This window comes from Ptychodera flava, chromosome 3 (assembly GCF_041260155.1).
Source record: "Ptychodera flava strain L36383 chromosome 3, AS_Pfla_20210202, whole genome shotgun sequence".
Classification (NCBI taxonomy): Eukaryota; Metazoa; Hemichordata; class Enteropneusta; family Ptychoderidae; genus Ptychodera; species Ptychodera flava.
In genome coordinates this window covers 14637689-14709777 of record NC_091930.1, presented here as the reverse complement: position 1 = coordinate 14709777, position 72089 = coordinate 14637689, and the positions used below count along the sequence as shown (strand labels likewise).

Below are 72089 nucleotides of genomic sequence, written 5' to 3'. Positions count from 1 at the left end.
CATTTGACAAGTGCCCAATTGGCACTCTGACAGAGCAACAAATAACAGTCCCTTGCAATAGTAAGAAATACATAGTGCTAACAAATTAACACTTTCAAAGTTATGCTCGTTCAAAATGTTGATACAAAGATGTCTACTCAAAGGTCAGGTGTAAAAATCAGCAGTAACTATACAGGTCTTCACAAATTTCTTTTTTCATGTGCCCCTATAATGTTGGCACTCTAACACAAAGTGAATAAAAATACAACACCACAACATTTGTTGTTGGGCACACAACGGTATCCTCCAAGTACATATTAATAGGCGGGACATCTAGCCTCCATACTCCTGACTCCTGCAGCTTGGAAATCTACTTACCATCTGCCTCTGAGTGCATATCTCATTCTCATGAATATTCATTATATGGCGTTATAATATCACTGCGGGCTAAGGCTTTAAATAAACGTTAACTCAAACTCTATTATTTTAGTTTTTTTAATGTTTTCTCATAAATTTATTGCCAAAATATCATAGTGGAAAGAGGAAACATATAAGGAAATGGAATCTGCAACTCTTTCATGAATATGCAGCCAGCAAATTCGGCACAATTTTCAACATTGCGCGGAAGACGCGGATTTGGCTCTCTGTACACTAACTCAATGTAAGTGTGGCGAAAAGTGGGCACGCTGTGATTGAACAAATGGGCCTTTTGCCCATAGTGATGATAGCAGTTTTTTTCTAATACAATCTTGTTTCAAGTGAAATATTACATTTTAGAAATAGTTCCAAGTATTTGACTTAAATTTATGTTTATCATTAACATCACAATTGATGTTTTTTATCCCACATACACTTCATTAATCTTTCGAGTAAACCATTGCTACCATACTACACTTTTCCAAGTGAAATTTTATATTTAAGAAAATATTATCAAGTTGTTACTAAAACACATTAATACCATTATTCTCAAAATTGAGTTTTTCTACTCTAAATATATGTAACCCCTTATTCTTTGAGTAAATTATTGCTACCACACTAAACTTTAGATTCTCCGCATTTTCAAAATACAGTTTGAGGGTGTTTTCTTTTCATCTTTGTTGAGAAATATTGCTTTGAAAAATTTGGTTTGGTTACTTGCAAGTCGCATCTCAACATCGAAGGAAAAAATTGCAAACTGTCTGTATGGACATTCTATACATTCGTTGCATAACTTAAAATAATTAAATCGCAGTTTTGAAATTGTACCTTGGTTCCATGTCAAACGTTCACTGTTTAGTCCTGTGTGATAGGATATGGCGGAAATTACAGGTTTGCTAGAAAGATTAGAAAGTGTACTTGATATTTTTCAGATGAGAACAAAGCTGCCGCCCTTACCTGCCTTTGATTAAATAACCACCAAAATACGATAATAAGCTCGAAGGATTACGTATCATAATAAATGATTTCCCAAAATGAAACAACATACATTAACTAGTACTTTTACAAGCCACTGCCCTCTTCAACCTTCCTCTGACATTATAGTCATTTATATGATTGAAAATCTACTGTGATTAAAAGTCTCCATACGATTTCTGTTTTACTAGGGCTGCATTTAGTAACAGCAGCCGAGGCTTGGCTGGCAAATATTCTTCCCCTTCGTAAAAATAAAAAACGGGGTTGATAAAAATGATGACCCGCTCCCGATGCACACCATTACTGGAGAAAAGTTTGATATTTGATATTTCAATATGTTTTTTCTTTGTATAAGAGTGATTCTAAACAATAACTGTAACATTGATGGTATGTTGGTGTGTTGTTCCATGCATCAACTACATGTTCTACTTCCTAAAGCATTTTGAAAAACCCGGTATCGTCAATGCAACTTGTCAGTTTGTAATGTGCAGTGTGTTGTCTAATACTAAACTTGAAGTCTAACCTGAGATTTGATCATCAACACTAACAGCATAGGACAGAGATATGCAGTCAGCATATTTATTTAACATTGTTGATTCACAAACTCAAAATAATATAATTTTTGTAACTGTATCTGGAATGGATCATACTGTAAGATAAATTCACAGTTGATTAAAAATAAATTGAGTTACAGGGTTGGCGCAATATTTGCTCATGTAGAAGTGTAAGGTAAGTCATGCCCGTAAGTGTACTCTTCCTAAATATATATCAGAAAGCTGGTGATATTGAAACGTCAAATGAGTGTAGTCTACTAAATGTAGTATATGCCATATCTCTATACTTTGTTTAAGATCCATCGTGGAGTAAAAATAATTTGTTCCAGGTATCGTATGTTATTATTATGACTTTAGACAATGAAAGCACATGGAAATCCATATTTTTTCCGGAATGATTTTATACTGGAGCAGGAATTTGATGGAGTCGAAGTATTCTTAGTTCAATGATGCCCGCTGTATCCTTTGAAAAAATGGCCCTAGCCTCCCTTGCAATTTCACAATTTAAGGTGACTCTGCTGGAATTTGATTATCTATAACAACTGAACATTCTCCGTATTTTCGATTCTAAATCAGGAATTTTTATGATCATTAAAAAACAAAACATTCAACCTATGAGGGCGCTTCGACCGTAACACATGTAAACGTCCTACCCTACAAGGTAAAATAAATGATAATCAGGGTGGCCAAACATTTGTGATTGCCGGTTGTGCTTGTCTGCGTGACTGCCCAAGACTGTGTGTGAGTGTGTATCTTAACACACATGTTCTGCTTTCTAAGTCCATACTTCGTTTAGCAAATTGCTGTCAGGCAATTGCAAGCATCTGGGTCCGATGTTGGTAATCACAAGATTAATAGCTGTCCCCTATTTTTTCAAAGTACTCCTTATCTTGGAAATTATAACCGAAAAAGCTCAATTATTTGAAAAAAAAAACATAGAAGGAAATAAGACCAACAAACCCACTTTCACATTCATTTACAAAATCAGGGACAGGGAATGATAATTTTTAATACACTTACACCTCTGTTGTATATAGCATTTTGCTTTATTTAACACTTCAATGAAGTACGCAATTATCTTGATATTTGTACAACGCACCTTCAACCACGGGAAGTAATCAATACAATCAGATGTATCAGATTTTTTTATAGTGGACTACCTAAGGGAAATAGCCATATCATAGTCATAGGATTCCATTTTTCTTTACAGGTGGAAACGTTCGATATCTACAAATATACTCTTCTTGTTCGATTGGGGAAAATTGTATAATAATTCAACCAATTGAGAAAATTTTAAAAAGCGCATTAATTTCGTTTATAGACAATGGAAATAGTTCATCCAGTTCTTATAGTTTCAACAATGTGTTATTTGCAGATTACCAAAAAAAATGAATTGATAGCATTTTGGACGCATAAAAATTTGCATTAGTCATTAAAGGTTCAATTACGGATTACCTATATTACGTTTTTAAAATTCTCTTGACCCTTGTGAAGATAATAATGACAGTTGCACCAAGGATGCGATATGGATCACAGCTTACACGAAGGCTACGTAATGCGAAAGCAATGCTTAGTGAGTGGACCTTACCATCTCAAAACTTGAAAAGGTTACAAAAAACATAAAATTTGGCCTCGGAAATGACGAGGGAAAAATATTACACAGCGCCATCAACATGTGTCTGCAAAGTGGTTTTGCACAATATACTGGCTAGAACTTGTTTGCTTTTCTCATTTGTTTATGGGGTTGGGGTCAAAATCACTGTCTATTTACAAACCGTTCCCCTGGCAGTTTAACCGAATTCGGCTTGTGGCTTCTATTGGATGTTTTAACTAATCCAGGGGTGATGTTTCCGTGTCAAACTCATCCCATTAACTAGACATGCATACTTTCCCATCTTTCTTTAGTGGGAATCATTGAGTTGCATTGCATGGTAAGCTTATTTGGCAGGGTGTGGCTCTATTTGCCGTCCTCTGTACCTGCTTCGTCATGATCAGCAGTTACGGATCGTCATGATCAGAGAAAGCATTAACTCCCCTTCATCGGTATGAATTTTCATCTTGCTTTGAGTTCATTGCAAGATCTGAAGATGAAGCTTAAGAAATTGAGTTCAAAAGGACTACAGCATTTGCGATACTTAGCTGAAACCTTCAATTTTGCAAATAACGTTGTTTACAGTAATACATTCCTGTTCTCCATTGTTTTAAAAGGTGTGACACTGAGGTATATCAAGGGTCAACAAACTTCGAGGAGCGCTAGAGTACCCTTAAGTTTATTCCCGCCCTCGTGTCAAACCTCATATAATTGGGAATCATCTCTTGTACAAAGTCACGACATTAATCGTACTTTACTCCGCGTACCATGTTCAGGGCATATAAGTTAGTGGCCGACACGATTGCCTGTCTGAGTCCGCTTATCTTCTGGCTATAGGTGAACGTACACAACATTACATGCGTCAAGAAATGATTATCATGTTACACTTGTAGACGAATCATGCATAACATATTTTCACGTTTCCTGTTTGCTGCTTATGACAATTGTTTTCGCATAATTAAATTTCGCCGCGAATTTGACCAAAATATTATCAATTATGAGTGTATGTTGTTCATATTTAAGAACGATCTCGCCTTGAAACCACTTTGCCTACACCACCATACCCAATGATTGATATCCTGCTTCTAGTTGAAAACTGAGTTACAAATCGTACGGCGGTTAAAAAGAAGAAAATGCTTCCTTTAGCTTGCTCTCAATATTGGTTAAAGAGCCTCCTGACATCAAGATGTACAGCTAAACATTCGGAATTTAACAAGTTTTGAACTGGCCTCGGCACATAACATGGCCTTTGATGTTATAATTGTTTCAAGTTTACAGAGAATATTTTTATTCACTAATGGGTAGCGATAAGCTGTTGCCGTAAAGAGGCGCGTGGTTTACGAAAATGGATGACAGGTAGATTAATTGACTCTGTATGCTCTGCTTTTTCTTATGTAAGTGATCCATATGTATATGAAAGCCAGAAGTAAGTTTCATAATTTTATGCCATACGTCCTATAAATAGCGATTTTGCTAACAGTTGACCTTGAGATTTTGTCTATCGTGTTCGACAGCATGTCATGCCTTAATTCGACTAATCACTGCGTTCAAGAGACCCGTGATTGTATATGGTACGCAATGGTACGTAGCCTGATACACTACTACAGGGAAATAATTTTAATTAAACTATTCGATGATATCATTAGGATAATATAGGTAAGCGGACGAGTAGGAGGCGGTTACGGAATTTAACGGTACAGTTTGCCAGTAAAACTCCGAGGCCCGCAGGGCCGAGGAGTTTTATGGCAAACTGTACCGTTAAATTCCGTAAACCGCCGACTACGAGTTCGCTTACCGTGTTATACCACGAATTTGCCGAGTTTTAAAGCCTTGTTTGCACCCCGAAAGTTTTTTTGTAATTTAGTGCAGTGCACGTTGAAACTTTGGCAGGAAAACATTGACGCGTTTTGACACCTTGTTGAATGAAACAACCCATGATTGGATAAAACAAAGTTGACATGTGTTGCTATTGTAGTGCGATGACGTGGTTTAGCACCTGGTTTTATTTGAATTGTATGGATTTGCTTGATTGGTTGGTTGGTTGAATGAAGTGAAAAGGTGTTTGCAGATCGACGTTAGAGTCACGCTTTGCTCATTTGGGTCGAAAACTTTGAGCAGCATACATGCAATTGCCGAGTCGCTCTACGTAGTTCGATATGGCGGATGAAGTACAAATGAAAGCTGTATCCGGTGCACTTCAACTACCAAAGTCAAAGATGGAAAAGACAAGTCCCCTGTCACGCCAGTGCTAACGGCCACAATCGGAAGACCAAGCTACACAGCCACGTCAGAGAAAGGCGCAACAGAAACTGCAAGTACAAACAAACAATATGTCTAGATCCACAATGACTGTGGTACTGCCCGTGTGTTTGCCTGTAGCTAGATTTAACTTTACCAAAGGCGACTGAAGTCTCCACATTCAGTGTTTGACAACTGACTTTGAAGTCTTAAATTTCAGCTTCGAATGATCGTGATAACAATAACCTTAACACAGAAGTGATATTTGCAATCAATGCCGATATTTCACGGTGACCTGTAATTGATTTTGAGATGTACAGTCGTGCAAAATTAATTCAGTCCGGTGATTCTTTTAAAGTGTCTTTACTCTGTACTTAATGGTGAAATAAATTTCTTCTGGTATAATGTCTCGCATTTGGGTTTTTTTACTCGTCGCCACGTGACTTTCTTTTGTTTAAAAAGTGTCCATTTTACAAGTTCTTTTGTTTAAAAGTGTCCGATTTACTATTAAATCGGACAGTTTTTAACAAAAGAACTGTCCGATTTACTAGTAAATCGGACACTTTTAAACAAAAGAACTTGTAAATCGGACACTTTTTAAACAAAAGGAAGCCAGGTGGTATATAATAAAATATTCGGTTATGGAAATTAGAGAGCATGGTTAGAACAATGGGCACTAGGCGGAGAGTGGTATAACTAATTTAAATAAAAAGGTTATCTTGATCGTGTTTTAGTGGACTCGTGCAGGGTCATTTGTGCAGACGCCTGCTTTTCAAGTATTTCGTACGGTGAGAATGTCGTATTTTATGTACCGCAACAACTTACCAATTTGCGTAGTCGGGCGTCTGTATATGACTTGTTTGGTTAAAAGGGACTCACTTATGCTGAAGAACAGGGTTTTATCACAAAGAGGATCCGTACCTGATGTTTCTCATTTACAAGCAAGTCTTTCATTACCATCAGAATAAGGAAGTATTTGGTAGTAACAATAGAGTGGGCAAGGGAAACCATTAAAAGGTCTGTTCAAAATCACGTGAATCTCCCCTTTGCGCCTATTTATTTCATGCTAATGTTTCGGTTATACACACCCAATTTCTGCTTTGCTCTTTGAACTGAAAAATGTTATGTGAATTGCTTTTACATTTTCCAGCACGTTATCAGCAATTGGCTGAAGTGTGCATTTGACTGAAATATAGAAGTGAAATCACAGCGCTCGACGCTTAAAGCAGAGCGGTATAGATAATGGCACAAATTACTTCAAGTACAAAGTAATTATATTTGTTACTTATAAGTTTCATGGATCTAGCAACATTATCATATATGTAGATTCACGTGCCTGTGTAACGCTATGGGAGAAAGCGCCGACACATCAGTGCATTTTTTACGTATCATGCCGCGGCCCGGTGCCCAAATACGGGCAATCGCGTGCATTACTGATCTACCTCGATTCTGGTTTCTATGCGCGTTACTATCCGAAAACGTTCCATTCGTATACAAAACCAGCGCGAGATTAGTGTAAACTTTTTTACATTTTGGTCATACAATGCTCTAATTCATTGTTTCATAACGGTTTACAGCATGAGGTCTGTCAAAGGTCAGCAAACTTTGAAGATGGATAATGCCCCCTAACACGCAAGCTAGCATTGTTGCAAACGTGCAGCTAATCACAAGTACCAACTAATCACATTATTCAATCTTGCCTCCGTATACCGTGCTAATGGCATGAATCATTGTTTTGTGAAACACTGGCGCCAGCTGCTGTTAGAAGTATAGTTTACAATTATGATATGAGGACTAATGGATGGGATGTTAGTGATATTGAAAGACTAAATGAACTTATGTGGAGGCATGCTGTCAAGTTTGAAGAGTACTATTGAGTAGATAATGCACAGAAAATTTTGACTTTGTTTTGTCACTGACCATCGTGTATAACTCTTCAGTACAAACAAATATGATAAACATTCTTGTCCTAAAGTGCTGTGAATTTCATAGTGCTTTTTAAAATTGAAAAACTTGATTTTGAGTAATGAATTATTACTTGCGTTAGATAATGACTTGCATGTGTATATGTCAATATCTGGTGTGAATCATTATCAAATCATTTACTTGTTGCCAGGCACTCGAGAATATTGATGGGTTATACTCTTCTAAATTAGACACACACTCAATCCATTCAGTTATTTGTATAAAATAGGATGGCCAGAGTAAAATCTTTGTTTTTGCATCATACTGTATGTACAACAAGAACCAGGAAGGATGGATAGTCACCTATACATTACGTTTACTTTTTTGTACATGGCACACAAGTTTTGTAGATAACATTGCAGATAAAAAGAAACAACTCATTTGAGTGTCTGGATAGAACACACAGGGGAAGTGCTAAATTACTTATGGAGTTGATCACAGAGACTGAAGTTATGAGAGTGTCCATCCTTCCTTGTTTTTGAATAGAACATTACTGCATAGCAGCTTTCCTGAACTCACGCCTTTTGCTATAAATTATAATGTACTATAAAACTTTTGTGATAAATTTACTGTTTGTTTTTTTCAACAACTTAGTGGCATAGTGGATGCAAAACACATAATTTACTTGCTTCGTACAAATTTTCCAGTAGTAGTACCATACTTAAATAAAGATTTGATCTTTTTATAAAACATAACAATCAGAGATAGAGATTAATAATTATCATATACCCATGCCCATATTGCTACATCCTAGTGACGTTCACCGTAAAATATCAGCCGTGATATTTCAAGGTAAACGTCGAGCTATGCACGATGAACGTCATCAGTTTTAGAGTTTTCCCGAACTACATTAGCAGTTTGTTGGTAAGCAACGTAAACAACAAAATGGCTGCCGCTCCCCGCCTGCGAAGCGATGTCGCCGACGTAAAAACTTGAAGGGCTTCGTGGAATACGGGTATTTCTGGTTGCAAAATACGGAAATATCACGTTGAGTCTTCAAATGTTTTCCCATGGTATTTTTTGGTCAACTTCTAGCAAACATTCTGCCATTCTCATGGCGCCGGCACTGTGCACGGTCTCCCCTGAACAGGTAATGAGCGCGTGGCGTTACAGCGATGTCGCGCGCGCGACGACTGTTGACATGGCAACTCTCAGGGTAAACTAACAAAATTGCGTCCCCTCTCGGCGCGAGCTCCGTGCCGTACGACGATCGAAATCAGGATAGATTTAAAGCTGAGCAGGGCTTTTGATCGGTTACAATTGCAACAGCATATTGCACCTTAAAAAGTTCCTTCTGTATGACGATTTTTGTATCCCGCTGTCTTTCTTCTTGGGTTTCATTGCGATATGGGCGACTTGCAGCGATGTCGCGCGTGATGTTGACAGCTTCGTCGTATAGTTTATGAATGAAGCCTGTTCACATAAACATTCTGATATTTATGCGCAAGGCGTAATAAAGTAAAGCCTCAAAATTTAAGGTTTTTTCGTTCTATGAGTAAAATTATGGGCATGGGTATATGATAAATCGGTTATTACCCAATATCGCCTGTTCCTTGTGTCGTATCAGCATTTGTGTCATTTGTGCTGCGTCAGACACTCGACTTCGTCTCGTGTCTGACGCAGCACAAATGACACTCATGCTGATACGACACAGGAACAGGCGATATCGGGTAATAACCTCCAACTGTACTTGCGGAGTTCCACAGGGATATATTCTAGGCCCTCTTCTCTTTTTAATATATATCAACGATATCAGCAAATTATCTGAAATATTTCAATTCAGGTTATTTGCTGATGACACCAATTTATTTTATTCATAAAACATACATAGAATTGATCTGGATATTTTAAATGCAGAGCTAACAAAAGTACATAGCTGGTACACGTCCAACAAGCTCACTGTTAATGTTGACAAAACAAACTACATTATCTTTAAAACTGCTCGTAGAAAGTTTAACCTTCAGGGTGCTTTATTTGTTTGTGATTTGGTTATTCAAAATGTTTTTTCTGCTATTTATCTTGGGGTTACTCTTGATTCTTCTTTAACATGGAAACAATTATCAAAAAGGTTAGTCAAAAAGTAGGTCTTATGTCACATATACGTCATTATCTTCCGAAATCAATTTTATTGTTATTATACAATTGTTTTATTCTCCCTCATATAATGTATTGCATTGAGATATGGGGAAATGCGTATAAACCCTATGTAGACAGTATATTTATATTACAAAAGAGAGTGGTCAGATTGATAACTTTTTCTAGTCACATTACACACAGCAACTTGGCATTCTCAATGTTTATAAACTATGTAACTTTCAGACCTGTGTATTTGCTTTCGACTTAAAAACTGGTCATTATGGGCATTCAGTGGATCGTTATGCTTCACCAATTTCACATACATATGAAACTCGCTTAGCTACTGGCGACAATTTTGTTATTCCAAAGGTAAATTTAATGTATATTATTCCATTGCTAAGCATTGGAACGAAATTCCAATGACGATAAAATCTGTACAATCAAGAAATGTATTTAAAACTTCACTTAAAATTTTCTTTTGAAGTCAGAACAGTGAATCTCTGTATTTTTTGGTTTTTTATGTGATGTCACCTCGCTGTTGAAATTTAAAATGTACTTCTTGAAAAAGATGGCAAACTATATTACTTTGATATCATAATTTGTATGAATTCAGGGCCAGGGACTTGATTAGTTCCGCTAGAACTACTTCTCTGGTCCCCACCAGTAATGTTGACACATTTTTTTCTGGTGAAATAAATCATTATCACTTAAAAAGCAATGTTTTAAGAATTGAAGATTTTATCATTGCCTAAGTCCATTTAAACTTTCACTGTAACTTTTAAATTAGTTTCAGTAATAAAGAAAGGCTAACTATAACATGGCTTATATGTATCATGTCATAGCCATCTTAAGTAGAATTATTGGAATGATGTGACATATCAGCAAATTACGAAACACTCTGTTGTTAGAAATTATTCGTTTGTATGAACACTTGATGAGTGAGCATTCTAGTCCTTGTACTAAATTTCTTGTTGTGTCTGAATAGTTTGTACAGAGAACAACATTACATTGTAAATTTGTTATGATATTCTACAGAAAATTTTCCAATTAGTTTAAAGAAGGCATTTTCCAACTCTATCAGATCAGCTGTAAATTTCGTCTATTCTTCCTTACCAGTACTTTTGTTCCCATCAGTAAGGCTAAAGTAATTAAATTCTTTGTTTTGCGTCCCACCCGCTTAGGGTTTTTAAGGTTTTCATGAAAAACACACAGTGTATTTGAATAGGAAATTTTAGGGCATGACCGCTTAGCTTTTCTGAACTAAAATTTTGTAACAATTTTTACTTGCTGCAATCAAATTACATTGTGTCAATTTTCTTGTGTGTGTTTTTCAGCCGCTTAGACCCGTACCTTTTCCATTTAGAGTGGACGCAAAACAAAGAATTTAATTACTTTGGCCTAATGAGTGTAATGAAATTTCTTGGCTTAACATAGTCTATCCACGTTGAGTCGGATATTTTCGTGTTTAAAATTGAATTCAATTTTAATTAACTTTTCACTGGCTCTTCATGTTTTTCTTCTTGAATGCTGATTAATGACCGGTTGTAACTGTTCAACTTGGAGACCTTTACTTGGCAAATCAACATGAATAATTTCACGATTTAAATTTGGTAGATACCAGAAATTCTTTATCTTCTCAGAGAATACAGAATACCCAGTTAGTATATGACACCTGGCAACAATATCATGAATCACGTGAAATTTGTGAAAATCATGTGTTACTTTACTTTTGTAACACCACACAACATTTACCCATTCATTGGGAAATAGACCCAATATATATGATGGGCAACATTGGGAAAACTAGTAACATACAACATTTCCCATGGTTTCCCAAGTTTCCAATTTGCTATTGGATGTACACATGATATCAACATCATGGGAAACAATGGGTATAAACAAGGTGTGACATGATTTCCCATGGTCTACCAAGATACCACATTGTTTGACAAACATTGTAACCTGCAATTTTTTTCCTGTGAATTGATAGGCTGTGTTGCCTGCAGCGTAGCCCGGCCGTACACTCAACTTCGTTTGAGTGGACGGAGCAGAATCAGTCCCGTCATTTATTTTCAACTAAATTTTCACTATACTCCATAATGGAAGAAACGACTAGTTCAATGATTACGATGGTGAATTCTTGAATTTTTATTTATATATGTTTTTCTCTCTTAATTCATTCACCAAACTTGATCTCTGCACCGTCGGTCACAACGTGCAATGCCTTGCATGAAGCTTACAATCGACTGCCTCCATCGTGAGTTTAGCTGTTCAAGACGTTTGTTTGCACGGCTCATTATAGTCGGAACAATCTGTAAACACTTACATATTTATATCTTTCCCGTATTTCGCCCAACATCTGTGCGTGTTTAGCTGAATCTCCAGTTTCGATTGACCAGACCTTTTCGAAGACCGTAGGTTTCTCTGGACGCCGCAGTAAAACTTGCGGAGATGTGGTTGAGCATGCGCAGTGGTTTCGTTTCGTGTATCAACACAGCCTGACTTCTGGTCCGGACAAGCAGTCATTTTTCACTCCTTTTACTGTTAATCGTACCCGTTTGTGAGGCGGGCTGGGCATGCGAACCATGCGATTCAGTATTAATTATGGTCTACTTTCACACACTGAGGATGTCATTTTAATAAAAAATATGAAAAAATTGTTAAAAGGTAGAAATAATGGGGCTTTAATAGGGAGCATGATTCATCTTGTAATGGTCGCTTCGCAACTACTCTAATATCAGAAGTCAGAGGGTGAAACGAATCTTGGAAGAATGGTTAAGATGATTTGTAACTAATTCGCACGGTTGTGTCGCATTATATTTTAACCGGCTGATTGACATAACTGACCGATTTCACTGAAAAAAGTCAATGGACTACAGGGCATTTCTTGTTTACATTGTCTTGGGTTCCGATATTTTATCCTACCCTTAATATTCACAGATGTATCACACCGTGACGGCATTATCAGATCTTATCAGATCTCTAGCCATCCATCACTCTTAACAAATAAGCTGCCACACTATCAAATGTTACATTTATAAAATCATTTTTTCAGGTCTATGGCATGATCAAATCGAGTTCTGCGTATTCCTCTGATAAGGAATTGCTGCAGGTGTACAAAAGTAGCATTTCCATAAATAAATGAATAAGTAGAACTTGTACACAATAGAAGAACCATATGCGTAAGCTTATATTTTTTTAACATTGATGGACCGAAGTCAGTGTACACTTTGTGGCCTAGTGTGGTTTAGCCAACCATAGGCCAGCGACCCTTATATTTTAACGACCTATGATTAGATTTGGTTCCGGGTAATGCGTAAACACTTGTGTTTACTCGTTTCGATCCGGGAAACACTAACCAGTAGATTGTTATCAAAGACAGCCAGCCAATGGGTACTACGTTACCTATTTGTTTACTTAATACTTTGAATTTTGGTTTCATATGTCGATATTACGACGCAATACGACTTTAATATCTAGACCGTCTTTTATATTTTGCTCTATATTAATCACTCAAAGACCTAATCATAGGTCTTTGGAGGCGGACGTATAAATATCAGGAGACTCATTTTACAGCAACTTCAATATCAGATGATATGTTTCATTGGAAGTCGTTGAACATAAGTCAATGGCTGATGGGTATCTTGTTATATTTTGAGCGAACGACGAGCTTACTTGTAGCTGATTCAGAGAGTACAGTATCAAGTTCAACTCATGTGGAAGCCTTGAGTTGCAGCTGAGTTATTAACCCTAACAGACCGATACCAGTATGTATTCGTCGATGGACAGCTACAAGCCTTCGGTGGAATGTCGCCATTGAATAGAAACTTTAAGCAAAAGCGACTCTGATAAGCAAGATGGTTTATAAGGCTATCTGAGTAGCACATAGTTCGTGGAATTTAGATCACATTGGTTTGCACGGTGCTGAGCCCCCCGAAGTTTAATTATCCTACCCTTAATATTCATTATAACACGCCACATGCTCATTCCGTGTCGCGATTCGCCGGTATTCGTCACGTGACGAGAAAAGAGATACATCTAGTCTCCACCAGATCGACAAAAGTGACGTCAGAGTGTATATGTTGAACAGCTATTTCCCTGGGGAAATAATTCTGACCAAATTAATTCATTCACCAAACTTGATCTCTGCACCGTCGGTTACAACGTGCAATGCCTTGCATGAAGCTTACAATCGACTGCCTCCATCGAGAGTTAGCTGTTCAAAACGTTTGTTTGCACGGCTCATTATTGTCGGAACAATCTGTAAACACTTACATATTTATATCTTTCCCGTATTTCGCCCAACGTTTGCGCGTTTTTAGCTGAGTCTCCAGTTTCGATTGACCAGACCTTTTCGAAGACCGTAGGTTTCTCTTGACGCCGCAGTAAAACTTGCGGAGATGTGGTTGAGCATTCGCAGTGGTGCGATTATGTTTCGTTTCGTGTGTCAGTCAATACAGCCTGACGTCTGGTCCGGCAAGCAGTCATTTTTCACTCCTTTTACTGTTAATCGTACCCGTTTGTGAGGCGGGCTGCGCATGCGAACCATGCGATTCAGTATTAATTGTGGTCTACTTTCACACACTGAGGATGTCATTTTAATCAAAAATATGAAAAAATTGTTAAAAGGTAAAAATAATGGGGCTTTAATAGGGAGCATGATTCATCTTGTAATGGTCGCTTCGCAACAGTTACTACTCTAATATCAGAAGTCAGAGGGTGAAACGAATCTTGGAAGAATTGTTAAGATGATTTGTAACTAATTTGCACGGTTGTGTCGCATTATATTTTAACCAGCTGATTGACATAACTGACCGATTTCACTGAAAAAAGTCAATGGACTACAGAGCATTTCTTGTTTACATTGTCTTGGCTTCCTATATTTTATCCTACCCTTAATATTCACAGTTGTATCACACCGTAACGGCAATATCAGATCTCATCACATCTCTAGCCATCCATCACTCTTAACAAATAAGCTGCCACACTATCAAATGTTACATTTATAAAATTATTTTTTCAGGTCTATGGCATGATCAAATCGAGTTCTGCGTATTCCTCTGATAAGGAATTGCTGCAGGTGTACAAAAGTAGCATTTCCATAAATAAACGAATACGTAGAACCATGTAGACAATAGAAGAACCATATTCGTAATGTTATGTTTTTTAACATTGATGGACCAAAGTCAGTGTACACTTTGTGGCCAAGTGTGATTTAGCCAACCATAGGCCAGCGACCCTTATATTTTAACGACCTATGATTAGATTTGGTTCCGGGTAATGCGTAAACACTTGTGTTTACTCGTTTAGATCCGGGAAACACTAACCACTAGATTGTTATCAAAGACAGCCAGCCAATGGGTACTACGTTACATATTTGTTTACTTAATGCTTTGAATTTTGGTTTCATATGTCGATATTACGACGCAATACGACTTAAATGTCTAGACCGTCTTTTATATTTTGCTCTATATTAATCACTCAAAGACCTAATCATAGGTCTTTGGAGGCGGACGTGTAAATATCAGGAGACTCATTTTACAGCAACTTCAATATCAGATGATATGTTTCATTGGAAGTCGTTGAACATAAGTCAATGGCTGATGAGTATCTTGTTATATTTTGGGCGAACGACTAGCTTACTTGTAGCCGATTCAGACAGTACAGTATCAAGTTCAACTCATGTGCAAGCCTTGAGTTGCAGCTGAGTGATTTACCCTAACAGACCGATACCAGTATGTATTCGTCGATGGACAGCTACAAGGCTTCGGTGGAATGTCGCCATTGAAGAGAAACTCTAAGCAAAAACCGACTCTGATAAACAAGGTGGTTTATAAGGCTATCTGAGTGGCACATAGTTCATGGAATTTAGATCACATTGTTTGCACGGTGTGGAGCCCCCCGAAGTTTAATTATCCTACCCTTAATATTGATTATAACACGTCACATGTTCATTCCGTGTCGCGATTCGCCAGTATACGTCACGTGACGAGAAAATAGATACATCTAGTCTCCAACAGATAGACAAAAGTGACGTCAGAGGGTATTCTTTTGAACAGCTATTTCGCTAGGGAAATAGTTCTGACCAAATTTGGAAAAGTGCCCGGTCACTTGACCGTATTGTCGTCTGCAGCTTTGCAACAATGGCGGATGACTAGAATGTGATGTGCGTCCGAAATAGGTGACGACACATTCTCTTAAACAGATTTTCCAACAGTTTCCAACATTCCAACAGCGTAGGAACTTGAACAGCTCATCGACGGAAAAGATTAAAGTGCAACTAAGGATGTCGCTAGGTATGCTTCGAATATTTTTTGAAAGAAAGTGATACCACGCACAACTCAGTGAAACCGCTGTCGAAACATCGCCCATTTACCAAGTAATCGAAATTTCAACACATTAACTAACACTTAAACACAATAAGTATGTTTTACGATGTCATTACGTGATATTATTCAAGGAAACAATAACTTTGACCAAGTCTTTTGGATGATAATTTTTTTATTTATGTCCTGTAAAACAAGTTCATTTTCTTCCTTAGTTTCCTCCCTCCTAAAATATGTTTCTAAATTTATTATTCTAGAAATATTTGCACTGTTTTATACAATGCCATTATTGACAAATAACTAGTATAACACACTTTAACAACTTCAACAATACACTGTACATTTCAATGTATACAAGCTGTGTGAACACATTGAACAAAACGGTGTCATGATTCGAGAAGAAAAAGAAATTGTGTTTTACAAGCAGTCCATGACAAATGTATCAAAAGCTAAAGCGCGTGAAGCTATTAATAATCAATCTCAATTTCGCTAGAACAATATAGCGTTTGTTCGAACAAAAAAACAGAAACAAAACAAACACACAAATATGAAAGGGTCATTTTATATGATCTCCATCTCGATAGGCTTCCATTCGAGGCTCATGTTACGGAATTGTTCACTTGCCTTGTTGGCGTCCTGAATCAGGGCCTGTATTCTGGACACACACAATTAACTCCTCGGTGCTTGTTCCGTTCACGTTCACCTCAACTCTACCAGGTCATGGATACTCGGCGGGAGACCTGCGTTTGACGACGGCAGGATTTTCTGCGACGAACAAATTCTTAGCAAAGTTAAGAATCCAAAATCCAAATTCTTTCTTTTTAGATTGATAGATGGTACGATAAAGACTTAACTTTTAAGTCAAATCAATGAAGATTGAAATTTGACTTTAAATGTGCTCTCCAATGCAATTGAAGGCAAGATATTCGAGGAATAGCATTTACATTGATGAACCTTGTTCTTTGTACTGCAAAGAATGGACCCCGGTACTGAATAAGATGATGCGCCCTAAATGTATACTTCATATCAGCTGCCAATAACATAGGCATTTGTTATTAAAAACTGCTGTCATTCTTGACCTGCTTAAACGACCAGTTTACTGTCAAGTGAAAGAAATTTATCGTCTGCCCGTTTTCTACATTCACGGATGTCCGGTTCATAGGAGCGAAGTATCATTTTACTCCAGATTAAGGATTACGTTTGATGTGGACGCCATTCATCGCCTGATCAACCAATCAGACGATGTTACCCTAGCATCTCTCGAGAACACAAATAGGTCGACCCTTCTAATTGGTTGTGTTTTGATGACATTGCACCCACGTTTATTGGCAACGTGATTTTGAAAGACAAAGAGCCTGTATTTTTTGTTTGTAAGACATTATTCGAAGCGCAAACTCGGGATTGCATGTGCAGATGTTGGAACAATCGAGCCTTCTGTGGCATGAAGATTTTTTGTAGGTGACTACGTAGACAATCAGGACAGTATTGGCGGGAACTTGAAGTGAGCAGCGAAGCTATTACTGTGGGTAAGTTAAACGTTTCAATATTTGCAATACTTAAAAGCTGGTTCGATTTTGGAGATGCGCTCGGACTTCGGTCAACGTTTGCAGTCCTTGCATGGACTGGCCACCCTGACATACCAAGGACTCAGAAAGTGAAAGAAAATGAGCTAATCATAACGTCTGCTTTTAACAAAATTGTTTTTCTGCAAGATAATTACTTATACTGGACAGAAAATTTACAAAACTCATCATGAAATAGACGAAACAATGATTATGACTGTGTTTTGTCACGAAAATCATCTTTAGGCTTGGGACATGTCTTCGAACATTACACACGTACGTTCGACTTCCTTTGAACGCATGTCAAACGCTCTTAGCCTAAGGTAGTATGCACCTCGAAAGTGAAAGACTTAAACTTTTGCTCAAACCTTCCTAGATGAAACTTTGAACCATTCTGGTACCGAAACAATAGAAATCGGGGGGTAATCGTACAAAGTTTGAAAATGGCGAAAGAAATTACTAAACATTGTGCCATATTTGAAATCCAAAATTACCGCCATACGTGTGTGTTAACTCTACGGGCGAAAAAAAAATATCAAACTTTGGGTTTTCGGAACTAAGTCGGCGATAGTTTTTCTCTCTCCACAAGAGCTTTAAAATGAGCACCCACAAGTGGTAGATCAAAAAAGAATTCGAATATTTGTCCCAGAGACGAGTTCCACGCGAACCATTTCCATCACCCTTCTAACATATTCGTCGTTAACCCTCAGTATTATATTCTGTCCGAAATTCGACGCGTACAGTGGGATGTGAAGTCCGTAAGTGCAGTGTTGACGCACCAAGCATAACGGTTCAAGGGCGATACCAGCAATTCCAATATTGATGGGATATAAGGAAACTATAACTGTTTATCTACTATGAAATATGAAGGCAGTGTTTTCTTCGAAAAGACTAATTTTGATTCGCCGGCGTCTTAAATTTGTATGAAAAAGAATAATACGAGGAAGCATTCTGAACTTCAGAATATCAATTCTGTCCATAAAAGAGGGTACCCTGATGGTAAATGTAGATTTTTCAAATTCTCGGTATAAACAGAGCCTTGATGCAATTTGCATGGGCCCTAAGGACGGTTATCGCTCTCTAGTGCAACACATGATTCCACATTAGTATGTTGAGTAAAGCAGAGCCACTGACGGTAGCCTTGGGCATATTTTAACAGAAAACAAAAGCATTCTTATCTTACCATGGGAGTTGATGGCTATCAACATGAACTTACTGAGGCTGCAGCCAGACTTCTCGACATCTGTGCAGGCGCTGCATTGACCATGAACATGGACTCGCGGGGAACAGATCTAAATTCTATAACTTTATATCTTAGTCGTCATTTTACCATCATTGTAATATCTTCTAATGGGCCTCGAAAATGTCCTACATCCTTCGCCATTGAAGCGACCTGAATCTACGAGTAACACATGTACGAAGGAGTGACACGGATAGTAATAGAGACTTGGAGGATGTATAGTTATCATACATACAACATGACCCCCTATACTCAAAGACGTCTTCAGCAAATTAAAGATCGAGATGTCATTTCTTTCGGTTGCATTTCTTGCATAAGTGATCGATCACACCTGTTGGCAGCACGGTGTTATATGTCACACAAAAGAAAAAATTCCAAGTTTAGTCTAGGCAGAGGAAAGTCCTGCAAATATCGTAGCCCAAAGATGCATCTAAATTAAAACATTCGGACTGAGAAAAAAAGTTTTGTAATCGTGAAAACGAAGACACATAAACTTCCTGCTGATGTATTTCCTTCTCCACCTCCAGATATTTTGTTTTTTACATTTTGGTCATGGTGAAGGATTTATACATTTGCTCAAACTCTCTCATCGAATACTTTAAACAATTCTCTTTAAAGAATCCAGTGAAAAATTAGGGGTTACTGTGCAAATTTTGGTTGTTGTGAATATTCAAAATTCAAAATACCCGCTATCCCTATGTTGACTTTATAGAAAAGAAGGCATTTTCTTTTTTCACGAAAACAAGACGGCGAAAACTAAAAATATTAATAACAACCGAAATTTGCACCATAACCCTTAATTTTCAACTGGAATCCACAAACGTAGCATGCCAGAAAAATACTGTTTTAGTGTTCGAATATCTGTCCCTAGGGCGCAGTCTAAGATACTGGCAAAGGTCGAATAGGTAGCACGTAAATCAATTTTGTCGCAAATTTTAGAAGAAATGCCAGACATGAAAAACTAGCAAAAAAAAAACGGAATAAGGCCAGAGAAAAAAAAATGTTGTTCATCGGATTTTGTGGACCAAGTCCCAGGAGCGGCGAGCGATTTTTTTAAATTTGTTTAAGCCGAAGGTAAACGCGGTTCTCTGGCATTTTTGCACAGATGCAGACAAGGCAAGATAATTGTTTCCCTTTTTACCAGAAATATCTAAGACAAGAAACACTGATACTGGTAGCTGGATTCAATACTATATTTCCCAACAATAACATAGGCCATTACATTCACAGTAGTGTTTGCACAACATATTCTGAGTATTCTCGACCGCAGACATCCGGGAACTTGCGGATTTCCACGTCATTTTTGCGTCACACTACCGTGAGAACACAATATTAAAGTGTGGATTTTTCAACCTTTACACCAGTATTCAAAGTTTCAACAATATGCCAATGATAAACACGAAGTTCTGTCCCTTGTCACATAATTTCAGCATTGTTCACTGTCCTGTATAGTCAAACCCCAATTCACCTCACTCGCGTGCGTGAGGTGAAAGTGACGTCACTTTGCGGTCAAGAATTTCAACATTCTCTCAGAATAAAACTGAAATGTACAGCAAATCACTGAAATCCAACAATTCAGTATTGTCCTTTAATATTGTCCTGGTGGGACCTAGCATCTGATTCTTTTTCATTTTACTTTGGCCCCATGTTTTGGCCTCTTTACCACTGTCTCTACACATTTTACACAATGGTCTAACAACACTGTACTGTGATCGGAGTGCAGTTATATAGTCATCATTCAGATCGTACTTTAACATCGACGCAACCATGTGTTTTGTCAGTACCTTAAATTTTTATACTTCCGATGCAATTTTCATTCAATCAGATGCACCGTCCATCTGCTGTCACGATCTTGTTGAACAAATCGCCGAACGTAATATCAGGACAAACACTGAATAGCGTCTTTGGAACTAACTGTTGGCCATCACGTCGAATGTTGGCGATCAAATTAATACTCACGATGTGACATGTACTAAACCTTTACAATACGAGTAAATTTCTGGCCAAATCGACCCACTTTGCGCCATGATTCGCCAAATTCAGACGTCACAACGTGTTGGCAGTCAACTAAGTCCAAACACGTCGGAAGTCTCATTCAAAATCCCGTGCCCCCGAAAACCCGACAAAGTGTAGGGCGCCACCAGTGGCAGTACTAAAATTTTCTGTAATGCGGAAGTAAGAATTTGCCGTGATCAAAAAAAAATCCAAGTATGCCAAAGTAGAAGCGGCGATTCCGATGAACAATTCATTTTTTCTTCCTGGCCAAATTAACATGTATATTAAAATGTAGAAATGAAACATATATTAATCATTTATCGAAATTATGTCCTTCAATTACCAACTTTATGTCGTGCAGTTTGTCAATACATCAGAAGCTCATTCTGGTGTTTTTATATCGCAACAACTCAAGAGGAGTGGTGCTTTTGTTGTTGTATTGCACAATCAAACATGGCGGGGGAGAGTCCTGTGTTATCCGTCAGTTCTACGGATTGTGCCTGCCTGTATGCTTGCAGCTGCACCCGAAGTATGAACGTCTTAAATTGATTAGAGTAGAACGCGCCTCGGTATGAGATATTCAGACTCTCGAATGTTCACTCATGACCATGACTACGTATTTTTGATCTGCTACTTGTGGGGGATTCATTTTGAAGCTCGTGTAGTAATTGGGGGCTCGAACGACTCATTTTCGTGAAAAAAAGAAAATTGTATACATGTAACTCCCAAATTTGGTGGCAGAGTGATGACGGCCATTTTGAATTTTAAGTGTTGGGAAATATTGGTTAATTCGTTCCCCTAGTACCAAATATTGTACTTTGATCCCTGGTTTGCATTCGGTAGTGGTTTAATTTAATATTTCGTTTGGAAAGTTTGGGAAAAAAAAGTTTGATTCGAGGCGAGAGCTACCTTAAAGTACAGTTCGTTCACTTTCTGAATGATCGAATTGCGCAATATATACAAAGAAGTGTAGTCGTTCTGCTTGAAGCCAAATCGGAAAAGGGTCACTAATATTACACCTGACATTTGACATTTTAAATATTTTCATAAGTTTAAAGTTTCTTATTTATGTCACATCTGCACGTATACCAGTCATAGTCGCCTGGGGCCTTTCAATTATTGGATCGAATCCAAACGGCCCGTTTAATATCAATGTCACGATCCCATCCTATGAATTGCTCGTCTCGTATTTCATGTGCTTGTCAGTAATAACGGTTGGATGTCGAAAAATTAGTCACTCTGATATCTGTACATATGTATAACGACTGCCATATATATATATATATATATATATATATATATATATATATATATATATATATATATATATATATGATATATGTGTGTGTGTGTGTGTGTGTGTGTGTGTGTGTGTGTGTGTGTGTACTATGTATCCTTCACGTATCCTTTCACGGATACGTGACATGATACTATGTATCCTTTCACGCTTCCATAGTTACTGCTGCAAATTTTTGATCCGCATTTTCCATGTAATTCATTGATAAATTTCAGCCCATACAGTAAATGTGTCAAATTACCAGGTATTCGGGAGTGACCCGATTAGTTGCAAGACAACTATTTTTCACTCTCGTTTTTCCTACACATATCAACACTTTCTCCATGTAACTGTCTTTGTGAGTGTGCCTTTTCACACATTTTCGAAAAGGAAATAAACCATTACTATTATTATCCTTGTAAACAACTGATGGAATCCTTAAATTGAACTTGTATGTCCTTCTCTACTTCTATGCTAATTGTCGCTCTCTATACTATGCATTATTATTATTATTATTATTATTATTATTATTATTATTATTTTTGCTGTAATTGGAAAATATCTAATAACATAAAGAAGGCAAATGTAATTGTATTTAACAAAGTAAGCTTAATCATCTTGTAAAAGGAGTAACCCTTACTCACAATGGAATAGCGCTTGACTTAGTGAAAGAATACTGTTATCTTGGTTTCGTCATTACTCCAAATGGTACGTAGATTCAAAGGTAATTTTCGTACGGTAATCTTAAATTGAAGGCAATGAAAGCACTTTTTAACCTTCGTAAAGGACCGTTCAGTTTTTACGGCCGGGGGCGGGGGGGGGACAAAATCCGGGGGGTCATCGTTCTTTTGGAATCCGCGAAGGGAAAGTCATCGCTTTTTCACTGGTAGGAAAGGGGGGGTTCACCACATTTTCAAAAATATAATACCTACAATAAAGTTCACTTTATGCAATGGCCATGATCGACCCTCTTTACCGGCAGGCCGCCTTCGGCGGCCCACTTCAATAAATATACTATATATATTACCCATGACCCCTCTAAACGGCCAGACGCCTTTGGCGGCCCACTCCAATTAGGTTTATTTCATGCAATGGCCATGATCGACCCTCTTTATCCTGTGGCGGCCCACTACAATAAATTGACTTTATTATAATACCCGGTGACCATCTTAACAGCCGGACGCCTTCAGCGGCCCGGTCCAGTAAAGTTTACTTTATGCAATGGCAATGATCGACCCTCTTAACCAGCAGGCCACCTTTGGTGGCCCACTAGAATAAAGTTGACTTCACGTAATGGCCCATGACCCTCTTAACCGGAGGGCTGCCTTTGACGAACCACTCCAATAAAGTTTACTTTATACAATGTCCATGGACATAAGTTGTCTATGGAAATGAAGTTATAAATTGCCTTACAGTCGTCCTAATTAACAGACGTTGGCATGGATGTGGAGAGAAGTTTGTGCACTGGCATCTCTGCTACACGAAGAAAGTGCGCCGCGTACCGGATTTCAAATCCAAACCGTGCGGTTTGACATAACGATTTGGTTATTTTTCAGCGGGGGGCGGGGGTAATCCATATTTTTTGTCTGACCAAGGGGGTCATCTTTTTTTCACGTAACATTAGCACTTTTTGATACGTTAATTGTACCTATTATGACTATTGGCTGTGAAATATGGGGGCATGAAATTAATGACAAAGTTGATTGTCTTGATGATGCCAGTATCTCTTTCTATAAATTCATTCTAGGAGTTTCTAAACATGCCTGAAATGCTGGTGTTTTTGGAGAGCTTGGTAGATACCAAATTCGGTTTAGAGTTATATTAGACATGCTCAAGTACTGGCATACACTGGTTTTGACCGATGACATTTTATTTAAGTCTGCATACATATCATCGATGGTCTGATTTTGTGTATAACATATGTAGTTGCTTGTGTTGAAATATTAGTCCAGTCAAAATAGGGTTAGACCACCACAAATTGCAACAGAATTTTTTTCTTCGGAATGCATTTCAGAGAGGTACCCAGAACAACATATTAAAAGTTTACTCGAATCCACCTTGGGGAAATATGTCTAATTTGCATAAATCAAATATGGCGGCCAACCGTCCAACAAAATAACATAATTTGCTATATATCGCATGTTAAACAAGCTATTTCAGTGATTTCAAAGTCTGACACTAGTAATTTGGCCCAGGGAATTATTTTGGAGGTATAATGTTCCTTATAGGTACTTTCCTAATTTGCATAATTCCAATATGGCGGCCAACATTCCTACAAAGGACATTTTCGGTCATATACCACGTATTAAACAAACTATTTCAGTGATTTTAAAGTTAAAAGTATATTTCTTTGGCAGGGAAAAACGATTTTCGAGATGCTATGATTTGCATAGGTAATTTGTTAATTTGCATAAATCCAATATGGTGGCCAACATTCCTACAAAGGACATTGTCGGTCATGCATCACGCATTAAACAAGCTATTTCTTTGATTTTAAAGTTTTAATATTTTTCTTGGGTATGAAGAAACACTTTTAGTGGCTCAATTTTTACAAAGGCCCTTTGATAATTTGCATAAATTAATTATGGCTGCTATATTAATGCCCTGTTGCCGCTTCTAATATAAATAACGGTTTGGTATAGTTTTTAGCACTAGGAAACTATCAAGAAGAAACTGTTAAGTCCTTGGACATTCATTTTTAAAATTTTTGATTTTTCTGTATATGACGACTGTTAATGTTAATGAATGTTAGTCTTTTGAATGATATGTTCTCTTTTAAAATATAACATTGAATTCATCTGTGTGTGGCATTTTCGTAATTTGTAAGGGTGTTTAACACTCTACAGTGTCAAAGCATGTAATCTGTAATGTTTACTGTTAAAAAAAGGAGTGTTCAAAATCTTTAGTTTTAATTTAGACTGAACCCCCTTCTTATGGATGGGTGCATCTTTATAAGATCGCTTAGATGATAGGCAAGAAGTCATCACACATACCAGCAAAATACAATAAACACAACAAAGCTTAAAAAAAAACAGAAAAAATGATATGACCGAAATAAAAAGTGTCGTAATACTCACAAATTGAAACTTAGCACTATTGCAAACAATGTCAGATTCATAAAAACTTTCTGGACACACAAACTCAAAAAAATATGAAAACTGCATGCTTTAGCAAAGACTTACAATTAATCCAGACACAGAATTCAACTATTACACAATACAAAGAAGTACATCTTGAGTCATTTTTCCAAGTGTCATTTTTGCATGTTTGTATCGTGTAACAGTTGGATTCTGTTGGGCTAATGAGTTGTTTGAATTAATTTTAAGTCTTTGCTAAGCATGCAATTTTCAATTTTGTGAGTTCGTGTGTTGATCAAGTTTTTAAGAGTTTGACATTGTTTGCATCAGCGCTAAGTTTTAATTTGTTTCTATTGTGGCATGTGTTATTTTTGGTCACATTATTTTATTTTTTGCATTGTTATTATCTTTGTTGTGTTTATTGTATTTTGCTGTTACATGTGATGACTTCTTGCCTATCATCTAGGGGGACGTATCAAAGATGCACTCGTCCATAAGGAAGGGGTTCAGTCTAAATTAGAAACTAAAGATTTTGTCCACGACTTTTTTAAAACAGTAAACATTAAAGATTACATGTTTTAACACTGTAGAGTATAAAGCACCTATAAAAATCACAAATAATGCCGTACACAGATGAATCCAATGTTATATTCAGAAAGAGATTATTATTAGATGACTAACAATCATTAACGGTTGTCATATTTAGAAAAATCACAAATAATTAAAATTGCATGACTTTCTTACAACTCAATAGTAAACGCACATCAACATATACGTATTTTAATCCGTTCGGAAGTCATATATGTAAGTCTACCAAATTTGCTTTAACATTCTTTTCAAAATACAATATATTTATGGGGTATTTTAACGAATTCAGGTATCACAGACATCTATTAAAGTAAACTTTTATTCGTAAATGGATCGTTATTGTATGTAAATTTTCTATATTTTTAAAAATAAATGTTCAAGGCCTTAATGTGGAGCTGCACGTTGCCAACACAGTTTTTTCGAAGGAATATTTCTCATCTAAGATAACAAGGAAACCCTTACAAACTATTTTGTGAAATTTAATATTTCACTTGAAACAAGAGTATATCTTCATTCTAAAATGGCATGGGCTGAACGACTGACACTCAAAAAGTGCTTAAAATCATGGTTAGCAAAATAAAAATGCCTCTAATTCAAAATGTAAGAATTTTATTGCAAAACAAAATAGTTGTTTTGTTATACAGCATTTAAAAACATAATGTGAAAATTTCAGAAAATATGACCCAGCTAGAACAGAGTTATATTCTTTGGAAATCTTGAAATTCGGATAAAAGGGAAGCAGGAATTCGGGTGATTTGCATACATTTGCATACATTAACCTTCTATATCATGCAACTAACGACTGCTTGCCAAGCTAAAAGGTGAACCTAACCAATTTTTAATCTTGGGTTAACAAATTAATAAAAATTTGAAGAATATTTTCAAAATACAGTGCGTTGGGTGCTGTGCCCTCTTGACAGTTTTTTCTTGATATTCCTATTCCTAAAAACTCTACCATAACCTTATTTATATTAGAAGCTATTTGGGCATTAATTCGGCAGCCATATTTAATTTCTGAAAATCATCAAAATTCTTTTAAAAACATTGAACCACAAAAGGTGTTTCTTCATGCTCAAGAAATATAATTAAACTTCAAAATGGCTGAATGATAGATTGTTCAATACATTTTATGACAGAAAATTTCTTTTGTATTGGATTTATGCAAATAACGAAGTGCCAACGTAAATCATTGCACCTCAAACATCATTTGACCATGCCAAAGAAATATTCTTTTAACTTTGAAATCACAGAAATAGCTTGTTTAACCCTTTGACTGCTGTAATTTTTACACCAAATTTTAATGCGATATTTTACCAATTTCTATGAACATTTCTGTACGTTTTTCATAATTTGGACCAAATGGATATCATTTTTCAGCAGCTACAGATTTTAATCAAAATTTTGGCAAAAAGCAGAAAAATTGACAGTGGTACATTTTATAAAGTTGACAAAAATAGACTTTGGCGCCAAAAGGGTTAATACGTGGTATATGACAGAAAATGTCTTTTGTAGGTATGTTGGCCACCATATTGGAATTATGCAAATTAACAAATTAGCTATGCAAATCATAGCATCTCGAAAATCGTTTGTCCATGCCTAAGAAAAATACTTTTAACTTTAAAATCACTGAAATAGCTTGTTTAGTACGTGGTATAAGACCAAAAATGTCTTTTGTAGGAATGTTGGCCGCCATATTGGAATTATGCAAATTAACGAGGTGCCTATATGAAACATTATACCTCCAAAATGATTCCCTGAGCCAAATAACTAGTGTCAGACTTTGAAATCACTGAAATAGCTTGTTTAATATGTGATATATAGCCAATTATGTTATTTTGTTGGATGGTTGGCCGCCATATTTGATTTATGCAAATTAGACATATTTCCCCAAGGTGGATTCGAGTAAACTTTTAATATGTTGTTCTGGGTACCTCATTAAAATGCATTCCGAAGAAAAAAATTCTGTTGCAATTTGTGGTGGGTTAGGTGCCAAAATCTCGTAGATTGACTGGACTATATATGCACTTCTGAGCTTGTACCAATCTTTGGCTTTGCTTGGAAACACAGTGACATCTGTTCTCAGCGATGCCTCTATCAATGTCAGCGGTAGCTGCTCTGTTTGTAAGAATGACAAAACTTGCCAAAGGATTCTAGTTGCGATTCATGTCTGACATCGAAGGCCTGACAGACTATCAATCAATTCGTCTGCAGAAGTTAATATCTAAGCGCCAATATTCAAAATATTCTTACTCTCCAGCGCTTCTTGGCTAAACCACATCGTACGCTCCAGCATTCTGAAAATATCTGTACGGTACCGATACAGATTTTATGGCCTGCATGCATCTTGCAGAAGAGTCTGCAGCGAGAATGCTCAAACCGTATGATCTGAAGACACCATGGCCGAAACGTGAATATTTTATCATATATCCAATACAGTTTTCGAGCTAGGCAAATGAGAGTTTTATCGCGATGTTTAGCTCACATGCTCATACACGTGAGTAACTGTCTGACTAATGTCTTTCAGTCCGTGTGTCCGTCTGACTGTCTTGGTGCTTGCCTGTCTGTGTGTCTGTCTGTTGGCGCGATATCTCAAGACAGATTATTGGACTGGAATCAAATCTGGTTCATAGATTCTGTTTGGGAATGGCAAGAACTAATTAGATTTTGGTGTGTGTTGCTTGGATAACTGATGTTATACCACTCTCCGCCTAGTGCCCATTGTTCTAACCATGCTCTCTAATTTCCATAACCGAATATTTTATTATATACCACCTGGCTTCCTTTTGTTTAAAAAGTGTCCGATTTACAAGTTCTTTTGTTTAAAAGTGTCCGATTTACTAGTAAATCGGACAGTTCTTTTGTTAAAAACTGTCCGATTTAATAGTAAATCGGACACTTTTAAACAAAAGAACTTGTAAAATGGACACTTTTTAAACAAAAGAAAGTCACGTGGCGACGAGTAAAAAAACCCAAATGCGAGACATTATACCAGAAGAAATTTATTTCACCATTAAGTACAGAGTAAAGACACTTTAAAAGAATCACCGGACTGAATTAATTTTGCACGACTGTACATCTCAAAATCAATTACAGGTCACCGTGAAATATCGGCATTGATTGCAAATATCACTTCTGTGTTAAGGTTATTGTTATCACGATCATTCGAAGCTGAAATTTAAGACTTCAAAGTCAGTTGTCAAACACTGAATGTGGAGACTTCAGTCGCCTTTGGTAAAGTTAAATCTAGCTACAGGCAAACACACGGGCAGTACCACAGTCATGTGGATCTAGACATATTGTTTGTTTGTACTTGCAGTTTCTGTTGCGCCTTTCTCTGACGTGGCTGTGTAGCTTGGTCTTCCGATTGTGGCCGTTAGCACTGGCGTGACAGGGGACTTGTCTTTTCCATCTTTGACTTTGGTAGTTGAAGTGCACCGGATACAGCTTTCATTTGTACTTCATCCGCCATATCGAACTACGTAGAGCGACTCGGCAATTGCATGTATGCTGCTCAAAGTTTTCGACCCAAATGAGCAAAGCGTGACTCTAACGTCGATCTGCAAACACCTTTTCACTTCATTCAACCAACCAACCAATCAAGCAAATCCATACAATTCAAATAAAACCAGGTGCTAAACCACGTCATCGCACTACAATAGCAACACATGTCAACTTTGTTTTATCCAATCATGGGTTGTTTCATTCAACAAGGTGTCAAAACGCGTCAATGTTTTCCTGCCAAAGTTTCAACGTGCACTGCACTAAAATTACAAATAAAAACTTTCGGGGTGCAAACAAGGCTTTAAAACTCGGCAAATTCGTGGTATAACACGGTAAGCGAACTCGTAGTCGGCGGTTTACGGAATTTAACGGTACAGTTTGCCATAAAACTCCTCGGCCCTGCGGGCCTCGGAGTTTTACTGGCAAACTGTACCGTTAAATTCCGTAAACCGCCTCCTACTCGTCCGCTTACCTATAGTTAATTTACAAAATTATTTGTTCAGAAATCAGATATTCTCAGATTGACAGTATCATATCTTATGAATCTTCTTACAAATGTTAATCAAGGAACCTTGGCAGATTCCAAAGTCATATAGAAGTTTTATGAAGGTGACACTTGTCATTTGTATATATAATAAACTTTTCTCATCGGGGATATGTATCTAGATTGACTCGCCCGAAGTCGACGAAACTTGATGTACATTGAAGAATACTATGATTGTGATAGTTATGTTATATTATAAAATTAGTGAAAGTGGTTCAGAATTTATATATCAGCTCATCACAAAACTGTACATTCAACGAAATTTCTTATTTAGGGATATATCTCTGGATTTACTCATTCGAAGATGTTTGCATTGAAGATACTATGATATAACTATAGCAAAAGTCGCTTAGCGCTTTTATATGTTACTCAGTATATTTAACGACATTTTGTAACAGCTATGGATTGACTCAACTGAAGTTGGCGGTATTTGCTGTGTATATTGAATGTACTAGGATTATGCATTAAGAAGTCATTTAGCATTGTTACATCAGCCAATTATCGGTTTGCTTAATTAGCTAACTTTTCCAATTCTGCTCACTAGACAGGAAGGGTTCAGCCGAGCTTGATGAAACGTACTCTGTCTATTGACGAGATAAGGACATAGTAAAGTGGACGATATTTTGTATTTTTGGTCAGCTGATTGTTTTCATATTTGCCAATCAGGGACATTAAACCAAAAGTGGATAGATCATGCTTTGTAACTTGATTTTACATTGACAGAACAGAAGCGTAAGGCATTTAATCGCATCTTTTGTGTCGAGATCAGTTATTTAGTAATTTTGCATATCAGCTGAACTGCCCTAATGTGTGATATTTATTTCAACCAGAGGGATTGACAAAAATCAACGAAAGCGCTAGTAATTTTAATGATAATGTTTTATAATTATAGTGAAAGACATCATACATTTTTTCGTCATCTAATTGATTATTTGCATATTAAATGGTCAGTCAACATTTAGCATAAAGCGATAATATGATGATACTATGATATGGTAGATGTACCAGGAATTGAATATTTTTATTTCAGTTCATCAAAAATTTGTATACTTCATGATATTTGCAGTTCAAGCTATACTTCAATGAATATTGTTGACAATGTTGACCATGAAAATTTTATGGCAATAATTTCAAGGAAATCTGTAAATTTACAGACAATTTACACATGGAAGCATTCACAGTTCATATCTGGCAGGGTTTAAAAGTCAGGAATAGAAAAAAATTCCAAAGTAAACTAAACAAACGAAAACGGGTAACCAATGACTAGCCCATGAATATATAATGTACTCATTATCAAAGTCTTAAGCGTCTGATTAAGGCAGGGTACACGACACATCAGTTGTACATAAGGCCAATAAAAACAAAGAGTTTGTTTTTCATAGACATATTGCAAAAAAAATAATGCGATGACTCGGATTTCTTCTCAATTTTTTGTTCTTAAACTAACAAGAACGCGCGAAAAACATGAAAACAACAGAAATGCGCGCAGAAATATAAAAAATTCACAGCAATGTTGCTTTAGTATTTTTGTATACACTATAGCAACATTTCTGCAGTTTGACTTTTAGTGCAGCAATGAACAGTTTTGACAGCTTAATAAAACAGTGACATATGTGTACAGTTCTGAATGGAATGTTAGTGTCAGTTATTTTGTTTAAAGTTCTGTTTCATACAGCACTGTGTTATGCACTATCGTCGCGTATTTCTGCATTTTTTTAATTTTAAATTGATTTCCTCATGGGCAGAAAAAAAGGATGACGCGGCGGGCCTATATTGACGCGTGCGAGGATGAGAAACAAACTTTTTATTTTTCTTGGCCTAATGAAAATGGCTACCTGATCATTCTCTTTCACCAGCTCATATGTCTGACACAGTTTCCATATTAAAGTTGTTTTCCTCGCAGACCACCATTGGAGAAGCTTGATACCAAAAATGTGCGTGATGTCAATGACAAAGTCATTGTGATGTAAGGGACATTATTTGTATCTTTTGACCATATATTGTTGCAAACGAGTTGTTGATAATGTTGTTCGACTTACTGAAAGATGTCTAAAAAAACGGTCGACCATACACAACTTCCATCCCGTTTGCGTACACTGTATAGAAAAACCTTGGGTCTGAGGTTTATGGTGGGCGACTTTTAATCTCAGAGTTGGCAAGGTTGACCTGCGATCAGACCACACTGCTAACTGCTATATCTAGGCCGCTGTAAGCATCCGCGTGTAAAAAAATAAACCACGCGAAGTGAAAGTCGAAAGCGCAGTATTGCAGTTTCGGGATTCCCTGTTACTGATGCCGTTTGCTCTATTATATTTTGACGGTCAGTTTTTCATGGAGATCTTGACGGCCAATCCTGCTCTTAGATACACTATTCTTTGTTGCTAGAGAGCACATTTTATAATGGGCATTTCAAATGCCTACAAGCTGCAAGAAGCCGACGACAAGGCCTATAATGGCGGATTTTTTTCGTCTCGCTTGTTCCTCCATATGCATATGTAGACTAGCCCAAAGCCTGTGGGCATAGAAATGTAAAAAATAGAGTAAAATGAAGAGATAAACTTCAGTAGACAGTCACGTTATTGTCGAGGTGATCGCGAAATTGAAGCAATGTACTCTGGCGACTGACACGTAAGCTTACATTATGTAAGCTTACATTGTTGCGTGAAAGCTAGTTATACGTGGCAGGGCCTTGAAATCGCTGGCAGCACCTCGGTTGCGACGTGCAGTTTCTCCACCAAAAACAACCAATTTTTAATCCCAAACTTGCATTGAGTTTCGTTTTCGAGCACCCCCACCTCGCCTGGGTACACGATCAGCCCTGCGTACAGGTCTGTGTGTTCCCGGCGTTATACGGCCTCAACACCGTATAACGCCGGGAACACACAGACCTGTACGCACGGCTTTGGTACACGAAGTGCTCAGCTGCGCTTCTAAACTTACGCAAAGCCCACTTTTGGGAGTGGGTATATAGGAGACACGGAGACCGTAAGCGACGTATAGGGTCTCGACAACTGTCATTGCAATGTACTCACTTTTCGTTCGAAATGCGATACAACTGATACAAATAATTACACGATGCACAGCGAATAACAGCATTCTGAAAACAGATCTTGTGTGTCGAGAGGTGACTCCAATCGCGAACAGTATCAATGACAGTGCTCGCTCGGCACGGTGTCACGACGATATCACCGATGGTACACCGTGCACTGTTCTGAGCTCAAGCAGCTCCAATGAATGTAATTATTGCATGTTTTCGTATTACAGAGTTGAATGGTTGTTTTTCTTTCTCTGTATTGTTCACTTACATTTGTAACACATCTTGATGTACCATGCTATACTCTCTGTTAGTAAAATAAAGATTGATTGATTGATTGATTGATTGATTGATTGATTGATTAATTGATTGATTGATTGATTGATTGATTGATTGATTGATTGATTGATTGATTGATTGATTGATTGATTGATTGATTGATTGATTGATTGATTGATTGATTGATTGATTGATTGATTGATTGTTCAGTCCGAGTGCGATGTTTCCAAGTTCAACAAGTGATCATGTCGTGTTTGTAAAACGAACCAACGTAATGGCAAGAAAATGCCCTAAAAATCTTCAAAATTGACGAAGATTTGCTAACTATCAAATGCACAGAAAATGCATTACTCTTAGTTTTACCATTGACCCAATTGCGTCTATGGTTTTATTTGTTCACAGTCCGTGTCATCGATACTAAAATCATACTTACAAGCCAATGCCTTGCTTGGTTTCACTATTTGACAGTAGTTTGTGAGTATCCATTGTGCTGAAGTTGGTGTGTAGGTCACAGGCCGTTCACGTTCCAGCTGTACTTTGATGGTTGACGTATGCGTAGTAATATTGGTCATGTGCTTGGGTTCAATAATGGCGGTTGGTTCAATTCGCCCTTACCAACATTGAACCTTGCCGTAAAGAACAAGAATGTGGTTTTTACGAATCCTTGGTATCCGAGCATAGTCACAATTTAGGTTTCCTATTGGTTTGACCAGGGATTTCAGTCATCGGAAAAATGAAAAAAAAAGTCAAAAGATACAAATAATGTCCCTTTAATTGACGTTGTGCTGGTGTGATGAACTGTAATCTTTAATGTCCCCTAGTTCAAAGTTGCCGAGGCTATCATGCTTGAGTATCATCTTATGAACAGGAATGCATATGGTCGTAGAGAATTGTGCCATCCAATGGCTACCTTGCTGTACGATTTCGCATTCGTTGGCCTGTGTGACTTCTGCCAGTCTATTAATAAGTGCTTAATGATTATACACAACAGCAATGTGGCACTACTGATATGATCACTGTTTGTCTGTTTACAAAATGTTTTCCCCATAACATACCGACAGAACTGGAGTGAACTGATAGGTAGCTAATGACATCATGTTTTTAGCATTTGTGAGTATCGCAGCATCTTAATTCCACAGTATCTGAAAATTGAGGTCGCGTTAATGTAGAAAACGAGGAAAGTATGACATCGCAAACATTACGTTAAGAATATCACTGTTAAAGTGCTTAGCATCCCATCACATCGAGTCAGATACCCTTACGAAGAACCATGTAATCTGTGCAATGCACTGGTCATTGAAGAACTAGTAAACGTCGAAAGCCCTCTGTCTTCTGTCATCAGATGTAGACGACATTTATATCAAATATGAGAAAATCATGAAGATGTTATTAACTTTTAAATATAAAATACTGGTGACAGATGTCGTTATCAAGAATATTATTTCTTCGATGGTCCCGTGACTTTTTAGTTTCGGGGATGGAACGTTTGATATCGATGCTCTTGAAAACTGACCAACGTGTACGGACGCATCCGAAATCCAGTCAGCATACGATCAGCACGCGGCACGTAAACAAGCCCTCGGCTTGTTGTCGGTTCAGAGAGGAAATGGTGGTGAAAGCTCAAGCTGTGATTACTCTCAGAACCCAAAGGCTTTTCCCTTGATTTTGCTCATTCCGCGCGCCATTGCGATATTCACCAATTGCATCAAAATGATATGCAGCAATGTTACAAAAACTTATACTTTAATTGCTGTTTTATCATATTTTTCATGAAACTCACAATCTAATTATCACTATCGTGCTTTTCTATGCAATTTAATTATGCTCTAAGTGCATACCGACAAACCCATTTTTCTCTCTTCCTCGCTGTTCCACACTCAGGAAATGCCAAAATGCAAGCGGAGCCCCGCATAGTAAACCGATTGGACGTTGCATGGTAGTAACGATGTGTCAATGACCGGCTATTTACTTACTGCACAGTTGAGAGGTCGTCATTGTAGCATGTGTTTGCATGTGTTTTATCACTTCAAAAGTGACAGCACATGGTTGAGGCAGATGTGAAATTTCGGGATACATGCATCACATTGAAGTCTCTTAAAACATCTCCTCCAAGGAGATCGCATGCCTGACGCTGGACTTGCATGTAGACTAATTAGCGTTCAGGGCTGATTTCCAAATTTCCCCGCTCTCATTGTCCAACATTGGCAGATAAATTCCATGTTATATCTATCTATCCACTAAAGCCCTGCGCCAATGTTGATAAACTGGGCATTTTCGATATCGATGTCCAAGTGTTCAGAAGTGTTGATTTATCACCCAGATCGCGAGTTAAGAATGTACGAGATGTGTATCTGGGGCAACCGTTTGTGTACTGTGCTATTAACGTTTAGCATTTCATTTTACAAAAGCTGGTATTCGTTTGCTGGCTTCAATGGTTATATCTGTCTGTATCTTTGATAATGTTTTGTGATAGCCTCTTCGTCGACCCAAATTCCGATCTTTTGGTCTCTCTGCAATCGAATCCTGCATACTCGATATTTGCTATCCAAACGATTTGTACGTTCGTGCCGTCCACTTCAATGCAAAAGATGACACAAAAATCCGTCACAAGACTGTTCCAATAACTCAACCCAATTTGGTGACCTCTGGCCAACAAGACCGTCAGAGATATTTGTCAAACTGTAAAATAATGGTATTATATTTTTGCTTTTGAGTTTAACAGGATTTGAAGACTTTATTGAATCACAATGGCGGACAAGAGATCAAACAGCACTGTAGAACAGCTTTACTTGAATGCTGTGGAAAGAGGCGATATCCGTGGTGTTGAGAAGTTCTTGGAAGATAAGTCCGAATTCGACATCAACGCCATAAACACAGATGGCATGACTGCTTTGCAGCTGGCCATTAAAAGTGGCAGTGTCGGTGAGTGTTTAGCAGTTCTCACCGAGAAAAGATCATATCATTTTTTGTCGGCGAGTCGTGGGTCCACGAGGAAACAAACTTTACAAATATGTTGCCCTGATGACCAGTTAATATGCACAGGACAGTTGTCCGATGACAATTGTAAGAGTTACCTACGTACATACACGCATCGGACACTTACCCTGTTCTAAACAACAACCCATACTTGTGGGTTGCATGTGAACAGGTGGCCATTGTAGGGGTAACGTCCTGGGAGCGTTTCAACATACGTTAAAGACTCCTTTGCGGAGGAATGTCTTACTAAAGAAAACGATAAAACCTTGTTTGGTGGCGCTGGCTGCCAGCAGAGAGTTGAGCATGTCCCAATTAAAAATGCAGATGGTTTACTTTTAAAAATTGAAAATGGCGACCCCAGCTGAACGTTTGTGAATGGGTCACTCTTGCTGATGATGCTCACACAAAGTATTTTTTCTTCCTCAATAGAAAACACATGGAAAGTGAGGAATTGAGAACATACATTTGTAATTCACCGGATCAATTAATTTAAAATGTCCTGTTGTATTTCATTTTATTCATTATTTAGACTTTTGTGATTGTTTGCTAAGTTAACTACACACTGTAAGAGTTAATTCTCACTCCGGGACATACCCTCATTTACATTTTTATCCGGTTTTTGGAAAACTTTGCAGAAAAAATTGATAAACCACATAACAGTAGTTTAAATATATCAATGCGCCATTCCATGGTGAAAGTCGTTCCATTTTTAACGGTTTTCGTCTAATATAAACCTTAATATCTTGAGAGAAAAATGTGTGCAAGAGAGACATGTAATAAAAAGATTATAGCCCAAACAAGGGACTGTGTACCCTCGGGGCAGGAGACCATTTGCCCTCCTTACGTTGGGCAAAAAAGGTCACCTACCCTGGGCACATAGTCCCATGGTTGGGCTATAATATATATTATTTTACAATATACTAGTATGTGAGTTCCCTAAAAACATAATATTCTTACAAAGTTTCCTACTTATGAAACATATCACTGAGTAAAAATCGGACATAATTGTAAACTTCGGCCTGATCCAGTCTCATCGGGTTGTTTGTAAACTTTTACATTTTGTTTTGATTCGCAGAAATCTTGAAAGTGCTTCTTAATCACGGTGTAGATATTGGTGACTCCCTTTTCCACGCCATAGAAGCTAAATTCGATAAAGCTATTGAATTGATACTGGCTCACCCGAAGGTAAGTTATAACAGCCCTGCAGTCGTGACTTCAATCTTGTGACATTAATGCCTTGTCACACGCTTCCAAGTAAATATCCTTTCCCCCAAATGAGTCCTAAAATTCATTTTTCAAATTTGAGTCAGATTCATGTGTGTTCTGTACATTTATATCTGTGTGCTAGCGGCACTGCCAGTCATTTTATACTCAAACTTCACATTTGGTGTCATTTCGCCAACGGAGCTCCAGCTGTTATTCGTCAGACTTCTCAAAGATTACCCCTTTATGCTATATGTCAAAGTTGACACAGACAGTGAATGTCTCTCAGGTGTTTTTTATTACATGCTTCGTATATCGAACGTCGCACGGTCCATAGGATTCAATGGTAACTCACCGATGACGTCGCGGGCCGCATAGTCATCACTGAACTGAAAGTGAACCGGAACTGTTTTCAACTTGAAAACTTTTCGATGTAAAAGTGTGGGGAATATTTTCTGTAGAGATATTGGCCGCCGATCATTCCCAGTGACACTGAAGAAACTCACAGTTCTCGATCAACGAAAACATTGGTTTATTACGTTTAAACTCACGGTGTACAGAGCAGCACGCCGCGCCGCATCCATGTGCGTTGCCATTGTAGGTTTCAAAAAGAATCATGGGAAATCTGGTAGTAATGAGAATTTAACCCTAGAATCACGACAAAATAACACAAATAAATTCAACTATGAAGCAACTGTTGCCGGAACTTTGTAACAAATATGTCCATGTTAAGACAGACCGCGCAAATAAATCATAGTACACGTACAGTAATGAGAGTCCTGAAAATGTGCATTTCGGTCAAAGTTCATCCATAGCCTGCATATAGATTCTCATGGCTGTGTCCAAGCTCTAGAAAAGTATCTGTTGAGCGAAGTTTTTATGTCATGCGCAGTAAGTGTTCAGAGCATCGACTGTAGTATATAATATTTTGCCAAATTTCCGGAATCATGATAAACGCCATAAACAACAAAAAACAAAATTAAGTTTTGGTCTAAACAACAACAAATACAAACAATAAAGTCAGGAGGTTTACCACACCCTCCCCATATTAAAGTTACTTAAAACACTAATATAATATATAGTCTGGTTAATCACAGGGTCAGCTTCTGGTTCAGCTATAGTGCCAACCCCTGTTGCGTCATTAGTTCTGTTGATTTCCAGATCACACACCAACTGGATTGGCCTCTCAACAACATAGCCACTGCCTGTCTGGATCTTGTATCACTCCATTCTTACCCACTATGTTGTCTACAATCCGTCCTATCTTCCAATTTGCTCGATTCTTGGTCGTGTCCTTGAGTAGAACAATCGAGTTCTTTCTTGGTACTCCTGATCCTTTGCCTCAATCCTCTTGCTGTATCGTTCCTCCAAAGCATGAAGGTACTCATTCAACCAACGTTTGCAAATGTTTTCTCTGCAGGATCATAAGTACTTCAGCCGCTTGCTCATCACATCTCTCGAGTCATCCATGTCATCGATGCTCTCCTCCAGAAACCGCACTGGTTGTCCACGCAACAGCAGGTTTGGGGTGATCACTGCTTGCTCGAAGTATTCTTCCATGTAGCACAATGGTCTGTTGTTCATGAACGTCTCCACATCGAGCAGAACTTCCTAAACCTCTTCAAATTTCAGTAGCGCTCTTCCTATAGCTTTCGACAGACTTCTCTTCATGATGCCAATGAGTCATTCAAAGAATCCACCCCACCATGGAGAACGTGACATGTTGAACTTCCATTCTATGTTATCTGTTGTCAAATAGTTGAACAAATCTTCATCCTTATGCAACGTGGACAACCACCGTTTGGTCGCGATGAAGGTCTTGGCGTTGTCGCTCACCATGACACTTGGTGATCCTCTGCGTGCAACAAACTCCTTCAACTGTCGCTTGAATTCATTCACAGACAGGTCTCTGCAAAGCTTGAGATGGACAGCTCTGGTGCTGGCACACTTTTCTGATTTGTACATGAGTGACCCTGCAAAGTCCACACCTGTCACATCAAATGGCTCAGTGAATTCCGTTCCGTAGATGGGCAAGGCCGATGTAGCTGGAGAATCCAACACCTTTGCACGATACTTCGCACAGTAGCTGCATTCATGTCGTATAGATTTGACTATGGATCATAGCTTTGGGATCCAATATTTCTCTCTTACTTTACTCATTGTAGTTGCAACTCCCCCGTGCAATGTCTGAAGATGACAGTGCTCAATGATACGTCTCGCCAGGGCAGATTTTCTCGGGATAAAGATAGGGTTGTAACCTGGAATTCTTCCTTGACACCTCAGTATTCCATCTTCATCTACTGCTAATGTGACATCTGAAGTCATGTCGTTTGTTTGCTGTGTTATGTGGGTCCATACCTTCTCTGATGCTGTGATCTCTGATTTAGTGAGTGGTCCCACTCGTCTCATCCTCTTGCAGCCATCTATGAAATGCTTCATATATGACGTTATGCGTAGAAGCTTCCAGAATTTGAACTTGCTCAGAAGCTCTTGTGACCATGCTTTCGTCTCATGCTGAGTTGCATCTTCCAGTAGAAGCATAACTTCTCTTTTCTTCGTTGATTTTTTCTCTGACTTGACTCCCTCTGACTCTGAAATCTCTGGTTGGACTGGTCTGTCACCTTCTCTTGAGAGCCAGCTTGGCCCTTGTAACCACACCATCCCGAGTCGACTTGGTGCCGACCTTCTAGTTCCCAGGTCGCTTGGATTTTCTGCTGTTGGCACATATCTCCACTTAGACTCTATCAGCCCGCCAATCTTCTTGACCCGATTGCGCACAAATGTTGACCATTCTCCATGATTAGACAGCCAGTATAAAACAGTGGTGCTGTCTACCCAACTGTGACAAGCCTTGATACGGAAATTGGACAAAGCTTTGCTGACATTATTCTGTAGTTTGGCTAGGGTATGTGCGGCAATCAACTCCAACCTTGGTATGCTCATATGTTTAGGAGCAATTCTAGCTTTAGCTGTGAGTAGATTCTGGCTGACCGGTGTTGAGTTCTCATATGCAATGATGTATATTGCAGCACAAACAGCAGTCTTGCTTGCGTCCGCAAATCCATGCATCTCATAATGTGTTGGGTTGCCAGTGAACACACAGCGTGGCACAGTTATGGTTGGTGTACGCTGCAAGCTGTTTATCCACATCTGCCATTTCCGTCGAATTTCATTTGGAATTTCCTCATCCCAATGTAGCTGAAGAAGGCACACTTCACTGAAGATCAATTTCGCAGTGATAGTAACTGGAGAACTCCATCCAAGTATGTCAAAGATGCTGTTGATATCAGCTAACATCTTCCTTTTCATGATTGGATCACTGCTTTTCCGACATGATTCAAAACTGATCGTCAATGTATCCTCCTTCATGTTCCATGAAATACCTAAAATCTTTGTCTCATTGCCAGATGTGTTGCCTACAAACCTTGTTGTGTAAGTATCTTCTTCCTTCTTGTCGTTCTCTGCGCTGAGGTGATCAATGTTGCTATGCTATTTGTGAAGATTGAAACCACCCTCTGACAGTATTTTGGTGGACTCTGCCTTGAAAGTCGCAACATCATCTTCTTTGTTTTCACCACCTTGAATATCGTCAACACATGTATCTTCCAGCAAGCCGTGTACTGTTGCTGGATATTCCTGTTCATAGTCCTCAATGTGCTTCTGCAATGTTACACCGAGAATATATGGACTTGACGTCACTCCAAAGATAACCCGTGTTAATCTGTACTCTGTCACCTCACGATCTTGTAGATTGTTGTACCACAAAACTCGCAGTGCATCCCTGTCTTGTTTGTGCACTCTGATTTGCAGGAAAGCTTTCTGAATATCTCCTGTGATACAGAACTTTCGCCTACGATTTCTTGCGATGATGTCAAACAAGAGTGGTTGTAGTGGTGGCCCCATCTCTAAGCAGTCATTGAGTGAAGGGCTTCTCACGTTGGCTCTCGCTGAGCAGTCATATACTATTCTCGTCTTTGTTGTTTCTGCCTTATCTTGAATGACGGCTTGATGTGGGACATAATGTACTGTCTCCCCTGTTTGATTGGCTGTACAGGCTCAATCACTCCCATATTGATTTGTTCTCTCATGACTTTGTCGTACTCTTCTAATCTCCCGATTCTCTCTAGTCTCTTTGTTGTGCTGTATAGTCGAGCTGTGCACAAGCTCTTATTTGTAGGAAGTGGAACATGATCTTCTTTCCATGGTAGTTTTGCTTCACAGTACCCACTCTCTGTCCTAGTGAACTATTTCTTGATCTCTTCTTAAATTGCTGCACTTTCCTTTACATCTGTGTCTTTGATGCCAAGAACATCTAGTGAGCACATTCACAGCTTCTCAAATTCTTCTTGGCTTGATCTCAAAAAGAACTGTTTCTCTGTCTGACTCTCTCTCCCTGACTGCCGTCCAGAAATTGTCCAACCCAGCATCGTGAACTCTGCTCCTGGATCCTTATCTGGGTGGGTTCCAAGGACTAGAGGTTCTGTTGTGCGAATCCTCTGGTTGTCTGCGACTCCTAAGATAATGTGAACTGGCATTGAAAGATCCGTTCTCTTCCTTGCTGAAATGTAACCGGTTGAGTCGTCTATGTTGTTTCTTCAATGCTGGAATGCTTGGGTTAGGCAGGTGGGTTAATATACCTTTCTCAGCATTCACACACTCCACATTGAATGAGAAACCATCAACTGCTAAGGACTGTAATGTGATACTGTAAACCTCAACAATCTTCCTTACAGTGCCGTACATCTGTTCAATACAACGCTGTTCTGTCTTCGATGGCTTCAAGCGCAATTTTGTGATCAAGTCTGAGCATATGTATGAACTCCCTGCACCTGTGTCAAACATGACTCGAACTTTCTCCTTTCCCACTTTGGCAATAACAGTGGCATGTAATGCTGAGGCATGATCCATCACTGAGCTCAATCCCTTTTCCACTTTGGTATTGTCCGATACATCGAGTGTTGATTTCCCTTTGTCACACATTGATGTATGATGCTTTCCTTAACAGTTCTTGCATCCCCCCTGGATCTACAGTTGACTGCAAGATGACCAAATCCTATACAGTTGAAACACATCCTGTTTCTTCTCAGTATTGCTCTCTTGGTGGCCACATCCAGTACTTTCATACAGCCGTTACTCGAATGATCTTCTGAACTGCAATACACACATTTAGTCTTGCGACCTTGTTTAGACTCTCAATTACTGCCAAGAAGCAACTTTTCTTCTTTTTTCCTCCATGACGTGTGTCTTGCTGTATCATCTCTTCTCCCTGTGGTAATCTTATCATCACCAGCTCTCAGGGGATTTCTCTAAACAAACTTTCGTAGATTTTCAACAAGCTGTTCCAAACCCCACTCTTCCCAATCATCGTCTTTTTGTACAAGAACTTCTCGAACTGGGCCAAGCTTGTCCATAAGAGTGTAGACTGAGCTTTGTGCAGTAGTCAGTTTCCCCATCGTAGTGAGAGTGCAAACTATCCTGGCAAGCCTGTTATAAAAGTCGTGAATGTCACGCAACTTGTGAATGTTGGTCACTACTGGTAGTTCCTCAAGTTCCTTTATCAAGGCTTTGTGCACCTTAATGTCCTTCCCATATGTCTCGACTAGTATTCTTTTAGCTTCCTGATATCCCTCTGAGGTATGTGGTAGCCCCAGGATATCCTCCTTTGGTTTGTCTTTCACTAGCTCTAGTAAGTAATTAAACTTACTGATTTCTGCAAGATTGGAACCATCCACCTCTACTGTAAACTGATTCCAAAAGCGTAACCAGTCCTTGTAGTCACCAGAGAATGGTGTGATTGTATATTTCTGAAGCTTCACTGCTTGTGTTGAGGGCGCTGCTGACGATGCACGCTCCCCCCTGTGGTCAACTCGTTCGGCACGACTGGCTTCAATTTGTTTCTCGAAATCTAGTTTCTGTCTATACCACTCTTCCTCTCGTCTTTGTTGGCGTTTTGCTGCCATCTCAATTTCCATTTGTTGTTGTGCTCTGTATTTTGATTGTTGCTCATTTAACATGCGCTGGATATGTAGCTCTTTTTCAAGCTTAAGTTGTACATCTCTTTCAACAGCTTCGTCCAGCTGTTTTCTGATACGCTGCCGCGCCTCCCTAAATAACTCTTTCTGTGTTGTTGTCCACTCCTTCACATGTTCTAAGTCTGACTCTGCTTCCAAGAGATATTCGGCTGTCTCGTCTTTCAATTTGTCTAATCGCTTGATCAACTCTCCTATTTGTCATATGCTGTGGTAATATCTGCCTTGTCATCACTGTTGGATAGCTCTGCGATTTCATCAACTTTGATTTCGGCAATTGCCAGCTGTCCTTTGAATCTCTCCTCGGTAATTGCCATTTTTTGTACACGTTTGTAAGCCCTGCGATCAATCGCTTATTCGACTGCCAACCTCGTAGCAACTGCATTAGTTCTGCTTTCCCACAGAAACTTTGTCTAATTTGATTGATGATGCAATGCTGTGTACAACACTATAGTAAGTCCTATATGATGTACTCACGCTCTTTCTCCCGTCGTGGTCGCCACCGTTCAGTGTGGGGAATATTTTCTGTAGAGATATTGGCCGCCGATCATTCCCAGTGACACTGAAGAAACTCACAGTTCTCGATCAACGAAAACATTGGTTTATTACGTTTAAACTCACGGTGTACAGAGCAGCACGCCGCGCCGCATCCATGTGCGTTGCCATTGTAGGTTTCAAAAAGAATCATGGGAAATCTGGTAGTAATGAGAATTTAACCCTAGAATCACGACAAAATAACACAAATAAATTCAACTATGAAGCAACTGTTGCCGGAACTTTGTAACAAATATGTCCATGTTAAGACAGACCGCGCAAATAAATCATAGTACACGTACAGTAATGAGAGTCCTGAAAATGTGCATTTCGGTCAAAGTTCAGCCATAGCCTGCACATAGATTCCCATAGCTGTGTCCAAGCTCTAGAAAAGTCTCTGTTGAGCGAAGTTTTTATGTCATGCGCAGTAAGTGTTCAGAGCATCGACTGTAGTATATAATATTTTGACAAATTTCCGGAATCATGATAAATGCCATAAACAACAATAAACAAAATTAAGTTTTGGTCTAAACAACAACAAATACAAACAATAAAGTCAGGAGGTTTTCCACAAAAGTCTTGAAATTTCATGTTTTGCACAGAAAATCCGGTTTTTGGAAAATTTCGCATAAAAATATTGATAAACCGCATAACAGTAGTTTAAATGTATCAATGCGCCATTCGATGATGAAAATTGCTTTATTTTTAACCGTTTTTCGTCTAAAATGAAAATAAAGCAGTTGACTAAAATTTTGCCAATAAACGTAAATATTTTTGGTGCAAACTGAGTAAGAGAGGCATGTAATAAATATATTATAGCCCAAAAAAGGGACTATGTACCATCGGGGCAGGAGACTATTTGCCCGACGTAAGGAGGGCAAATGGTCGACGTCACCTACGGCCTCAGGCACATAGTACCATGTTTGGGCTATAATATATAATATGTCTACAAAGTGAAGAAACAGTAGCCGAAATGCTTGCTTTGAATGAAAAGAACTTTTTCTTGCTTTGTTTCAGGGGAAAGGCCTGATCAACGAACACGCTGGTTTCGAAAACGAGGAATTCCATCCGGATACAACCCCGATTATTCTTGCTGCCCATCATAATGACTATGACGTCATTAAGGTAAATGGATGACATTTCGATGGCATGCGATGTATCAGAACGCTCACAATATCTGTCCGCGGCAGATCTTCCAGTTCGGTGCATCATCAGTGCGTCTTGTTAAGGAAGTTTAAATTTAGAAAGACCCTTATCTATTAAACTAACAACTGCCTAATAATATATCGTTTATTTCGTTTAAGTAAAATTACGTCAACCGATGTATTCTTTCTTATAAAACCTATAGGTCTTACTGAAGTGTTTCTGTAGATAAAAAATGTATGTCAAAATTCCAAAGTCCAAAGATTGCCGGTAAAAGGAACTTGAATTTGTCTGCATAGTCAGTTGAAATATTTTACATAAGTATTATGAACGTAACGTCAGTGATTACATTAGCGTTCGAAATTGAATATAATGTGAGGAAAGGTTTTTAAATGTTGTGATGGGTAGGAGTCAGCTAAATAGTGCATGACTCGCCCAAACGACGAAAAAGCAGTTCTGGAGGTTTGACGTTACATGACGGTAGCTTTGAACAAATTAGCCATGGTCGCAACAAAAGTCTATATCCCTATTCTTCCCTTCTGTACAATTCTTCAGTTATTGATAAAGCGGGGCGCTCCACCGATTGCACTGTCGAGCTACAAGACCGAGAACCACACCATTCAACGCTCTGTTGGTACTCTAAATGTGTACAAGGCACTGGCCAGCGAATCTTACATGTCTGCTATTGAACTTAAGGACGAGGACACAGATCCGTTTCGGAGGGCTTTTAAGGTATGGCTCGACTTGGTTGATCATCGGCGATTTATGGGTCTTTAATTTCTAGATTAAGGGACCGTTCAGTTTTTACGGCCGGGGGTTTCAAAATCCAGGGGGTCATCGTAATTTTGGAATCCGCGAAGGGGGGTCATCGCTTTTTCACTGGTAAAACAGGGGGGGTCACCACATTTTCAAAAACATAATACCTACAATAAAGTTCACTTTATGCCATGGCCATGATCGACCCTGTTTACCCGTGGCCCACCTTCGGCGGCCCACTACAATAAATTGATTTTATGTATTACCCATGACCCTCTTAACGGGCAGACGCCTTTGGCGGCCCACTTCAATTAGGTTTACTTGGTGCAATGGCCATGATCGACCCTCTTTACCGGCGGGCCGCCTTCGGCAGCCCACTTCAATAAATTTACTTTGTGTTATATAGCCCATGACCATCTTAACAGCCGGACGCCTTCAGCGGCCCGGTCCAGTAAAGTTTACTTTATGCAATGGCCATGATCGACCCCCTTTACCAGCGGGTAAAAGGGGTCTAGAATAAAGTTGACTTTACATAATGGCCCATGACCCTCTTAACCGGAGGGCTGCCTTTGGCGAACCACTCCAATTAAGTTTACTTTATACAATGTCCATGGACATAATTTGTCTATGGAAATGATGTTAAATATTGCCTTACAGTCGTCCTAATTATCAGACGTTTGCATGGATATGGCTGAGAAGTTTGTGCACTGGCATCTCTGCTACATGAATAAAGTGCGCCGCGTACCGGAGTTCCAATCCAAACCGTGTGGGTAAATTTGACATATAGGTTTTGGTTATTTTTCAGCCCGGGGGGATCATCAAATTTTTTTGTCTGACAAAGGGGGTCATCTGTTTTTCATGAAAAATGCAGGGGGGTCTATATTTTTTTGAACACCGGCGACAAGATTTCCCCCCCCCCGCCGTAAAAACTGAACGGTCCCTAAATATTTGCTTTCCTCAACTGAACCTCAAAATACCTTTTCCGTTGTGTGTCAACTTAATGAACGAAGAATAGACTCTCACTAACGAAATTCCATCACAGGTATCAGGGTATAAGACACAGTAGCAATTCGTTGATTTTCACCTAGGGTCACGCAAAGTAGTTTGCCGCCAAAACTGTACTGTGTCACTGAAGTTCCATTGGTAAACATGGCTTGCAAATCTCGTTTTACGTAATACAGGTTCAGATGACCAACGACGCAACGTGGTCGGATCCCAAGGCCCGTCGCAAATTATTTATATTCCACTAGATAAAACCAAATATCCTGAATGCTACACATGTTGAAAAGGGATCAATTCATGTGAATAAATAATCGTTTCAAAATTTAGATGTGGTTAAAAAAACTAAAGAGAAGGAGCCATATTGTCGAGAAAATATCACCGACCTTTAACTGTATCATTCTATTCTTAGGCCAATCGAAGGGCAAGAACCAGTCATTGAACTATATTTTACGTTCTGATTTTACACAATATCTAAAAATTGACGTTATCTTTGGAAAAATTCCCAAGTTTGGTCACTTTCCCGACAGCTATTCCAAGAATTACGCAAAGAGAGTTCCAAGGAGTATGAGTTCCGTGAGCAGTATCTCGAATTGGCGGAAAAGTGCGAGCAGTACGCGGCTGATTTACTGGGTCAGACGCGTGATTCATCCGAGCTTCAGACTATTCTCAGCCACAATGCAGACATGGAAGTCAAGGACATCGGCAAAGAAGAGCGGCCGACGAAAGTTTTGTATGCGGTAAATAAAGACCTGAAAAAGGTGATTAAAATGCTTTGCTTACCTAGAACACAATGCCGACAAAAATGACGAGAATCAGATCCGAGATTTGCATGTTCAACGCGGTAAAAAAAGTGCCAGCAACAAACTCAAATCACATTGTGTGTTTCATCAACGAACTGCAGGGCACGTATGTGGAACCTGTTTCCTCCGAACATTAAAAATCAATTATTAGTTTTCATTTCAACAGATGTGACTAATCGTATAGAGATCTCCCCAGTCTATGGTTTATTTTCGCTTTTTCACTAATAAATGTTCATTTATTTAATATGTTCTTATTTGATTTACCTCATATTCATTAACACTTTAAAGTTTTAGAGATTTGAAAGACTTGTTTGCACAGTAAAAAATTGCACAAAAAAAGAAAATTAAACAATAGCAAAGTATGAAACTAGGACAAATGAAATATTTCGAAAGACGTAATGAATATCTGCATTCAAACAATAAAATGGAAACATCCTCCTTTTTCGTTCCTTGTACATCTCACAACTAACCATCATATTTTTGCTCGATAGTAACACATCTATTGCCTCTATTTAAATTTTGTGCTATAAATACTAAAGTCAGAAGTTGCCAGCTAAATTCTACGCATCAGTCATTTAATATATCATAAAGACAACATGAATGTTATTTTAATAGGTCTTCACTGATATGCACTGATACTTGTTTGTTAATCAAGGTACGAAATAAAACGATTTCAAAAAGTCAAATATCCTCGATAACTCTCTCTCTCTCTCTCCCTCTCTCTCTCTCTCTCTCTCTCTCTCTCTCTCTCTCTCTCTCTCTCTCTCTCTTCAGTTTGTGGTGCATCCACACTGTCAACAGCAGCTGATCACATTGTGGTATTGTGGTCTGAAAGATTGGCGAGATAAAGGCTGGATACGAAACACGATTATTTCATTGCTCATTATGCTGGCTTTCCCCTTTTTGTGTCTCGGCAACATAATTCTGCCATTCGGAAAATTTGGAAGATTCATGCGTATACCGTGAGTGATCAGCAATCGAAATTTTGCTTGTATGTTCGCCCCTCCGCTCCCCTTCTGCCCCTGTATAGGTTCAACCACAATATTGAGTACAATGGGAATTTACCAAACTTTGGCAATTGAAGGGTTAAAGGCATGCAGCAGTCCTGGGTAAGAAAGATCAGTGTGAAAGACAAAGATCAATATGAAAACAATGAGTGAAACTAAATTCAAGGTTAATCAGTCACTGCAAATCTTCATATATCCACGAGTGGTACAAGAGAATGCTGCACACAGGACCCTTTTTTCGGGAGCACAGCGCTAGCGCAGCTTGCCAGCTAGCAGTAGAAGTAGGGCAGGGGAACGGTATAGACGGCGCACTTTTTGTACCACCATTCTGCCCAGGGACAGGGGAATGATATTATTGCCTGAATACATGGGTTTATGTGCCCGAGAGCGGGTGACATTTTGCCCTACCCCTGGAGGGCAAATCGTCTCCTGCTGCGAGGGCACATAAACCCATGTATTCAGGCAATAATATTGTTATTACATGCCTCTCCACAGTTAATGCTACATGACATTTAGTTACATGCAGGGCATTTTCAAACAATTTACCATTATCGACCCGCATCAAACAGAGTCAAAATGGCAGTGCGCTTATGGATATTTTACATCTAGCGTTAATCGTCTACATTGACGTAGAAAACGTCGAAGGGCTTCACTGGCCCGGGTAACTATGGAAACCGCTCAGTACATCATTCACCGGCCCGCTAACTCCCCGGATGTTCCTATTCAAATCATTGTACTGATTTGCATTCACATCGAGGCATGTAATAAATAAACATACTAAACACATATTCTCTTATTCTTCATGTCTTCCACAGATACATTAAATTTCTCATGCATACCGCATCATACATCTGGTTTCTGGCACTATTGTTCTTCACCACATACCACTTCGACGGCAGCGGCGAAGATCTCAGCCAGCTCAACGATGAAGAAAGAAAAATAGCGGAGTTGGATATAGCAAGACGGTATAGCCAACAACGGGGACCTCCCCCAACACCCGTCGATTTGCTAGTTGTAATTTGGGTCATTGGTATGTACAAATGATGCCTCGTTAGATATATAATCCGTGTAAAGTCCTCTTACTTTTCGTTTGATGTGGATGGATCAAAATTATAGTCGAGGATTAAAAAATATTCTCGCGATTAATGAGTAAAACGGCCGATCGCCCTGGAGGTATGCAAAAATTTACTGGGTACTTTCATTCACAAATATGATCAAGTTGAAATTTTGACACACCAAATGCCATCTTAACCAATCAGATATACGGATTCGGTGACGCGAACTTGTCAATTTTTGTCTCGCGCTGTCCCCACGCCAAGTCTGCTATCGGATGGCAAGTGGGCCATAGTACTTCAACTAGAGTTATTTATTTTCAAATATATTTGTAAAAGGAAGGCAACAACGAGATCGAAACAGTAATTCTTCTTCAACGAGGTATCGTGTCTTTCAAAATATCACGAGCTTACAATCTTGGCGAGCCAGAAACATCCATTTGGATGGCACCCACTGTGAACCAGACGAGGTACATGGCCATAACGGGCCGTCACCACCGATCTTCCCCGGTGTCAACTCGTTAATTTCGATTCCGGTCGTCAATATTTATTTATTTATTTATTTATTTATTCCCAATGAGGGAGTTTCCATTTACAAGCACAAATCGAGAAAATGGCCCAATAAGGTTGTAATCTTCCATGGAGTCCTCAAAACAGCAACAGCAAAATATAAAAGTTAAAGTCGTAAAACCTGTAAAGACTAAAAAATAATACACAATAAAAACAACACAAAAAAGTTATTTTTCTACATTTATCACGATAAAGTTTTCAATTGATTTTTAAAACATTGAGATTAGTACTACATCTTATAGTGTCTGGTTATGAATTCGAGTGTTCTTACGAACTTTGATGTTTGCAGTGATACATATCTTGCCCCTTTGATACCTCCAAATTTTGTCACTTGACGGCAACTGTGTTCTGTTGTCCGAGTCAACTTTCAATAACACATCCACGGCGCTGCACGACACTGCAGAGTTCAGGCTACAGCTACAGCTGATAGCTGCAAAGTTTGCTACAGCACTATACGCTGCAGGTTCGATTCAAATCAAGAATTTACAGAGTTTTGATGTGATGAAGGAAATTTATCATTCGTCGTCGAATGACATGAGGTTTTTTGCCTTCTATGTCGCTTTCTGAAGATCATACGGTACTGATTTATTCAGTTGAACTTACGTTGAGGTGTAACTTTCGGGTTCATCGCCAGGTTCCAAGTTCAACGTCAAGCCGTCCGTGCGACTAGACTGGAGTGGTAGCCGCGACGGCAACCCCATTCCATTCTTTTGGAATAGCTACAAATGCTTTAGCGACTTGAAACTTCGTTGGACATGCCTTCCATGTTTCAATGTCTAAATTTATCGCATTACCTCTCTATAAAATCGTCATTAAATCACAGCAGCGATCCCCACAGATCGGTCTGTGCACGAAAGCGTCACAGCGAAGTGTAGGAATAAAGTCCCGGTTGATGAAGTAGAACAGGGTAATTCGGATTTCTTATCCGTCCTGTTCTACGTCACACTTATGACCGCGATTCGGGCCAGTTCATGTGATAACATCTGAAACGCTACTTCCTATTGTCTTTTTATTTTTTCATTTGATTAACCGAATTTCCAGTAATTGAGTGAGTATGACAAAGTCAACCGGCAATGGTTAGCTTTTTGTGTGATAGCTGAAGGGCCAAAGAAAGTGGAACACTCAAGTTGCAGATATTGAAAACAACAATGACCATTGAGAAGGATGATTCTTTTTGACAGATCCATAGTGAAATAGGTGAGAGATGTAACACACCACGTTAGTTACGTTTCACTGCTAACCTAGCAGCTTCTTCATGAAAACCCAATAATTCAAATTCACATTAATGAGTTGCCTGTATTATAGTATAATACACGTGAATTCACATGAATCCACGTGAATACAGGCTTGCTGAATACAAAAAATGGATTCTTGACTGGATTCATCTGTATATGCACTCTTCAGCTAAAATACAGGCAATAATCCATGTTAATACAGTAAGTATTATAGGGTTTTCATGCAGTGCTAGCAGCTTCTTCAGACTGACAACTCAAGCCATACAGCCTCGATCTTTTACAGCTGCTATCTGCTGCCGTTGAGGGCGTAGTATGGATGAGTTGATCAAAAATGTTATGTAACTTGTAGGCCCCCTCATCCTTATTTAGAATGTCCTCTCCCCTCCGTCTAATCCAAATGGCTTCCTTGATCCATCTGGTGGTTTTGTCAGACTCCCTGTCCACTATGTTGGCCTCCTCCCAGGCAATGTTGTGATTGGTGGCTACAACATGGTCTGCGATAGCTGACTTATGTTGATCTGTCATTGAAGACTTCCGTGTTGAACGGGTGTATTGTTTGGATTCAAATTTTTGGACTTCCTTTTGATGTTCTTGGAGGCGTACGCCAAAAGAGCGGCCTGTTTTCCCAACATACGATTTAGGACAATCAGCACATGGTATTTCATAAACTACCTCTGCTTTCTTGTTAGTAAGAAGTTTGTCCTTCGGATGGACAAGGATGTCGCGTAGGGTTCTGTGTGGTTTCATAGCTGTAGAGAAACCAAATTTGCGAAATACTCTCGCAATTTTCTCCGAAAGGCCCTCAACATATGGTATCACAACTAGTCCTCTTGATTTCTCAGAGTTTTTATCTTTCTTAGATGTACACTTGGGTTTCGGGCTGGATCTATCCTTTTTGACCTTGTTTATTGTCCAATGGGGATAGCCACACGTGGACCATGCTTTGCGGATGTGCTGTTCTTCAATGTCTCTATCATGTTGCTCTGTAACTATGGAATCATTCCTGTCTAAAAGGGTCCTGATGACACCCAGTTTCTGATGAATTCGAAGTGGATGATGTGAGGTAAACTAGAGGTATAGGTCTGTATGTGTTTTCTTCCTGTAAATACAAAGCTTTACTGTACCATCTGGTTTCCTGATGATCAAAGTATCCAAGAAGGGGATAGCACCATCTTTTTCCTGTTCGTAGGTAAATTTGATGCTGTCAGTTGGATCGGATTGGTTAAGGTGTCTTGTCAGGTTGTCTACTTCCCCTCTACGGATAACCTCCAAAACATCATCAACATACCGACGCCAGAGGCGAGGACGACATGTAATCGGTGATGTAGCGATAGCCTTCTGCTCTAACCATTCCATGAAAATATTACAGCCAAGTGGACTGAGCGGGCTACCCATTGCCATACCAAAACGTTGACGATAGATTGTACCAGAGTAGCTGAAGTAGGCAACTGTAGATAAACTGAACTCTGTCAATTCGATGATGTCATCTACTGATAGGCGTGTTCTGTTTTTAAGGTCATCATCCTGAGTTAGCTTCTCAAGCAGGATTTTAAGTGTGAGAGCAATCGGTGTATTGGTGAATAAGGCTACTACATCATGTGGGTTTAATATTTCACCTTCCTCGATGGTGAGGTCTTTCAGGTCGTTAGCAAGGTTTATTGAATTGAGGACGTGATGTTCTGTTTGTCCAACCAGAGGGCTGAGTATGTCTGCTAGTGATTTGGCCATATTGTAAACAGTGGAACCTGTGAAGTCCACTATGGGACGTAAAGGTGTCCCATCTTTGTGTATTTTTGGACTGCCATAAATGCGAGGAACATATTCAGTTGTAGGATACAAAAATTGTCTTCTTTCTTGATTTTACCCTCTTTTTCTAACCTTTGTAAGATAGCGACTAGTTCTTTCTTGTGCTTAGGGGTTGGGTCCTTATCTAGTTTTCCATAAGTTTTTGTATCACTGAGTAATGTTTGCATTTTGTTATTGTAATCTGTCTTGTCTATAACAACAGTAGCTCTGCCCTTGTCGGCGCCCAGAATCATGATGGAGTCTTCTCTCTGTAAATGTTTGATAGCTTGCCGTTCATCTTTGCTAATGTTGAAGGTGATGGCTTAGCTGATTAATCGTACCAACAATCTCCACACGGAGTTGTTCAGCTTCCGATTTACCCAATTTCCAACAAGCTTTGTCACAGGCTACGATGTGATCGTCAACTATAGACGGTTGGCATATCTTGTTGGGACTCACGGCGTAATTCAAACCACGAGACAAAAGTTTGGATTGAGACTCAGACAGAGTGTATTTAGACAGATTTTTCACCCACCGTTTTAATTGGGTACCACTCAGGTCTGGTTCCGCTGTGGAAATCGTCAGGTTACCACATTTTGTGCCCGTACACTGCTGTTTAACTTTAAGACGTTGTAACTTCCGGGTTTGACGACTGCGGACTTGGATAAACTCACTCTCCCTTGAATATTCAACATGGCGGTGAATTCTATTGAGGAGGTCCTTGTTGATGACGTACGAGTTAACACTGCAATTGATCCGCAATTTTTCCTTCTCCAAATTTCGAATTCTGTCCTTTCTAATCCTTTCCCTTATGAGATTTTTTCGGCTTTGTGCACTATGGCCCATGCTGACTTGGTGTTGATAGGACATTTGAGGCGTAAACTTGTAGGTACGAGTCCGCTATCTTTGCAACGAAGGGTAAACACGCGAGGGGGTCTACAAGTTACATAACATTTTTGATCAACTCATCCATACTACGCCCTCAACGGCAGCAGATAGCAGCTGTAAAAGATCGAGGCTGTATGGCTTGAGTTGTCAGTCTGAAGAAGCTGCTAGGTTAGCGGTGAAACGTAACTAACGTGCTGCGTTACATCTCTCACCTATTTCACTATGGATTTGTCAAAAAGAATCATCCATCTCAAGTTATTTCTCAATCCAGATGAACTTATTTAAAGAACAATGACCATTCTATAGTTCAGGAATAAATGCATGCAGTCAACATTCTCGTTCCTTGAATCACTGTGATGCAAGTCTATATTTAAATGACATGCCAAATGGTTGCGATTTCGTCCAAGCTCGTGGTCAGAGAGTTTCTAGGTTTCGGAAGAAATTTACCCACTCAAGGATTTTGCTGCGTTTCATTGGGTAACCACAGAAAACAGGTTTAAGAAATTTCTGCTTCATTCAGAATGATTTGCATTGGGAAAAAATTCGGAGCCCCTCTCGCGGTTCTCAGAAATTTTCAAGCCGCCACAATCTTAGTTCCGCCCCTGCTTGTATTTGTTCTACTTTCTGTAGAATGTTATTGCAACAGACCAAACAGTGCCTCACAAAGTTGTGCCATATGATGCGATATGATTTAGTAGAGTCATAAACTTGAATCAGTGTCAACCTTAAAACATTTGACTATTTGAATCCACATCTCACGATGTCATGTGACATATGTGAGTTAATCGCATATTTTAAAATGACGAAATAAAATAATTACTCACGAATAGCGCATTTTAAGAGAAAGAAAAGGAAGGCTGAAAGTGTCGGTTTATGAAAATTACTGGGGATATTCTAATATGACAATATCAAACAATCGAATTCATGTCATTGAGATGCATTTTATCGACCGTACTTCCCGTTGAGAAAATATCGCAATCCTTCTTTAATTTGCTCTTTTATTTTATTTTATAACCAAGTTACCGATTACATCATTCTTCATTTTGGTTTCAACCCGTTTGTAGGGATGACTTGTCGGGAACTACAAGAAGTGTGGAACTCTGGAATCCTGGACTACATGACCAATGCCTGGAATGTGATGGACATACTGCAGTTAGGACTGTATTGGTCAATGATCGCATTGAGGCTTGCCGCCTTCATTCTGGTTCGTTGTCCGTCTGTCTTTCTTTTCCACAAAATTTCCATGAACTGTTGTTTCAGGTGCACCAAAATTTAGTAATCTGATATATAGGCTTTAGGTAGTCCTTGTCTTTAAAGAATGATCCAAAACAGACAACACCATTGGAACTAAACTCGATTTAATCTACATATGTTATCTCGTCTGCTTGGCTTTTTATATTACACACTTGTTTTCATGAATAAATTGCGATATTGCAACATTCAGCTATTATGGCACTTTACACTTTTGAGAAATTTGCAAAATATGCAAATCCAATTATCCCAAATTAGTTCCAATCGTGTTAGACAAACAAACAAACATAAAAAACAACGAAACCAGCAAAATAAATTAATAAATAAAGAACTAACAAAAACTAAACCAATAAATAAATGAAATAAAATAAAGAAAGAAGTAAAAAAAAGAAGAAAGAAAGAAAGAAAGAAAACGAAAATTAAAGTTTTATTGCAGGTTCACGAAGAAAGGAAGGCCGAGGGCTCGATGGGGAAGAGGGCAGTGTCCGATGACTTCGGTGACAGCAACGATACCCTTGCCATCGTCGAAGATCTCCTCAACGGAACTGCTGATGATATTGTGGACAGGATCAGCCTGTTAATCGACGACATACAGTCGTCGCCTCAATATGAGGCCGCATTAGCCAATATCTCTCAGAGACTGTCAAACATCCATGATTTGGTGTCGGGGCTGGCTGATAGCGGAACGACGACGCTCCAAGCGCCGACCTTCGACTTTGGTGAAGATTCCAGGTTCGAAGACGTCTCCTTCTCCAAGCCACGCTCAGAGTGGAGCGAGATGGACCCAACGCTGCTGGCCGACTGCATCATCGCTCTCGCCAACGTCATCAGCGTCATCCGCTTCTTGCGGGTGATGGTGATCAACGAATACGTGGGACCCCTTCAGATATCCGTCGGTAAAATGATGAACGACATTATGAAGTTCATGTTCATTTTTATTTTGGTTTGGGTTGCCTTCGCCTTGGGTTTGACGCAGGTCTATTGGTCCTATGCAGCAGACAGTGTATATGACTGTGTCACACAAGAGGACAAGACTTACCCAGAGTGCTTGGAAGCGCGCTATTTCCCTGAGTAAGTTATAGACGTTCCTAATCTCTGGCATCTAGTCCCGTTGCGTGTGTTTTAAATCTGTTGCCTTCAGATATGGAAGTAGTTGTTATTTACCATGGAACACATTACACTCCAAAGTGAAGTTGAAGTAAATTTGAAAAGATGTCGATAACTTGAAATAATGCGCTGTGACAGTTATACTATACATAGCAACTCTTACCTCGTCAGCGAAGCATTTACATTACACTGAAACATGCCGAATAACTATTAGCGTTCGATAAATCGAGCGGGTGATCGATCGATCGATCGAGCGAGCGAGCGAGCGAGAGAGAGAGAGAGAGAGAGAGAGAGAGAGAGAGAGAGAGAGAGAGAGAGAGAGAGAGTAGAAATTATCAAACGGACAGAGCTTTCAGTTTGATCATTTCCTATTGACAATATTTAACTCCGATTGACTAGAACATTGTGGACTTGCACGAATTTTGCCAGCTAATCGTTTTGTTTAAATGCCATTACAGCGTGGTTGGATCGATGAGAACGCTGTTTTGGTCGCTCTACGGATTAATTGACCTGGAAGCGCTTGAAGTGGAGGACAACCATCGCTCGACGGAGTTCTTCGGTGGAGTGCTCTTTGCAGGATATCAGATTGTCGCCGTCATCATTCTTCTCAACCTGTTGATTGCTTTGATGGGTACAACTTACGACAACATCGTGGTGAGTATTGTATAAGATCAGACCAGGGCTGTAACGACAAGTGTGCACACACTTATAGAAATGTGAAACATTTGACTGTCGAGTGATGATATTGTATTTGCAGCGTTTGAGTGGTGTTCACCAAATTTTATGACGCGAAATTTCATCGATTCTTTCGTACGACATCAAGATGTCGTATCACAGCAAACATGATGATCGAACCACAAAAGAAGTAAATACAAAATGATATTCACAGATTAAAATGATACGGCATAACACAGAGCATTAAAGTGCAATACAATACATTAAATGACATATTGGATTACGGTACCGTAACAGGACAATACAATACAGTGCAGCGCAGTACAGTACAGCACAGTACAATTGCAGTACAGTACAGTATTTTACAGTATAGTACAGTACAGTACAGTACAGTAAAGTAAAGTACAGCACAGCACAGCACAGCACAGTACAATTACAGTACAGTACAGTACAGTACAGCACAGCACAGCTCAGTACAGTACAGTCTAGCACAGCACAGTATAATTACAATCCAGTACAGTACAGAACAGTTACAGTTACAGTACAGTGCAGTGAAGTACAGTACAGTACAGTACAGCTCAGTACAGTACAGTCTAGCACAGCTCAGTATAATTACAATACAGTACAGTAAAGTACAGTACAGAACAGTTACAGTACAGTCTAGCACAGCACAGTATAATTACAATGCATTCCAGTACAGTAAAGTACAGTACAGTGCAGTACAGTACAGTACAGTTACAGTACAGTAAAGTACAGTACAGTAAAGTACAGTACAGTACAGTACAGTACAGTACAGTACAGTACAGTACAGTACAGTACAGTACAGTACAGTACAGTTACATTACATTACATTACAATACAGTACAGCACAGCAAAGCAAAGCAAAGCAAAGCAAAGCACAGCACCCTACACTACACTACCCTACACTACACTAAATTCGGTTGTACCGGTACAACTACATGTGTGCATGATATAAAATTTCATGGGCAATAATATATTCTTATCTGGTCAGTACCTCTATGTGATAATCATTCATTTGACCGTCTTTGCAGCAAAACGCGGATATTGAATGGAAGTTCTCCCGTTCTGATATGTGGATGGATTATTTCCGAGCAGGTACAACTGATCCGCCCCCTTTCAACGTTCTGCCGAGCACCAGGGCCATCATCAGCACTGCTCGACGCTTGTACTACTGTCTCCGCTGTAAAAAAGATGACAAGGCAGTTGCAAAGGTAACTTTCCATGTAGTGCAGTCATTTTAATCCTCCTCTTTTTCCTGATGTTTGAAAACTACATGTTACGCTACAAAACGCTAACTTTGGTGTCTGATGTCAAAGTACTGCGACAATATGAGCGTAACTCAGAAATTGCAAAAGTTTCAACTGAGCCATTGTGGCATTCAGAAGTGAAACATGGCATTCTATGGGTTGTACAGTCACATTACGATGGACAAAGTTTGCTTTGTATGACGCTTTAATTGCAACACTTTATTTGTATGTACTTGTATGTACCTCGGACTAGTATATGGTCGAGGGGTTCTGATTGAGAAGTATTATATAAATGTGAGCTTCTTCCTTACAGCTGCAACGGAAAAGGAAATGTGTGAACGAAAGAAAGGAAAAATACAAGGCAGGTTATTTATTTATTTGTATGTGAACACATCAATCGACACTTACTGATTTCTTGAAACAAAGTTATTTTGCAAGATCAAGACGTGCTTAAAAGGAACTGTGGTGGTGAATTCTGCTTCGGGCCTGAATTCAAATGAAAACAGTGACAGTACATTTTATCAGTAAAGAGTTGTATCGAAAAGCTGAAAACCAAGTCCTGGTGCTTCAATGTACTTTGTGGAATAGAGCAAACACACGCACTCTACAAACGAAAGAAAAGAGGTAGCTTACTTGGGATGGATTTACAATAACGCTGTAATCGATGATTTTCTCGCTGCAGGATGTTTGCAGACGACTGATTCTGCGGTATGTTGCCGAGGAAAAGTCTACCGCCGTCGATGCTGGCGATGCTTCAGCCAAAAGCGAACTGTCGGCCTTCAGGTATGTCCTTAAATCGGTAGACGCCGTCAAGTTGAGCATCGTCGTACTCCATCAATTTCTTTTAGACTTGAACCAGAAGAACAAAGTTTACCAAATTCAATACTTCTTTCTGTCTACAGTGTTTCTGGGACACCTGTGTGAAATACTTTAGGTTCCATACTGCACATGATAATAATATGCTTGATTTCCCTGACAGATGAAAACCGATTTTCTTATTGAAGGGAGAATGAATACATTTGAATCAATGGTTTGCGGCTTATCGTTTTTTTTCCATTCACAGTTTTGTGATACATGTATGTATGTATGTATGTATGTATGTATGTATGTATGTATGTATGTATGTATGTATGTATGTATGTATGTATGTATGTATGTATGTATGTATGTATGTATGTATGTATGTATGTATGTATGTATGTATGTATGTATGTATGTATGTATGTATGTATGTATGTATGTATGTATGTATGTATGTATGTATATATATGTATGTATGTATGTATGTATGTATGTATGTATGTATGTATGTATGTATATATATATATATATATATATATATATATATATATATATATATATATATATATATATATAAATATATAAATATTATGTACTTCATATCTTGTCATTGTTCTGTTCTGCTAGGTTTGAAACCTACAATGCTATGCTGCATTTGGAGAAGATATTCGAGCAGCAGACACTAGAGGTAGCCAATAACTTGAAGACTTTGAGCAGCGCCCTCGAGGACAACAACCGTGAACAAGTGAAAGCTATGGAGAAGATCAAAGACCAACTCAATAACATCCAGAAGGACAGCGAACTGAAACTCGGTGATCTAGGCAAACGTCTTTCGGATGAACACAAGAAGCTGCTGGACAAACCGACCGGTTCGCTGTCCGACATTTTTGAACCTGGAGTGCGAGAGGTGACGATTAAGAGAGCGTCTGAGCTACCCGCGCCATCGCCAACGCCTTCCCCGACACCTTCGTCTGTTCCGTCGTCGACAAGGAGACCGAAACCTGGCGTTGTTGGCGAGCAAGATGAGAAAGATGAGGGTCCGAAAGATTAGGTCGTCTTTTGTCGAAGTCGTCAGCCCTTCAAACTGTTTCATCATGGCCTCCAACCAACGTCAAGTGCATCGCAGTGTGTGGCATATAATATAGCACACATTAACACAAATGTTCTGTTCTCTTCTCTTGCAATCACTGTCAGTTAAAAAGTATTCCTTATGTCTTTACTGTGGTCGTTTTGTCATTAGAAATGATAGTTCGTTTCCTGTATGGATACGGCTTTTGAATGTACCAAAGATATGTACAAAGTTTTGCCAATTATTGAATAATATCAAACCTTAGAATGGAACAATCATCATAGGCACATGTTTTGCTATTGCAAACGTGAAGATAGCCGCTCATATTAACTAGGTCAATAGTCTTTGTCGATATTGAGTGACTTGATTTGTCGCCTTCCAGAAACTACATCATCGATTCTAAATTTCAATGTATCTCTCGGTTGACTGGATAGCTAATTTAATGTGAAATTTACTATATCGTTGTACTGTATGACATTTATTTTGAGATTTGACATTTAATGGTCTCATTTGAAACCTATTTCAACAGTCATTCTGAGGTGCAGTTATGGTGTCACCATTTGTTCGTATGACGTCTCAAATTAAGATACACGTGTCTTTAATCTATTGCGCCGTGTAAGTATACATTAGGTCTGAGTCCTTAAAATTCTAGAAATCCGTCATTTGCCAAATAAGATTGATTACACTTTCGCTGACATAGAATTATGTTTCTTATTTCTCTTGCGTGGTTCGAGTGTTTAAATGTAATAATACTGAACTTATAATTTATATTTTCGATTAGCAAGTTCACTTGTATATTTTTCGTAGATCTTTAGTCATTACTTTCAATAATGATTGATTGTCAAATAATGTAACATTTTATTTGATTTTTCAGTAGGTTGCCTACAACTTGTTAGAAAGATAAAAACGACAAATTTGACAGTTTTTGGAATATAGGTTAGTATAGTAGAATTTTTGTCAAATTTTAATTGTTATTTATTACTTGTGGGATTGGTGAAAGATTTTGTTTCTTTGCAGTTGATTATTTTTCCTTTGTTTAAGCAGATTAGATTAATCAAATGCTTTGCTTCGGGTGATTTTCGCAAACTGCAAACTCGAAAATTCAATTTGAATACATGATCTTTGCTCTGCTATGACTACCTTTCAAATACTGTATATCTTTCTGTTGACTTTTCGTTCATGAATGCAAACCTGTAATATTACGTGGTACATATTACACGGTAAGGCGCTTTTTTGACACATTTGCTTATTGGTGACTATGCCAGCACAATTCGCAATTCCGAATCTCGAGTTTCCCGTGTGTTTACTTGACATCGTGGCGTTTTCAGTGAAGAATGATAAATAACAGACACTTTTATTCTTTGCTTAAAACCAAACAGCGTCAGTTTATTTTTTTCCATTGCAACAGATGCGGGCATTTTATCAGATCATTATTTGAACTATTTAACAACATATTATACCACCAGTGGCATTGACACGTCACAAAATCATGAATTATTATTCAAACCAACGCGCCTTGTTGCGTTTGAATGGCTCAGACGTTGCCAAGGAAATAAAGTGCATGCAAGTAACTGTCTTATAAGAAGGTCATATTGAAAATTGATAGTTTTGAGACAGTCAACAGCAGATTGTTTTACCTCCAGACAATTTTGTAACTCTTTCCTGTGGACACGCATGAATCGGGTTTTTTGGTTTAGTGTGTTTAAATTTTCGCATTAAAAGAAATTTGAACTTTCGTCTAGGATTACGTCTCATGTTTTCCTTCCCTTTCTTTTGATACGTATTACCTCTTACAAATGCCATTCATCATTTAGTCGTTTCCGTTTAGATGCAAGCCGATACAATGATATATGATCAAACAGTTCCGTGCTCTTCTAATTCATTTCCTCCTTGTCTGTAGTAGAACCGCTGTGATTGGCTGATGCGACATCCAGCTATTGTACTAACAATTCGAATGATCAACGAAGCGATAAAAGTTGAACAAATATTTACAATGTATACTCAGTCTCAATTTTAGCAGGCTTGAGCGAGTTGTGTTCTCAGTTTCACTATGTTTCTAACTAAACGCAAACGCATTTTTAAAGAAGTGAATTTACTACAGCGATTCTGGTGCAGGATAAAGAAACTGGGTCATCCGTCACTAATAGACAATCACTGAGTTGCACTTGAGTGGCCACGCGAATAAAAAAGAGCGGCACCAATACTTCGGTCGTGCCGCTGACATGGCTGCTACGCCTCTTTAACCATATATGAATGTTTGCACATTTGCAAACCACTAGTATGCACGTAGAAATATGGAGTCAGGCGAAATGTATGGAAAACTCATTTTCCTTAATTACACGCAATTATTTTTTTCGTACATTGGGGGTTGGTTACCAGCAAAGCTGTAACTCCATCTCAGATACAAGACTTCATATCAAAATTGCAGTGACTGGCCGGGGTTGCATCTGACGGTATAATTTTGTTCGATGATGGACAATAGCTAAGCAGCTGGAAAAAATAGAAGGTGACTTTCAAATTTGAAAGGGTTTTCGACGAGCGTAAGGTATTTGAGACGAAAATAACAGATGCGCCGGTTTTTCATATTCACTCGGTATTAATACCTTCTTTATGTAGAAAGTCAGAAGATAGTTTTCGCTCTTCCTCTTTATACGTAAGAATGCGTCGAAGAAATTCTTGTCTAGAACATTGCTGGTCTTAAGCAAATTTTCTATCGCATTACTGCATGCAGTCGGTTTTTAAATTTCTTTCCACATTTTTAGAGGAAAGTATGATGCCATCGTGTTTTATGTATTAAAGTGAGCATGCTATCGAAAACGGATAAATGATTTTTTTAGTCTTTCCTGATTACACAACGGCCTAATCATGGACCCAAGACGAGTTGATAAAATATTTATAAAACAAATGAAATATCAAAGCAAGCTTTAAAAAAGGATTTTGTGTCTACTACGTATATCACCTATAGGTTCGATAGGACGTGTCAGAGTAACAAAACGTACAATGTTAACAAGATCCATCATTGATATTTACGCTAATAACTTTAAAAAGGGCATGCTCACTATAGCGACATACGTGTGTCGTACAGTAGTCCGGATATGCAAACCAAATTGGTCATATGATATGAATGTGAAGTGACAACGACAACAACAACAACGAAGCATGAAGGTAGATGTGAGATTTGTATGTCCATAGACGAAAATAAAAAACGCTCAGCCATATGCCGCAATACTGTCCCGTGGTAAATTCTCTTGTGCTGTACATCAAGATAGACATTTGACGACACTAACCAACCACAAAAATCTATAAACCAATCTTCGAAAGATCGATCGATCGATCGCTTTTCCAATTAAACGGTTATTAGTATACTGAATTAGACCAAAGCTATGTTGAATTTCTAATGAACTTAAAAATCAACTTATCTCCCGCAAGTTTCATTTGATTGGTAAAGTCCCCTCTTCAACACATACCAACTGTTATGTTGGAACTTTCTGATGTTTTGCAAGTGTCACGGCACAAAAGAAACGTTCAACGATATTCATATTGATAGAAAATTGGCTAACTTTCAAATACTGCACGGCTGAGATCAAAATCAATCTATATCCGAACAAGTAGGACAGTACGCTAGCTTTACCAATATTTTCACAGATGTTAAAGAAGATTGTACAAACCTCATCTTCCGAGGGTTAAGGAGGCGGCAACAACAACAACAACAACAACAACAATAACAACAACAACAACAACAGGAAAACAAACAACCCCAAAACAATATCTTTTAATGGTATATGATAAAGTTTGAAATCTATGATTATGCTTTCTGTAGCAAATAATTCTGAAAGAGTAGGGAGCTATTTAACGGCTGGGTAATGTGATTGTCAGGTGCGGCGCCCTCTATTATCAAACTGTGATTGCACCTACTTAGTGACAGAAAATGGGGGTACGTGTTTCTGCCATTTTTATCGATGACAGATTCCTGATAACTGATAATGTCTTACAAACAAAAATACAGGCTCTTTGTCTTTCAAAATCACGTTGCCAATAAACGTGGGTGCAATGTCATCAAAACACAACCAATCAGAAGGGTCGACCTCTTTGTGTCCTCGAGAGATGCTAGGGTAACATCGTCTGATTGGTTGATCAGGCGATGAATGAGCATATGATAATTAGATAATAGCCTGATTTGCATATGGTCCCTTGGAGGTCAAAGAAGGTGCGTATCATGTAGCCTGCACTTGGTGGTATGACGATGGGCCAATGTAAACAAGTTTGCAGTCCGTCACAAGATATTCGCTACTGCACCGTCAGCAGACGCCTGGCGTCCACATCAAACGTAATCCTTAATCTGGAGTAAAATGATACTTCGCTCCTATGAACCGGACATCCGTGAATGTAGAAAACGGGCAGACGATAAATGTCTTTCATTTGACCGTAACATGGTCGTTTGAGCAGGTCAAGAATGACAGCAGTTTTTAATAACAAATGCCTATGTTATTGGCAGCTGTTATGAAGTTTAAATTTAGGGCGCATCATCTTATTCAGTGCCGGGGTCCATACTTTCCAGTACAAAGAACAAGGTTCATCAATGTATATGCTATTCCTCGAATATCTTGCCTTCACAGGCATTGGAGAGCACATTTAAACTCAAATTTCAATCTTCATTGATTTGACTTAAAAGTTAAGTCTTTATCGTACCGTCTATCAATCTAACAAGAAAGAATTTGGATTTTTGATTCTTAACTTTGCTAAGAATTTGTTCGTCGCAGAAAATCCTGCCGTCGTCAAACGCAGGTCTCCCGCCGAGTATCCATGACCTGGTAGAGTTGAGGTGAACGTGAACGGAACAAGCACCGAGGAGTTAATTGTGTGTGTCCAGAATACAGGCCCTGATTCAGGACGCCAACAAGGCAAGTGAACAATTCCGTAACATGAGCCTCGAATGGAAGCCTATCGAGATGGAGATCATATAAAATGACCCTTTCATATTTGTGTGTTTGTTTTGTTTCTGTTCTTTGTTCGAACAAACGCTATATTGTTCTAGCGAAATTGAGATTGATTATTAATAGCTTCACGCGCTGTAGCTTTTGATGCATTTGTCATGGACTGTTTGTATAACACAATAATTTCTTTTTCTTCTCGAATCACGACAATTCGTTTTGTTCAATGTATTCACACAGCTTGTATACATTGAAATGTACAGTGTATTGTTGAAATTTTTAAAGTGTGTTTTACTAGTCCGGACTAAAATTCCTTTGTCAAAAATGGCATTGTATTAAAACAGTGCAAATATTATCTAGAATAATAATAAATTTCCAACATATTTTAGGAGGGAAGAAACTAAGGAAGAAAAAGAACTTGTTTTACAGGACATAAATAATAAAAATATCATCCAAAAGACTTAGTCAAGGTTATTGTTCCCTTGAATAATATCACCTAATGACATCGTAAAACATACTTATTGTGTTTAAGTGTTAGTTAATGTGTTGAAATTTTGATAACTTGGTAAATGGGCGATGTTTCGACAGCGGTTTCACTGAGTTGTACGTGGTATCCCTTTCTTTCAAAAAATATTCGAAGCATACCTATCGACATCCTTAGTTGCACTTTAATCTTTTCCGTCGATGAGCTGTTAAAGTTCCTACGTTGTTGGAGTGTTGGAAACTGTTGGAAAATCTATTTTAGAGAATGTGTCGTCACGTATCCCGGACGCACATCACATTGTAGTCATCCGCCGCTGTTGCAAAGCTGCAGACGACACTAAGGTCACGTGACCGGGCACTTTTCCCAATTTTGTCAGAACTATTTCCCTAGGGAAATAGCTGTTAAAAAAAGACCCTCAGACGTCACTTTTGTCGATCTGGTGGAGACTAGATGTATCTATTTTCTTGTAACGTGACGTATACTGGCGAATCGCGACACGGAATGAGCATGTGGCGTGTTATAATGAATATTAAGGGTAGGATAATTAAACTTCGGGGGGCTCCACACAGTGCAAACAATGTGATCTAAATTCCATGAACTATGTGCCACTCAGATAGCCTTATAAACCACCTTGTTTATCAGAGTCGGTTTTTGCTTAGAGTTTCTCTTCAATGGCGACATTCCACCGAAGCCTTGTAGCTGTCCATCGACGAATACATACTGGTATCGGTCTGTTAGGGTTAATCACTCAACTGCAACTCAAGGCTTGCACATGAGTTGAACTTGGTACTGTACTGTCTGAATAAGCTACAAGTGCGCTAGTCGTTCGCCCAAAATATAACAAGATACCCGTCAGCCATTGACTTATGTTCAATGCAACATATCATCTGATATTGAAGTTGCTGTAAAATGAGTCTCCTGATATTTATACGTCCGCCTCCGAAGACCTATGATTAGGTCTTTGAGTGATTAATATAGAGCAAAATATAAAAGACGATCTAGATATTTTAGTCGTATTGCGTCGTAATATCGACATATGAAACCAAAATTCAAACTATTAAGTAAACAAATAGGTAACGTAGTACCCATTGGCTGGCTATCTTTGATAACAATCTACTGGTTAGTGTTTCCTGAATTGAAACGAGTAAACACAAGTGTTTACGCATTACCCGGAACCAAATCTAATCATAGGTCGTTAAAATATAAGGGTCGCTGGCCTATGGTTGGCTAAACCACACTAGGCCACAAAGTGTACACTGACTTTGGTCCATCAATGTTAAAAAACATAACATTACGCATATGGTTCTTCTATTGTGTACAAGTTCTACTTATTCGTTTATTTATGGAAATGCTACTTTTGTACACCTGCAGCAATTCCTTATCAGAGGAATACGCAGAACTCGATTTGATCATGCCATAGACCTGAAAAATGATTTTATAAATGTAACATTTGATAGTGTGGCAGCTTATTTGTTAAGAGTGATGGATGGCTAGAGATCTGATAAGATCTGATAATGCCGTCATGGTGTGATACATCTGTGAATATTAAGGGTAGGATAAAATATCGGAACCCAAGACAATGTAAACAAGAAATGCCCTGTAGTCCATTGACTTTTTTCAGTGAAATCGGTAAGTTATGTCAATCAGCCGGTTAAAATATAATGCGACACAACCGTGCGAATTAGTTACAAATCATCTTAACCATTATTCCAAGATTCGTTTCACCCTCTGACTTCTCATATTAGAGTAGTTGTGAAGCGACCATTACAAGATGAATCATGCTTCCTATTAAAGCCCCATTATTTCTAACTTTTAACAATTTTTTTCATATTTTTGATTAACCACCGTCCCCGTCTTGGGTGGAGGGACGGTGGATTAACATTACGGGAACGCTCCATTACCTTAGGAATACCCGATTACCCTAGAGGATCAATTTCACAGACCTGCCTTTCCTACAATGGCACTGCAATGGCACTAGCTGGATTAGATAAACATCACAATGAAACATTCACACCTTGGGGATTAAAAGTCTTCTGTTTGTCACCCGAGTTGGTCAGGCAAGGGCTCGGGTTTCAGGTACCATGCAAGTTAATGCAGCCTTCCCCTAATGAAATGACATCCTCAGTGTGTGAAAGTAGACCATAATTAATACTGAATCGCATGGTTTACATGCCCAGCCCGCCTCACAAACGTGTACGATTAACAGTAAAAGGAGTGAAAATGACTGCTTGTCCGGACCAGAAGTCAGGCTTTGTTGACACACGAAACGAAACTTAATCACACCACTGCGCATGCTCAACCACATCTCCGCAAGTTTTACTGCGGCGTCTATAGAAACCTTCGGTCTTCGATAAGGTCTGGTCAATCGAAACTGATGACTCAGCTCAAAACGCGCAAACGTTGGGCGAAATGCGAAAAAGATATAAATATGTAAGTGTTTACATATTGTTCCGACTATAATAAGCCGTGCAAACAAACGTCTTGAGCAGCTAAACTCACGATGGAGGCAGTCGATTGTAAGCTTCATGCAAGGCATTGCACGTTGTGACCGACGGTGCAGAGATCAAGTTTGGTGAATGAATTAAGAGAGAAAAACATATATAAATAAAAATTCAAGAATTCACCATCGTAATCATTGAACTAGTCGTTTCTTCCATTATGGAGTATAGTGAAAATTTAGTTGAAAATAAATGACGGGACTGATTCTGCTCCGTCCACTCAAACGAAGTTGAGTGTACGGCCGGGCTACGCTGCAGGCAACACAGCCTATCAATTCACAGGAAAAAAAATTGCAGGTTACAATGTTTGTGAAACAATGTGACATCTTGGTAGACCATGGGAAATCATGTCACACCTTGTTTATACCCATTGTTTCCCATGATGTTGATATCATGTGTACATCAAATAGCAAATTGGAAACTTGGGAAACCATGGGAAATGGTGTATGTTACTAGTTTTCCCAATGTTTCCCATCGTATATATTGGGTCTATTTCCCAATGAATGGGTAAATGTTGTGTGGTGTTACAAAAGTAAAGTAACACATGATTTTCACAAAATTTCACATGATTCATGATATTGTGGCCAGGTGTCATATACTAATTGAGTATTCTGTATTCTCTGAGAAGATACAGAATTTCTGGTATGTACCAAATTTAAATCGTGAAATTATTCATGTTTTGTCCCAAGTTAAGGTCTCCAAGTTGAACAGTTACAACCGGTCATTAATCAGAATTCAAGAAAAAAAACCATGAAAAGCCAGTGAAAAGTTTATTAAAATTGAATTCAATTTTCAACATGAAAATATCCGACTCTACGAGGATAGACTATGTTAAGCCAAGAAATTTCATTACACTTCATTACTGATGTGAACAAAAGTACTGGTAAGGAAAAATAGACGAAATTTACAGCTGATCTGATAGAGTTGGAAAATGCCTTCTTTAAACTAAAGGGAAAATTTCCTGTAGATTATCATAACAAATTCTTAATGTCATGTTGTTCTCTGTACAAATGATTCAGAAACAACAAGAAATTTAGTACAAGGACTAGAATGCTTGCTCATCAAGTGTTCATACAAACGAATAATTATAACAACAGAGTGTTTCGTAATTTGCTGATATGTCACATCATTCCAATAATTCTACTTAAGATGTCAATGACATGATAGATATAAGCCATGTTATAGTTAGCCTTTCTTTATTACTGAAACTAATTTAAAAGTTACAGTAAAATTAAAGTTTAAATGGACTTATGCAATTGTCATATCTCTAAAATTTCCTTATGCTGGTATGAAGCCATTCTCATGTTTCCCTCATTTCCAATGCCCGCAACCTTGAACGTGAGAAAAATTCCTCACATTCCCCTCCTTTACCTCCAAAATAATAGAACAAAAGACCTGTCGACACATATGCGGCACAAAGATACCAGTATGAAGATTTGATAGCAGGGTATTAAACGTTTACACACCAAGTAGCCTATGATCGGAATTCAAGACATTTCTCAACTATCAGCTAAATTATTCAAAAAAGTGTTTAAAAAGAGTGAAAGAAAGACTGGAAGAGGAATTCCGGGAGGCACTACGCTGGCGTGTAGATCTGGGTATAACCCCGTAGTTAGAGTAGTTTTAGTCTTTGACTTAGTTTATTGTTTAGTTTAGTAAGGGGCAGCCTGGAGTCTCTCCCTTAGCAGTAAAATTGCCAACCACCGTATATCTTTGTCTCCGTGTGAGTATATAAGTTCCCAAGTATTCCCCAGCTTAAGTTCCCGTGTACCTCGAGCTAAGCCAAGCGAGTAAGATTCCCCGACGACCAAGAGATCTGCATAGACGTTCCCCACGACCTTGCTTTTTTTATTTTGATACAATGCTAAATCTTCAATTCTTAAAAAAATGCTTTTTAAGGGATAATGATTTATTTCACCAGAAAAAAATGTGTCAACATTACTGGTGGGGACCAGAGAAGTAGTTCTAGCGGAACTAATCAAGTCCCTAGCCCTGAATTCATAGAAATTATGATATCAAAGTAATATAGTTTGCCATCTTTTTCAAGAAGTACATTTTAAATTTCAACAGCGAGGTGACATCACATAAAAAACCAAAAAATACAGAGATTCACTGTTCTGACTTCAAAAGAAAATTTTAAGTGAAGTTTTAAATACATTTCTTGATTGTACAGATTTTATCGTCATTGGAATTTCGTTCCAATGCTTAGCAATGGAATAATATACATTATTTTGAGTTAATCTTAAATTTACCTTTGGAATAACAAAATTGTCGCCAGTAGCTAAGCGAGTTTCATATGTATGTGAAATTGATGAAGCATAACGATCTACTGAATGCCCATAATGACCAGTTTTTAAGTCGAAAGCAAATACACAGGTCTGAAAGTTACAAAGTTTATAAACATTGAGAATGCCAAGTTGCTGTGTGTAATGTGACTAGAAAAAGTTATCAGTCTGACCACTCTCTTTTGTAATCTAAATATACTGTCTAAATAGGGTTTACACGCATTTCCCCATATTTCAATGCAGTACATTATATGAGGGAGAATAAAACAATTGTACAATAACAATAAAATTGATTTCGGAAGATAATGACGTAAATATGATATTAGACCCACTTTTTGACTAACCTTTTTGATAAGGCCAAGTAAGTAAATTCTTTGCTTTGAGTCCACTCAAAAATGGGAAAAGGTACGCGTCTAAGCGGCTGAAAAACACACACAGGAAAATTAACACAATGTAATTTGATTGCAGCAAATAAAAAATTGTAACAAAATTTTAGTTCAGAAAAGCTAAGCAGTCATGTCCTAAAATTTCCTATTCAAATACACTGTGTGTTTTCATAAAAACCTTAAAAACCTAAGCGGGTGGGGACGCAAAACAAAGAATTTAATTACTTTGGCTAATTGTTTCCATGTTAAAGAAGAATCAAGAGTAACCCCAAGATAAATAGCAGAAAAAAACTTTGAATTACCAAATAACAAACAAATAAAGCACCCTGAAAGTTAAACTTTCTACGAGCTGTTTTAAAGATGATGTAGTTTGTTTGTCGACATTAACAGTGAGCTTGTTGGACTTGCACCAGCTTTGTACTTTTGTTAGCTCTGCATTTAAAATATCCAGATCAATTCTATGTATGTTTTATGAATAACATGCCGGAAAATGCCGAGAGAGTTTGACCGGTTAAGAAGGGCTTGACTATGCAGTTTCTGCGTAGTGAAGCTTCATTACGTATTCATGGTGACCCTGGCCAGCTGTCAATAACTTTGGGGGCTTTTGTCTTTTGGCCTGCTTTGCATATGCGTCGTTGGACACGACCTGCCAATCGCCCAGGTAGTCAATTATAAACTATTAATTGACTGTTTACCTACCCAATTAACACTATCCAGCAGTATCAGTCATATTTTAATCGCGTGGCCCGGGTGGGCACAACGTAGGAACGCGTGTATTTCTGTGTGTACGTTTCACTTGTGGTGTTCTCTGTACCATCGTGTGTCCTTGTTTCACCTACAGCATTACCTTCAAGGTGACAGGCTTACTATTAATGTTCAGTATCATTGCACCGAGTTCTGCCCACGGTGAAAACCACCTGTTTTGCCCACTAATTACTGCCCGTCGCTGCCCGTCCTGAATGTAGCCTATCTATAGCTACAGTAATCACATAAATCATTTATCAGTTTTGATATATACTCCTAAATTGTAAGTTTGATCAAAATCGAGACCACATTCAAGGGCTATGCAGACTGTCCATGTAAGCACACACAGTGACAAGAAGGCGGCAAACACCTACTCACCAAGCACATCGAATC

General features: G+C 38.6%; 1 protein-coding gene across 3 annotated transcripts; it reads left to right on the top strand.

Annotated features, from left to right (window-relative positions):
• Window positions 1-17323: 17323 nt before the first annotated feature.
• On the top strand, window positions 17324-62103 carry LOC139129601 (short transient receptor potential channel 4-like). 3 transcript variants are annotated; one of them, XM_070695261.1, is made up of 15 exons: window positions 17324-17647; window positions 35932-36139; window positions 37269-37378; window positions 44977-45084; window positions 45658-45834; window positions 47388-47618; window positions 48435-48622; window positions 49483-49697; window positions 55262-55401; window positions 55885-56519; window positions 57014-57209; window positions 58283-58462; window positions 58812-58859; window positions 59181-59281; window positions 59927-62103. In XM_070695261.1, the coding sequence occupies exons 2-15, from the start codon at window positions 35965-35967 to the stop codon at window positions 60348-60350; spliced, it is 2928 nt and encodes a 975-aa protein (XP_070551362.1). In that variant the 5' UTR covers window positions 17324-17647; window positions 35932-35964; the 3' UTR covers window positions 60351-62103. The 3 variants fall into 3 exon arrangements, with proteins under 3 accessions (XP_070551362.1, XP_070551363.1, XP_070551364.1); XM_070695262.1 differs by having other exon boundaries at window positions 17446-17647; window positions 35940-36139; XM_070695263.1 differs by lacking the exons at window positions 35932-36139; window positions 37269-37378 and having other exon boundaries at window positions 17512-17647.
• Window positions 62104-72089: the final 9986 nt, after the last annotated feature.

What these genes read in the sequence shown, in the direction of transcription:
- LOC139129601 (XM_070695261.1), top strand. Translation starts at nt 35,965, where the DNA reads ATGGCGGACAAGAGATCAAACAGCACTGTAGAACAGCTTTACTTGAAT. An exon ending in CGTTTCGGAGGGCTTTTAAG is followed by an intron (nt 45,835 to 47,387) that starts GTATGGCTCGAC and finishes CTTTCCCGACAG; the next exon opens with CTATTCCAAGAATTACGCAA. An exon ending in AGTTGTAATTTGGGTCATTG is followed by an intron (nt 49,698 to 55,261) that starts GTATGTACAAAT and finishes ACCCGTTTGTAG; the next exon opens with GGATGACTTGTCGGGAACTA.